Below are 72089 nucleotides of genomic sequence, written 5' to 3'. Positions count from 1 at the left end.
TGTTTCTTTCCTCATTTAGAGGAGTTTGTAGAACTAGAGGCTCTCCCGTATTGATCTGAGTGGGAGCATTATGTATTTGAGCGTGTTATTTGGAAGTTTCAGGTTATTTAGACATTGTAGACTGTTTTATGGTTTGAAAGATGGTCTCTAATTCCTTGCCCTTTAATGTTCTTGCGGTTGGTGTGCTTGTCTCCTGTGAAGGTTGCTGAGAGGTTCCAGCACTGGAGGCACAAATTCCTAATCTTTGAGATAACTCAAATGGTACCTGCCCAAAAGAATGCAGGTCAAGCATTTTCTCAAGATCTCTGATAAAATTCTCAATATTGACCTGTTCACTATCATGTTCTACTAGGGTCCCTTCCCTCCATTCATCCATATTTGAAAATTGTTCAATCTCTGGAATCCTATGGTAAATGTATGGTGACAACCTGTTTTTCATTCTCCTTTCACAGATGAAACTATTAGGGTCATATGCCCTCCAACTAAAACTTTTGTGCAGCTTGAGATGATCTTCTAAAATAATCTCTGCTTCTCTCCATGCTTCCCTATCATTGCAAACAAAAGGGCCTAACTAATTTTTTATTCTGAATTGATCTTTCTTTTTGGCTTTACAAAAATGAACCATGTCTGTATGTATCATTTGTCTGAAATACTCCAATGCAAACAGTCTCATTAGAACGTATTTGCGTAACTTGAAAGGGCAGAGCTCACATCCATATATCCGGATCTCTATATGGTTCTTGTATAAGTACAAATCACTTACTCTGTATTGCTTGGAGAGCTGTAGGATTTTCTTGATGTCACCACTGATCCTAGGAGGGGAAACCCCTGTCAATAGAGTGGTTGCAGGATGAACAAATTGGTAAATGAACTCATTGTATGAGTAAGGGAATTCATAGGATGCATGGAAGATGGGACTCCAAAAGACAACAGACCTTGGATTGCCTTTATTGTCAAGTTTCCTCACAGGGAAAGGGAATTTCTCTGACTGATAATACAACATAAGATGATAAACGAAACTGGTGTATTTAAAGACTCCTTCATTGTCCAGTCTCAGGAATTAGTCATGAATTTTATTGGCAATATAGGAGGCATAATCATACTTAACAGCAGGGGGATGTCCAGGAGTAAAAATTGACAACAACACCAGGGTTACATCATCAACATACTCACCGGAGTTGAAACCCATGATTAAGGATATCATATCAACAATTCGTTTTCCTATGTCTGTGAAGAAAGTTTGTAGATAGGGAGGTGGGCCTTTAGGCTGATGTTTAGGCTCCATGAAAGTCTGACAAATGTGAGTTAGTTTTGACTGAGACAATTGGGTAGATTTCTCAAGTAAGTATCCCATAAAAAGGGGAGTGAGAGCTCGTTCAGGGGAAAATTGCAACATTTCATTAATGGATGCCATTGTTATGGGGAAAGGACTATTTGAGTTGGGGACATAACAACCCTGAGGTTAGGGTCATAGTTTTCCTGGCATTGATGAATCAGATCAGGGAAAATATGGATTGAGGGGAGAAAATACCTGGGAAGGTTTGATTCCCATAGCCCCAAGATGTCTGAGCCATTTAGGTATTGGTCCCTAGCTTGGCAAAAAACTTTCGAGTGGTTTATGTCAATGGCTACATCCCTTATCTGAAAGTCTTTATTTGCAAGAGGCAGATACTCTAAGTCTCTATGAGGGGCATTCATGGGTGCCACGGACAGAGCCACAGGGGTTTCCATTTCTGGTTCTTGTGGATTCAGAAAAGGAATTTGGGTTTTTGGTGAAAAATTGGCAAATTAACATGGTCTGGGAATTTATATTGGCAAAATAAAAACTGAATTTGCAATGAATTTGGCCTTTCTCTGTGGATTTTATACTGTAAAACCAAACTTGCAGGGTTTCGGCAGAAATTGGATAAATACCTGTATTTAGGGAATGAACAGAGTAATAGTAGGTGTTGATGGTGACTAACAGGTTCTAGCTGCATCAGCTGCAATTTTCTCTGCAAGGTGGCAGTTGGAAAACTTGGATGGTTGACTTGAACATTGTTTGCATGGGAGCACAGTTGCAGTACAGAAAAATAGAGAAAACGACACTTTGTTGGTTTTATTAACAAATTCAAAGGTAGCGGGAGTTTTTTATTCGAGTGGATGATGTAAGTGGGAAAGGATGTTTTGTCGCATGCGGAGGGCACTAAGTGGTATGTGATCGCACCGCTTTTAGAGATGGGTGGGTTTCGGCTAGGAGCCAACGATTCCACAGGTTGTGCGACGCGTGGCAAGGTATTGTGCAAAAACCACTTTGTGATCGCATGCTAACGTGTGGTCACAAAGTCGTGCGCGATATTGTTAAGGATTGTTGGATGATGGAGGTGTGATCGGACGGCTGATGGGAGGGGCGATATGGCGGGGTTTAACGTGGGCGGGCCCGACTCAATTAAACATAATTTAATCATATCGGGAGCAATATGATTGGTTGAGAGGGTTCTTAATTAACTGAGAGGGTTAATTAATCCCATTTTGTGTAGCGGGGGAGTTAGGCTGTTAATGAATTACGGATTAATTCATTAATCCTAGTTTAAACTCTGATTATGGTTATAATTAACCAGGGGCGGGGTATATAATAATTTGGGGATTTTAATATATAATTAAATAATACGGGAATGGGTAGACTTTTATAGGGGATTTATATAATATAGGTTAGTAGTTAATATGACATAATGAAATGAAAAGCGCTAAGTCTAAAACATTTCATCTATATATTTGAAACTTAGGCGAAGTGAAAAATGAGGGTTTTTATGGAAAATACTTTAATTTCCCTAGGAAAAACTTTATCAAGGGAATGAATGATGTTATGAAGGGGTGAATATTGATTTTAAGTACTTAGGAATTATAAATTATTGGGCTGAGGGTCCGGTCCCTCCAAAATTCAGAGAAATGCTTTGAGCCCCTCTAACTTCAAAGACTTTACTACTTACGGGGGAATTAGTGAAATCTTTAGGGAAAAATGAGAAGGGGAGTTAATTATTTGACCTTGTCTTGCTTGAAATGTATCAAGTGTAATGTCTACCTTGCACTTGTGATGAAAGTGAAAATTAACACATTTAGAGACATTATCCATCACATGTAATTCTGCAACATCATCTACCTACCCTACCTACTTTAACCTAACATTTTTTCTTCTTTATTAGGGTGCACTTGGACTGGCAAACCCTTATCACACTTTCTTTTCTTTTACATGCAGATATCTATCTAAGTCTAACCTTATTACATCCAAGGGATCAAATTACACTGTTGAGCTCCTTTTATTCACTCTACCTATCTACTTTATCTGCCAAGATTAAACAGTTTGGACAGATATTTATTCTCTATCTCTAAAACATAAAATGGAAAATATGAACTAGTCAAGCTTAAGCTGTTTGATTGTTCATCAATTGTGGCATAAGTTACAAGTTCCACACAATTTGTTTATTACATAAGAGTAAAAAGTAGTGGCATTTAGACTTGCACACTTTCCTTGGTCTTTCTTTTGGTGGGGTTCATTTTCTTTCACTTTTTTGACCATTTTATTCTTTTCACCCTTTGATTTTTCTTTTAGGGTATACCCTCTTTACATTTTTTATTTTTATTTTTATTTTTTGACAATATGGAAAACCTTTGCAACAAGTAAAGGCATGAACATATTACATAGCCCATCAAGTCAATCATGAAATATGACACCTATTGGTATAGGAGCATAACAATACCTAGGAGAGAATGAACCGTCATATCAATTCATGTCTAGAACATATCATAACCATCAGATTGTAAGTTACAAAAGTACATAGTGAAGAAACATACTTTACCTAACTCTACACTAGACCAAGTTATACTTAACTATTTCCTATGTGTCGGAATATCCTAACAATAAATATCTGTTATGGGATTGTTATGACAAAATATTGTGCCTTATTGCAAAGTGTTTCACAAGGGGCTAACAAAATGTAACATAGGAATACTACCACTATCACGTAAGTAATTACTTCCTCCTTTTAGTTGAATATAAATCTAACAAGGGAGGCTTCCCTAGGAGCCTTAAGGAATTGTTAGGCTAGACAAAATCTTGTCTAGGGCCTTGTATACTAACAAATTATTACTGCCACTAAACTATAACATTCAAGGTAACAAATCAAATGGTCTATAAGAAGATTTTGCATATTTTATCATATGAACCCTCTAAGACAATTTTGGGATGTTTTTGAAATTAGCATAAGTGAAAGAGTAAAAAAAAAAAAAGTATAAATGAAGAAAAATATATATTTGTTGAAAAAGTTGCAATTAAGATAGTATATTTCAGAACACAATTTATTACAACAACAAATAAATTGGCCCTTGAACTTGGATTCCAACTAAAACTAGGGCGAAAAAGAAAAATTAGACTAGATTTTAATTAACACACGAATTCTGAAAGCAAAAGGGCATATAAAAGCCCTAAAATGAAAAATGTCCAGCCCTACAAAGGTTATAAAATAAATAAACAGTACATGATATAATGAACAAGTCCATTCTTAACCATAGAAATTCTCATAAACCCTAGACATCTAGCTATTCTATGACTGAAAATAAAATTTTAGTTGTTATAAACCCTAATTTAATCCTAAAATAGAAAATAAAGAGTAAAACTATAAATTTTATGAAAATTTTGGATTTTATGATTGAATATTGGGAGAAAGACTAGTACCTCTGTATTTTCAGGGCATATCGGGTTAACAGAGGACTCCTTTGGGAGAGTAAGATGATCTAGAAATATATCTAGGGTTGTTCACTACTAACCCTAGAATATCTACATAGTAACTTACAAAATCTAAGAAATTTAAGGGAGAGTTTCTTCACTAGAAAGCTTCCTAAGGTTTTAAAGAATGGATTTTCTCAAAATAAAACAAGTGAATGCACCTTTTGCATTGGACAAATACAATTTATAAATAGTAAAATTTTGAATTTTATGATTCACTAACATGAGAAAAGTTGAAAATAATTAATATTATTTTGTGTTAATGGAGAAATGGTTACACAAGTTGTAACATATCTCCTTAATTTAGGATTTTTTCCTAGAGTTTAGGAGTTTGGTTGCAACTTCCTGATCTCTAGTAATGTACTTAATGATGTAATTGCTCATTTGATGCATGTAGAGTGTACGGAGAGAGTTCTCTTTGTTTGAGTGCAGTATCTAGGTGCAGTACTCACCTGTGAGCTACAACTCCTTCTTTTTCAATTCAAGTCTGATTTTTATCTTGGTATCAGAGCACAGAGTAGGGACAGCCTTAATTTTTTTTTTAAGATGCATCATTGATTATAGAACTGTAGTGCCGGTAGAGTATACATAAGCATTCGTAGAATCAGGTGGACTGCAGTAACACCTGAAGTACAGGTCTCAGATGACTGATCATCTCTGAGCGGAAGAAAGGGTTGGCGCGGTTTCGTCGCGAATAGTCGCACCATTTTTTAGCAAAAGGAGGGGTTGCAGTTTATTAAGGAACAGTTGCACCATTTGGCACAGTTTTGAGAGAGATAGTCGCGACAACGCGCCAGAAAGTGCTATTGGCGCCGGTATTTTGCCGTCGAGAAGTGACAACCTCTTTCTCTTTGGAAAAACTGCAATTTTTTGTAGATTGGCCTTGCCCGGTGGTGGCACTTTGAAATTTCAGATTTGTTCGGTGGCAGCAGATCAGAGTTGCCTGGTTGTGGCACATTGGATTTCCTGATCTACTCGGTGGCAGCAGATTGGATTTGCCCGGTGGTGGTGCATTGGAGTTCCTGATCTACTCGGTGGCAGCAAATCGGATTTGCCCGGTGGTGTCACATTGGAGTTCCTAATCTACTCGGTGGCAGCAGATTGGATTTTCCCGGTGGTGGCGCATTGGAGTTCCGGATCTGTTTGGTGGCAGCAGATCGGACTTTCCCAGTGGTGGCTCATTCAAGATACAATTTTTTTTTTCTCAACAAAACAGAGGTTCAGATCTGGTATGTGGAGATTTTTTTTTTATGTGTGTCCTGGAAGTGTTCAGTTGGATAGACTTATTCATTAGAGGATCAGAAATTTTATCAATCTAATATGAATAACAGTATAGAATCATATCTCCACGAGTCCGGAAAACTCGATGGATCGAATTTCTCCAACTGGAAATTCAAGATGTAGACTTTACTTGAAAGTGCAAATGCGTGGTCGATCGTTATAGGAAATGAGCTAAGACCAGGATCAGTCGCACAAGAACCAGATTGGGATAAAAGAGAGACAAAAGAAAATGTCATATTGAAGATGTCCGTCAAGGACAATGTGATCCCACATATTAGAGACTGTAAATCGGCCATTGACATTTGGACGACGATCAAAAACCTATACCAGACGTAGAATACAAACCGTGTCTTGTCACTCAAAGGAAAGCTATTTGCATTGAAGATGGAGGAGAATGAGTTCGCTGCTAGATTCATTTCTAGAGTCAAAGACTTGAAGGACAGATTGGGAGATATCGAAGAGAAAGTTTCCGATTCAGATCTGGTCACGATCACGTTGAACGGAATGACTGATGAATACCAGATGTTTATCACAGGGTTTTCAGCAAGGGAGAAAGCCCTTTCGTTTGAAGAGCTGACAGGGATTCTGATATAGGAAGAAGAGAGACGAAAAAATTTGAAATCACAGAGCAATGACATTGCTCTGATGGCAAAAAGGAGACAGTGTAGAGGGTAGCAGCATCAGCAATTGCAGCACTAGTAGCAGAAAGGAGCCAACACATTTCAGAAGAGACTGTTTAAAGGTATGTGTACTAATAATTTTCCCAGCAAAAAATGTTTTTACTATGGAAGACCTGGACATCAGATTAAAGATTGTTATAAGAGGTAGGTAGACGAAGGAAGAAACAAACAAAGAAAACATAAGTGTTACTTTGTTAAGGAAGAAGAGGATCATAGCCACGAACTTCGACTATTTATAGTTGATTGTGCCATTTCAACTTCAAAGGGAGATGAGGATGACATATGGTATGTTGACTCAGGCGCATCCTCACATATGACTGGTAAGAACGATTGGTTTGAATTTCTTGAAGAAACTTCATGTGGGTCAAAAATCTATTTAGGAGATGATAGTGTACATGAGATCAAAGGATATGGTGACATTCCTGTAAAATTACCTAGCGGTGACATTAGACACCTCAAAAATGTATTGTATGTTCTAGGAATTAAGAAAAATTTGGTCTCTGTCTCAATGATTATAGATCAGGACATGCAAGTTCAATTCTTTAAGACTAACTGTGTCATTAAGGATAGCTAGATGGAAACAGTTGCAACAGGAGTGCGCATGGGGAGCCTGTACAGACTGGATGTGAAGAGTATGCCACAGCAAGCAATGGTTGCAGCTGGATCGACAGTCGAAAATCTCTAGCATCAGAGATTCGACCATCTTAATCTGCAAGACCTCATCCTACTTCAGAGAAAAGGTATGGTTGATGGACTCACTGTTTTCCGTAATGTTAAGCTAGATTGTGATGGATGTGCATTAGGGAAAATGCATAGAGAAGAGTTCCTTCTGCATGTTAATAGAAAGGAAAAAGACATTTTAGAAATGGTGCATACAGACATCTGTGGACCTATGCAAACCAGGTCATTAGTAGGAGCATATTAATTTCTCTTATTTACAGATGATTGCACTAGATTTTCATGGATATACTTTCTGAGTAAAAAGAGTCAAGCCTTTCAGTATTTTAAAGAGTTTAAATCCATGGTAGAAAACCAGACAGGAAAAAGGATAAAAATCTCTGCTCAGATCAAGGGGGAGAATAAAGGTTGGGAGAGTTCATGGATTTCTGTAAGCATCATGGGATTGTGCAACAGTTTACAATGCCCCACACTCCATAGCAGAATGGAGTGGCAGAACGAAAGAATAGAACTCTTGTGGAGTGCGCAAGGAGCATGCTTCAAGGTAAGGGTCTATCAAATGGTCTTTGGGCAGAAGCTATTAACACTGCTGTGTATTTAAAGAATAGGATTCCTACTAGATGTCTAGGCTTCAAAAACCCTTTTGAAGCATTGTTTGGATTCAAACCAACAGTGAGTCACTTAAGAATATTTGGGTCAAAATCTCTACCTCATATACCTAAGGCAGATAGGAAGAAGTTAGATCCTAAAGCCCTGAAATGTATATTTGTTGGATATGGCACTGAGTTCAAGGCATATAAGTTATTTAATCCTGTGACTCACAAGGTTTTTGCAAGCAGAGATGTCATATTTCATGAACAGGTTAAAGAAGGAAAGAATGTCTCTAACAGTGATTGGCACATTCCATTGCTATTGGAAGAAAATAGTGAGGAAGATGAAGAGCAGGAGGAGAAACAAGAAGAAGAAGTAATAGACAATGTAATCAATGATGATGCAAGCCCAGAAAAGGCTGAAATATACAGAATTGAGGTAAGTCCCCTACCAAGGAGATCATGTAGGAAGACTCGATTACCTTCTAAATTGAAAGACTGCATTAATGTCAAGGATTTTAAACATTGTAGAACTTGCAAATTATGAGGAAGCAAGTAAATCTGATGCATGGAGGGCTGCAATGTATGAGGAAATAGAATCAATAAATAGAATCCATACTTGGGATTTGGTTGAATTGCCTGAAGGTAAAAATCCCATAGGATGCAAATGGCTGTATAAACCAAAAATAAATGCAGATGGGAGTATAGAGAAACTTAAAGCTAGACTGGTAGCAAAGGGTTACTCACAAAAAGAGGGAATAGATTTCGATGACACCTTTGCTCCTGTAGCCAAATTAAACACCATTAGAATGCTAATTTCATTAGCACAAAAACACAAATGGCAGCTACACCAGCTAGATGTTAAGTCTGCATTTCTGAATGGTGACTTGAAAGAAGAAATTTATTTAGTACAGCCTAAAGGTTTTGTGAAAAAGGGGCAGGAACATCTTGTGTGTAAATTGAAAAAGGCACTTTATGGTTTAAAACAGGCACCCAGGTCGTGGTATGAGAAAATTGACTCATTCTTTGTACAACATGGCTTTCATAGGAGCTTGAATGATCCAAATCTGTATACCAAGTTTAATAAACAGAGGCAAATTATTTTGATTTCTTTGTATGTAGATGATATGATCATAACAGGGAATGCTAACAATTTCATCAAAGAAATCAAACAACAGATGTCACAAGTGTTTGATATGAAAGATCTCGGAAACCTTCTTTGTTGCTTGGGATTCGAGGTATGGAAAGACTCTGGACAAACTTTTCTTACTCAAGGGAAGTATGCCAAAAGCTTGCTGGAAAGGTTTAGAATGGAGCAGTGCAGATCAGCAGCAACACCATTACAGCAGAACTTAAAGTTGAGCAGTGACGACGGTACTAAAGAGGTGGATGCTACCATGTACAGGCAGCTAGTTGGCAGTTTGATATATCTGAATACAACTAGACGAGTATTGGCTTATTTTGTTAGTGTGTTGAGCCAGTTCATGTCAAAACCACTCGAAAATCATTGGGTCGCAGCAAAAAGTGTGTTGAGGTATCTTAGTGGTACTAGTAGTTATGGCATTTTGTACATTGACACTTCTGATGTTATTCTAGTTGGTTTTTCAGATTCCGATTGGGTAGGTAACTTGGATGATCGAAGATCTATCAGAGGTTACGCATTTAGCATTGGATCTGGGGTCATAGCATGGAGCAGCAAAAAGCAGCACACTGTAGCTCTATCTTCATGTGAAGCTGAGTACCAAGCATTGTGTGCAGCCACATGTGAAGCTATCTGGTTGAGAAGACTTCTCAACGATGCAGGAGAAGAACAGAAAGAATCAACTATTATCAAAACTGACAACCAGAGTACCATCAAGCTTGCATACAATCTAGTCTTTCATAAAAATACCAAGCATATCGATACTCAGGTTCATTTTGTTTGAGAGAAACAACAGTCAAAAGAGATATGTGTTGAATATTGTAAAACTTGTGATAACATGGCTGATATTTTTACTAAGCCTCTTGGGAGTGTAAAGTTTGAATTGTTTAGAGGGGTTCTAGGAGTTTAGGATAATCCTTTCTCCATTAAGGGGAGGAGTTGAAAATAATTAATATTATTTTGTATTAATGGAGAAATGGTTACACAAGTTGTAACGTATCTCCTTAATTTAGGATTTGTTCCTGGAGTTTAGGAGTTTGGTTGCAACTTCCTGATCTCTAGTAATGTACTTATTGATGTAATTACTCATTTGATGCATGTAGAGTGTACGGAGAGAGTTCTCTTTGTTTGAGTGCAGTCTCCAGGTGCAGTACTCACCTGTGAGCTACAACTCCTTCTTTTTCAATTCAACTCTCTAAATATTAGCACCTATTTTTTGGAACATAAGGGTTAACAAAGGACTTCCATGGGAGAGTAAGATTACCTAGAAAGATATCTAAGATTGTCCACTTTTGACATTTATGACATAGTGTCCATCCTACGTTTGGTTGTTCACATTGCCCCTCTATTTTCTCATCACAATTCCTAATTGCACTCGTAATCATGTTTTCTCTTTCCTTATTGACACCGTTGGAAAATGTCCTCTCCCACTATTTCATTGTTGCAAACTACCACTCTTTGTCTCTCTGAAGATTTGTTTTCTAACAAAAGATTCTTTGTGATGTCATCACTAAAATTTAAAAGTTTATATTTTGGATCACAATTCATTTACACACTTGAGGAGCTTTGCACCATATACATAGGTGAGGAAAAATCAACAAAATTTATTATTTCTGTTGTTTTTTGTTCTAAAAGAGTTAGCATCATTGTTACTTGACCACCTACATAAAACTTCACCAAGTTTATTATTATTCTATAAAGAATTCTCTAAACATTTTTGCACACACTCACTTTTAAGATATGATAATGTTTTATCACCAATATTGTTCGTTTTCAAACAATTTTCATCTTCCTCTCATGTATACTTCTCAATGCTCACCAATGTAGTTCATTGGTTTCCTCCACTAATATTTTTGACATTTTTCCTTTCTTGGATTTTACCATATAGAAACATACTTGCCAATCCCTCTATTTCAAATGATACATGTTTAACAATATTCTCTTCAACAAATATTGTAAAATATTCCAAACTGGAAAACTACAAGTTTGTCTCCAAATTTTAGAGTTTTAATTTGAGTATTTTAGTAACATATTCCTTTAATCATTTGGTTTAAAATTCACTGTAGGTGCCCTATATTTTTTTAGCCATATAAACAATGCCATCAACATTACATGTACCAACCAACTTCCAAGAAATAACAAAATATACATTCACTGTATGCACTCAGAAATTCATAAATATGTTGATATATAATAAGGCAACCGATAGAACAATTTTTCTCATTGAAATAAAGGCATGTAAGGAAGGAATAAGTAGCATGGAACTTAACATTAGAAGCCAACCATTAAAAGAGAAACATACAACAGTCAGAACTCATCTAAAATGATTGCTTGAGGCTTTGTTTGAGAGGATCACTACCAAGAAATGGAAGCATAGGTCCACATGAGATGGCAGCCTTTATTTCCACTTATTTCTTAAAATTTGGACTAAGATAATAATCATGTCCTTATAGTAGCTATCCCAAGTAACTGAATGACCCACAATAACTTCAACATGGCTCCAAGAACTCGTGGGAAAGATAAAAAGTTAAATACAACCCCCTTGAGAATAATATTCCACATACAGTAGCTCATATAGTTTAGCCTCTCAATGAGATGCAACCTAGGTTGGACAAAGAACTACAACCACAGTGAGACTAGCTTGGGACACTTGTTAGGTGATTGAACTATCTACTGGATGAACGGAAAGGACTACTGGTTCCTTTAGGAAGCCACCATGAAGGGATTAGTCCCTACAAATGCATAGTCAACCTCCAATAACAGTGGAACCTTTGTTTCATGCTTAGAACACAACTGTATCATTGCTTCATTAAAGTTCGAACTTCCAGAATAGTAAAAAATGAAATTTGTGGTAAAGTAACTCGTTCCTTTTGATATGTTTTTTTTTCTTCTCTGCAAAGATTAAAATCTATTAACTGAAAAGAGGAATAATTTTACAAGGAGTTGAGGCCTCAGAGAACAGAACCCGAGAGCACTCAACACAGCAGAACTGCCCCCGTACAAAAAGAACCTGGGGAGACCAGTTACAAAGAGCTAGAAGACAGATATAGAACCCAGAGATAGACTCGTAGAACATAGATAGAGACATTGACAACAAAAAAGCCTAAGTACTTGGCAAACCAGCCGGTAAATAAACAACCACTTCCCGAAGGGAAGCCAAAACAACAGGTTGAAGATGCTGAACCTTGACTGTGAGCAGAGTTGCCTGGAAGTGGTCATCTGAGTGATATCAAAACCAAAAAAGGGAGAAAAAACAGACCCAAGTGGCATTAAACTTCCACATCCTCACCAGGAGTCTTCTCCGCTACCAGACACGCGCTGCCAATCCTCAAATTTTCATTGCCACCCATCTCTCCTGCTGGGTTCGCCAAGGAATGACTTGTAGCTCCAACAGTCTCTTCCCTAGCCACTGGACTTATGTCTTCAAGAGGCGGAATGCTTCTGGGAATTTCATCCTGACCAAACTTATCATTCGTCTGATTCTCCGGGCTTCCCTCATCCATTGCTCACTGCTTTGAGAAGGATCAGGAGCCATGCATGACAGAGGGGAGATTTGATTTTCCTCTTCCGAAAGGATTATAGTGATGTGAGCAATAATCAAAGGCCTATTTAGATTGCTTTGGAATTTGAAATGCGTGGTTTGGAAAGCACTATTTGGAATTGGCTTGCGCACAGGGCTCGGAGGAGGCGCATCCACATGAGAGGAGGGAAGATTGATAGGCGATTGTTCAGGGTCCACAAAATGACTAGCGGTTGGACGTTTGCCGCTTCCACGTTGCCCTTTGGATTGATTCCTCCCACCCTGGCAAACCATTATGAAGAGCGAAGGGGAAGGCACAGAGAAACCAGAGACAACAACAGGGGGATAAAATGATTGACACAGAGACCAAATCAAACGCACAGAGAATGCCCGAGACGGAGATGCAACACGTCCAGTTCTAAATTCAAGAGCTTTAGAAAGCTTACCCCTTAAAGCTGTGCTAATCATGTCATGGGGAAACTTAGCATAATAGCACCTCTTCCAGAAAAACAGAGAGCCAGCCTGGAGCTTGCCTCTGCTAGCAAGGTTCTGCTTGTCACCAAAAACCACATCAAACCAGGGCCCAGAACAATAAGACTGAGCGCGAGGTGTGAAGAGAACATACAGGATCGCCATGATTATAACAACCACAGTTTTTCTTTGAACATCGCACTCCATTAATGCAAAAATCCTACAGTATCCATCCTTAATAATGCTATCCCTCTTGCGCGAGGTGAGAACCTGGGAAGCCACGCTGCCCTGTAGTTGGCGGTACCTAGTCTTACAATCTGTCATGACTATCATTTCCTTTTGATATGTTTCTAACAAATAACTGACCATTTTCATCTACATCTAAAAGGCTTAATTAGCTTTGTAAATTTTATTTCCTTCGTTGCATATAGGTACTTTTTTCAGTTTTCTTCCATTTACTTCATTTTTTTTCTTAGCAATTTCATCCTAAAGCGTATTTTCACTTCCTATTCTAACTTTTGAAACATCTAGAGAATATGGAAATTTTTATTTCTCTTTGAATTTGCCTTTTCTCCTCTCTTTCCTTTTCCCTAATTCTTGTTCTCCAAATATTCCAGTAGGATTGACATGTGAGGTTGCTAAAATCATATGATGGAATTCATTGTCCCTATGTTTAGTTCTGTTGATATGTAAACTCTAAATTCTCTAAAGTATGTCATATCCTTGAGCTTCCTTGTCTTGGGATAGGTGTCATACGTCAAGCAAGTATGCCAGAATGTAAGCATGCTTTGGGAGGTATTCACTCGCTCACTTTCCGAGTAGAATTGAGAGGAGGGTTTCTGTACTCTGACCAATCATCCAACGTTTGTTTGAAATCAATAATCTTAGCCTTCAGTCCTTTGCAGTAGTTGGAATGCATTGTGCAAACATCGTCTAAGTATTGTATTCTTTGGTAGAATCCACCAAAGTACTAAGTGCTAAGGAACATGAACTTCATACCTCTCTGAACAAACCCTCTTGTAAACTTTACAATGTTTAAAACTTCCTGCTTGTTTTGCCTAGGAAATCATCTTCTCGATAAATACCAATATCTGTAAAAGCTGATGGTGCACTCGTTGGAATGAACATACTTGTAGCCTCCATTGGGCATATTATGGACATCAAATGGCCTGCCATTATATTTGTCGGAAGAAATATGAATATATGCATCTGGGGAGAACCTTGTGAAGGGGTTCCATAACCACATTATATCAGCATCCTACACATACACATATCTTACTACGATTAGAAGAAATTATTATTTCTATGATTAGAATGTCGTTTGATATACATAGATGGATCCATCTTAACCTAGAATAATCAAGATTTAATACTACAATAAACAGAGAGATAAAGAAAACTCGAAGGGCCAACCTCAATGTTTTTGGTACTCCCACAAACATTAAAGACTATATCCCCATGTGAAAAAATATTATATTTGGATGCTAACTATAGCATTGCATTTAAATATCCTTAAAGTTTAGAGTCGAGCAAGGCATCTTCCTAGGTTGAGTCTTCCCAGCTTAAAATGGCATAGTAGATATAATCTAATATGTGTCCATTTTGTAGGGATTTGATAATTAGAGTAAAATATCTAAAAAAATTAAATTAATGTTAAAGTGCAAATAAGTTCCTAAAGAACCTTGGGAAATACTTTTATTTACAACAGAAATCTGAATATTTACACTCTGCATTACAACCTTAACAGTAAATCCTAGTAAACAATAGTAAGACAATGCTATGTTAAATGGACTCGTAATAAAAGCATATCTTAATTAACACTCCTATTTAAATGAACCTTTAAGGAATTTCTTGTTATTACATTATTGCAAACCTATCTAAGCCCAAGTCTAAGATGAACCTCAAAGTCACAAAGAAAAAGGCTGTATATCTTGAGTTACAATCTCCTATATTTACAACTTGGAGGTGGATATCAAGACCAAAATTTTAATGAGTATACCAAAACACAAACACAAGTGCACACATGAATTGGTGGGCACTTAACTATCATGTATTTTGTTCGCACATAAGAATTAATGGTAAAGATGTTTTTGAACTCCAAAGGCCTTAAGGTTTTTGTTCTTTGTGAATTAAAAACAACTTGAAAGACCAATTGAGATTGTCATGACATAAATAATAGACACATATATGAATAGCATTTGGATAAAAGCACAGATGATGTGAAATCAAAGAAATTTCACATCCACAATAAGAGAAGCTTGATGAGTCAGAATTTTGTAGGCATTTCTTCAAATAAAGTTTGAAGGAAAAACAAGATGCCAAGTGACAAAAAATTATGTTCTATTTTATGTGACAATATATCCATGGTTAATGCTTCACAAAATGGAGGTGAATGCATCTTGGATAATAGATCCCTACCTTGATGTGAGGATTTCTTCAGAACCATGGCATATAGAATGTTACATAGGCTTGCCAAACATTTTCAAGCATAAAATGATGGGATACTTACCCAAATATATAAAAATATGTCATTGCACTGTTCAAAGTCTGGACTAGTAGCACAAGGAAGAATACACAATGTTAATTTACAAAGAAGATGGCAAGGGTAATCACCAATAATCAATAATTTTGTACAAACCAGGTTCTTAAACACTTTAAGTCACAAAAATTATTTTGTAAAATTCAAAATATACCACAAGTATTGGTAATAAACAAAATTTGAATGCTTTGGAGAACATTCAGTGTTGGTGTGCAAATTAACCTACAAAATCCATCCAATATGATCACCCCATTAAAATGCAAAAACCTTTTGATTCAAGATATTGACAAGCAAGAATGGTTTGGAACCCCAGATTTTTACAAGGGCAAGGGCATAGAACGTACTACCAATTTTTGTATCTATATACATGATAAAAGAATGTGGCTCTGTTGATGCCCCGAAAATCATTGTATCAACAGTGGGGGATAACCAGCCGGTCCGGACCTTAATACAGCTCCTTTTTGGTTTGGAATGGTGTCTCTGACTGGGGATAATGGGACCAGTTTCCCAGTAATGAAAGAAAGGGGTGGATGAATGATTGATTATCTAATCTAATGATAGGCGAATAACTTAATCTATTAGCAAAATAAAAGAACTACTACTAATCCCGGGAACTATTGTACTTTGAAATGTAGCGCTTCATGTTCTATGTCTATTGACAGGCATATAGATGACTCTATCTAATAAACATAGACATTTATTCATTCAATGATTACTTTGTTTAAATAGTTAAACAAAGTGATTAACACAATATTGCTACACTTATCATTTATATCATCGATACATATATGATCAAAAGAAAAGCATAATATCAACATCCAATAGTGGAAAGAATAAAGAATGTTGTTAAAACACATACATATATTCGATAATAGCAAAAGCGATCAAATGACAATTCATATAAAAAGAATGAATTCAGACATAGATAATAGTACCATATGAGCTGCTTAGCACTCCCAATATCAATTGCTATTTGAAATTCTTCTTCCAATGCAGAAATACTTTCAAACAAAGACAGTTTTGCACATTCGCATAAAATCTTCTTTGTCAAAATTAGAATAATTGGTCCAGTTTTATAAAAGAATATGCCTGAAGTACAGTAGTGCAACTTCAGGCTTTAAGTCATGTACAAAACTTACGACCCTTTCCAAATACAATGAAAGGGTCTATAAATACTTAATTAAGCTAACTATCTATGAAACTGAAATCCTACTTAATTGGTATCAATTGATCTTGAATATCTCCTTCACAGCAATCTGGCAAGTCGGCGGCATGAATCATCATTTAGGCTGTTTGCCTTTAAACCTGAGCTGACATATCGCAAGCGTTGGCTCCACTTCGGGCGGTCTGTTGAGGCGAGAGTTGAGTTGGGCGGCATAGGTGGCATCCTGAATATCGGGAAAGATATACCCGATTGCATTTGTAAGGCATTTGAGGGCGTCTCTCTGGCTGTGTGGTTTGACTAAGAAGAACCAATAGGCATCCCATGTCAAACTATTAATTCCTGCGATTAATCTCCCATTTTTCTCTAGTTCCAGATAACATGACTTCTCCAATGTTTTCGCCGCTGTCAATTTACCTGGAGTACATTGGGAAATCATGTTAGACAAGTAGAGAGTATTATTAACCAATTCAACCAAATTACTTGTGGTTGATTTGCATCTTGAAATTGCTCTCTCTGCTTTCATTAACTGGGACTGCCATTCTGTAAATAATATTTCCTTATGTGATTCTAAAATCTTTGGTAAATTAGCCGCCTATCCCTGATCGGTACCTTGCCACTCAAGAAAATTAGTTAATGTTTCATTGGCTTGATCCAAGTCTGTTCTAGCTTTTTCTGATTTTTCACTGATTGATGTCGTCAAATCGCATAATGGTTCCGCCTGGGCGATTTGTTGACGTAAAAGCTTTATCTGTGTTATCAATGCCTTGTTTATCTGTAATGCCTCTACTTTGAATTCGGCTATCTGTGGAAGAGTCTTTGTTTTTTCTAGCTGGGCTGATATTTGAGAAATCTACTCATCTTTTGACTTCAGCATTTGTTCATTTGCCGCTTTTAGTTGTGCCAATGCGTCAGACAGCTCTTTCTGTTTTTTGAACTGCGCTGTGATCAATCCTCTATTTCTCTTCCTGCAATTTTTTAGTTAATTGATTATTTATTTGCTGTTGTGTTAACAATTGCCATTCTGCTTGCTACTCCTTCTGTTGTGCCTCTGATAGTTGCGCTTGCAGTGAAAAGATCTCCTGGTCTTTTGTTTTTAATAAAATACTAACCTCTGATGCCTTATCTATTGTTGTTGTCGAATAGGCTCCAGCATATTGTGATAGTTTTGTTAGGTCGTCAGAGGGGTCAAATTCCTCCTTCCAAACCACGTTGCCCATCACTGTTTGTTTTAGGAATAGGGAAGGTTGATCAGTCCTTCTCCTCTTCCTCTGTTGTTTTACCACAACTTTGTGTCTTGGGCTATAGAAGACATCTAAGGGAGGAATTTCTTCTATTTGCAAAATAATCTGATCGGAGGGATCCTTTGGGATTATTTCTACTTCTTTCGAACTGGGTAGGCCGCTGGTTCCACTTGGAACCTGTTTTGAAGTGGTCTCCTGTGTATCTGCCGCTTTTGATGTCTCGGCATCTTTATAGCATTCAAGATTACTGATAATTGAATCGAATTGCTACCATTCCTGGAGCAATTTCGGGTCAATTTGAATACCTACATTCACCTCTATGCTGCTTTGTTCCTGCTCTTTCATCTGGGTTTCCTCTTGTCTTTTCGTATGCACTTCCTACTGTTCTTTTGATGTAATAGGAGGTTCCTTAGTATGTCGTTGTTCAGGCTCGCTTGATTCTGTTCCTGGGGTTGTTGCTAACAGATCTAGAGGCAGAGTTTGCAACCTCTGTTCTCTAAGCCTGTTGAATTCAACTAACTCTTCATCTTTGTATTCCATTATGGCAGGCGATTTAACTTGGGACATCGACTCAGCTGAGGAGAACAGGTCATCAAACTTATCTTCTTTATGGTCAAACTTTGTCAATTTGGCCTGTTCAAGTGCATTATAGGCGACTTTGTTGGGATCAAATCGCCTATTAGGGAGAGTTGCTAGGGTTAATGACTTCATCTTTGTAGATTCTTTCTCTACATGTGTTAAATCATGCAAAGTGTAGACACCACATCTCAGAGGAAAAGAGGGCCAGACCTGCTTCTTATTTTTCTTTAGAGTTTGTGTAACTCCTTCGGAGATAATCTGATAGGCTATCTCCCTCGCCAGTAGTTTATCAGGTATGTACAAAGGAAGGACATGAGGTTCGGCTTGGCTGCTGAAAATTCTTATATAAGTAAATTTTTCCTCTCCGAACCATCTTCCTATTGATGTCAAATCAATCCCTGCTTGGTAGGAAATCTTGGGAGCAGGTTTATCAAAAATAGAGTAATGAATGGGTAACATAAAGCCATTGCAGACTTGGTATAAATGGTGCTTATAGGAAGTTTTCCACAATTTCTGATGGTATATGTGAATAGGCATGGGGTCTTGTGAAGTCCACCTCCAGCCGAGCACGGGAAATTCAGAATTAAAACACAGGGTGTCTAGTATATAAGCACTGTAGTAGAATGGGGGAATAAGCCTTTCAGTGACATGGGTTTTGGTTCTAAAATCAAGAACTGTTGTTGCTAGCTTATCTGACAGTATAGTTTCCCAATCCATTATTTCACTATTACACGCCGCTTCCATCAAGGGAACCATTTCTATAGTGAAATTAGCGGAATCGTGCAACCCCCACAATCTACACATCATTATCCCAGCATAACAATAAGGAGAACATAGGGAATCAACAGAGTACTTACCAGAAGATTCATGCTTGTGTTTTTCCGGATTTTGCCTCCAATCCCGAATGGGTTCAGATTCAGTTTCGTTCTCATTTCGGAATTTCTCCAGAAATGCCTTGTTGTACTTCTTCTCTGGCACAGGCAAATGATACATTTGCCTCAAATCATTAGCCTGAAATGAACCGAAGATTCTCCCATCTCTGGTGCAGAAGGTTTTGTCTGTGATTGGGATTTCCTCAATTGCCCACCTCACTACATCCGTATATGGGAGAATTTGTTCCCGAGCTGCTATCCGATGAAGGAAAGAGTCAGCTAAGTCCTTTAAAGTAGCATCAGATTTTCGATTGGTATCTGCTGTGGCTTGTACTGCTGTCACCTCTGGTTCTTCGGCCTCAATCAAATTATAGGTACTTTGCCAAGTAGTTTTGCCGAGTCCTAGACATGTATTATCGGATATCAATCCCTTTTTTTAGTTACTGCATCGACGACGAGTTGTCCTGTGGCTGGTGAAGCGGAAGCGATTGCAGTTTTCTTAGACTTCTTCCCCATTCTGCTTGAATCTATTACTTCGGAAGAGTTCTGCACATGAGTGAAAATGAACGTAATACAGAGAATTGGTAGCGAAAACCAAATACGAGCAAGATATATTGATTAATGCACGATGAAGGATAAACTTAAAGTGGCCGCGGATACAATCTGTGAAAAGATTTTTAAGCTTACTATTTCATTAAATGGCCGTTAAAACCTGTCAATCCTTTAAATGCCCATCATATCGTTTTATTGGCCGAATGATTTGTTTAAGCGTGCCTTGGATGTTTTGGCGGTTGAGCGCAGGTGAATCACTGTTTGGAAGATAAGGCCTTTAATACGAATTAATCATAATATCCCCGCTTTAACAATTTTTTGAAGTTCATGCTTTTGGCTTTATCGCAATCGGGCGTAGGGGGAAAACTTAAATCGTTATATTGGGTCCTTTTGGAATCCCCGATTGCCGATAGCGATATCACATCGCATCGGGAGTATTAACTGAGCACTTTGAAAAGCATGCATGGTACATCCCCGATCACCGATAGCGATATCGCATCGCATCGGAGCGAAAGGGACTTTATCGCATCGAATCAGAGTGAAAGGCACTTTTGTTATGGTAACTTATTATTGTCGATATCCGATAGCCTATTGCATGTTGTCGCGTCGAAGAAAACCAATGGGTCTTTAAATTACGCCTCCTTTGTCATTGCAACATGCGATCTTGCGATCGCTTTATCGCAATGATAAAAGATTAATCATTTATATTATAAGACCAAATAATTGGTTTATCAAAAGGTTTTATAATGTTTTCATTTTGTTTTCGAACCTTTTTGAGTAATACAAAATTGATACCAAAAATAAAAAGGGACCTATTTCATATGATAGTTTTGTGAATAAAAATGACATGAAATGGGGGGGTTGTTGTAGAGCACAACAATTGGCGATTCGCTGGAAGAAACAGTTATCTCTGAAAAGTACAGAAATACTTAAACTTTTTGAAAATAGAAATCTCATCAAAGGAGAAAATTCTAATATAACTAGGTATATATGTATTCCAAATAAAATGAAACTATCTTTGCTAATTTCCTCTCTTGTTTTAAAATTAAATACATTCTAAGTTTTAAATTGGCCTCTATTGGTTGATAATGATAAAACAGAAAACCTTTCCAAATCAGCTTTTAGAATGGACTCCTTTGTCATAGGTAGAGCCTCTGCTGCCAGCAAATGTTCATAGTTTCGACAGGGATACCTTTTAACCATGTTATTGTCCATTGTCCCATTCATTTCATATTATGATTAACAGAATGAATTCAAAACATGCTTTTCACAATTTGCATTTCTTTTCTACATTTCTGTTATTTTGTAAGATAAAAAGACATTTCCCTAGTTTGGTGACCAGCTGAGTGACAATGCCATTCACTGGTAGTAATTTAACCGAACAAGCTGGCTCGTGATGAGACCCCTTGTCTTGTAATTCTAAGCCATTACCCTGTTTTGGTATGCAGTATTGGTAATGTCGGTTAAACTATTTCCCTATGATCATGGTAAGCAGGCTTGTAATAAGACCTCTTATCCTTTATATCAAATATTTTAGAATTACACTATGAGTAATAATAAGCTTTGGTGAGTGGGATGGACAATTTTCTCCTTAAGAGTAAATGGATGACAAGGTAAGAGTTATAGATGCTGATGTTGGATTAGTTCCTATTTTGATATTGATAACCTTTTTGTGACCAATTTGAAAACATAAAATGATTTACAATATTTCTAAACTTTGAGAAGTGTTCACAAAATTTGAAGTGTGGTTTCAGAATGCAATTGCACCTAGTTTCCTAGAAATTATCCCTTTTGTTTAAGACTTCTATTATTTTAAAAGTAAATATCAACACTACTTGTTTTGAGCAACTTTTAAGTATAGCAAAGGTCAATGGAAGATACTTCACAACTTTATTTTCTAATGGTCTTAGAAACTACAAAATTCTATTAAGAAAGGAGAAGGGGTTACCTCCTCAATTGAAGAATTTTTTTAAGATAAGGCCATTAACAGGGAGAGAATCTCTCAAACCTGATAAATCTTGTAATATGAAGGTCGAATGGCCTATCTTCTCACAGATCTGAAATGGCCCAAGCCACATCTTCTGGAACTTGGTGTGTTTTCCCTTGTCCTCATGGGCTTTGTCCCATTTCAGAACTAAATCACCGACTTGAAATTGTTTTCAACCAGATGAGACTGAATCAAAGGATGACTTGATGATTTGCTGATGTTTTGCATGAATAACCTTGGCTTTTTCTCTTTCCTCTTCTAATTTTAAAATTTGGTCATGTCTAAGTTGAACAGAAGAAGAAGGGCTTTCCTCAATAAACTGAACTAGGGCTAGAGAAGGAAGGACAAGATTTGTTGGTAGTACTGCTTCTTTTCCATACACAATATTAAATGGGGAAGAACCTATAGAAGCCTTCTGCGTTATCCTATTAGCCCATAGTGCGAATATTAAGGATTTGTGCCATTTTTTATGATTCTGTTCGACAGTTCGCTTAATAATTTTAATCAGATTTTTATTTGTAGACTCTACTAAACCATTACCCTGGGGATAGTAATTAGCAGAATATTTCAATTTAAATCCTCTTTTAATAGCGAAATCAAACATAGCATTGCCTGAGAAGTAAGATGCATTATTCAAAAAAAGAGCATTTGGGACACCAAACCTGGTAATGATGAATTGATCTGTGAATTCAATAATTGCCTCAGAATTTGTTATCTTTAAAGGAACTGCTTCAACCCACTTAGTAAAATAATCAGTAGCAATAAGGATATACTTATGCTATTTGGAAGAATGTGGAGTAATTTCTCCAATGATGTCCAATCCCCATTGCTCAAATGGTTGTTCAATGTTGACTGGTTGCAAAGGGAAAGCTGGTTTTCTTTGTCTTCCACTAGAAGTTTGACAATTTCGGCATTTCCTTACATATTCATGAGCATCTCTAAACAGAGTGAGCCAATAATATCCAACATGAATGATTTTGTGGGCTATTGTATCAGCTTCAAAATGTCCTCCTGTTGGTCCATCATGTAATTCCTGCAAAACCTTTTGTGCCTCAGGTTTTTCTAGGCATCTTAATAAGATTGAATCATAATTTTGCCTAAAAAGCACATCATCAATAATTGTGAAATTTTTTGCTTTTAATCTAATGGCCCTTTTGTTTTTATAAGATAGGCTAGGAGGTGCATATCCATTTTTCAAATAAAATATTAAGTCAGCATATTGTGATTCAGAATCAGTAATACTTATCTGGTTGATTTCTTCGGTTTGATCTGTATCACCTTATTCTGGAATGTTGGATGCTCCTGCCAATAACCTGCAAAAACCTTGGCCTCTAACAATCTTTGCTGGTTTAATTTCTAAGTCATATTCTTGAAGTGCTGTAACCCAATTTACCCTTTTTTCACCTAGTTCCCTTTGGATTAATAGTTGCCTTACTGCAGGGAAAGGAACTATAACTTTTGTATGGGCTTTTAAAAGGAAGGGTCTGTAATGTTTGACAGTTTTATATACAGCAAAGGCTTGTTTTTCTACTTCGGAGTAATTCAATTCAGCACCCTGAAGATTTGAACTATAGAATGAAATGGGTGCTTCCAAATTGTGATTGTTAATATGTGTGAGTACTGCTGCATAAGACAAATCGGATGCGATAGTATACAATGTGAAATGATTAGAAAAATTAGGAGTATTTAAGGCGGGGGCATTAATTATTGATTGTTTGATTAAATCAAACGCTTCCTTTTCTGTTGATCCCCATCTAAAGACTGAATTTTTCTTAATCATAGTTTGAAGTGGCAAAATGATTTGAGAAAAGTTTGGAACAAATCTTTTGACAAAATTGATTTGGCCTAAAAATGACTACATGGATTTTTTATTATGAGGGAAAGGGATTTCAGAGATTTCTTTGATCTTGTCGGGTTCAATATAAATGCCATCTTTAGAAACAATAAAGCCTAAGAGCTTTCCTTGGTCAAGAGTGAAGAAGGATTTTTTAGGGTTAAGTGAAATACTATACCTTTTGCAGCGTTGAAAGATTTGATTTAAATCATGCAAATGATTGGATTTCTCTTTAGAAAATACAGTAATATCGTCTAAGTAGATGACTACCATTTTGTTAATCAACCCTTTAAAGGCTATATCCATCGCTCTTTGGAATGTGGCTCCTGCATTAATAAGTCCGAAAAGCATTTTCTGATACGCATATGTTCCCCATTTTGTTCTGAATGTGGTTTTGAGTCGGTCATCAGGATGGACAAAACCTTGGTTATATCCTGAAAAACTGTCTAAAAAGGACATTAACTCAGAGCCTGCGACTGATTGGAGTATCTGCTCCATAGTAGGTAATGGGAAATTATCTTTTAGGCTTGCCTTATTCAAATTTTTGAAATCTATACAAATCCTGATGTCGCCATTTTTCTTTCTGACTGGCACAATATTGGAGACCCAGTTTGAGTGCCGAACGGGAAAAATAATCTTAGCTTTCAAGAGTTTATTGAGTTCAGATTTTATTTGACTCTCTAAGTTTGGATGTATTTTCCTCAACTTCTGCTGAATTGGTTTCTATTCGGGAAGCATTGGAATGGTATGCTGGATGATGGATGTATCATATATCTTTAAATCGTCATATTTCCAAGCAAAAACATGTTTATTTTTCTGTAACAGTCTAATGAATGCTTCCTTCTCTTCCAAAGAAATTCCTAATCCTAAATTAATGTTTTGAGGAGTTTGCTCAGTGCCAAGGTTTATCAATTCAAACCTTAAGGTAGAACTTTGGAGCTTTGTATTGGTCACAGGTTTAAACATGTCTTTAATATCATAAATATCCTCAAGCTTTACCACAGGCTTTGGGATTGAATTTTCCTCGTGTTTACCTCTCATTTGAAGGTCATGCTCGTTTTCCTCAATGATTTGATCATCATAGGACTTTTCAGAAGTTAAATACTATAAAATGTCTTCATCGCGGCTGAATACTCTTCAATTAGTGATATTGTCAGGAATTGATGGCCTAAAAAGTAATTCTACTGAAAATCTATCTGGGCTATAATCTTCAGAAGGTAGGAGCTTGGAAGCAACATTGGCTAGCAGGTCGTCTGCTAAATTTTGAGACCTGGGAATGGAAGAAATATTGAATGCCGAAAAGTGGGAGGTGAGTTCCTGTACCAGCGACTGATAATGTTTGAGATGGCTAGAAAGACAATGAATTGTATTCCTTACCTGTTTAATAATAATTTCAGAATCTCCAAACACTTTCAAATATTGGACCTTGAGGCCAATCGCTTTATATAGTCCTTGGACTAAGGCTTCGTACTTAGCTGTATTATTCATGCATTCAAACTCTAACCTATAGGACAGCATTGTTTTTTCTCCCTGTGGGCTAATCAAAATACATCCTGCGCCTGAGCCCTCGCTAGACTTGGACCCATCGAAATATACTGACCAAAATAAAGAATTATTAACAATTTTATTTACAGTTTCCTCAGTATCATTAAAACATCTTGACCTATCTGTTTGTGAATAATTTTCGATCTGAGATGTAGAATGGTTTACTGAGAAAGGAGATGGTTGGGTAGCGAAGTTGCCAAAGAAATACTCTGATGAATAATTCCCCAAATGTTGTTATTAAATGCTATTGGTTGGTTTTCTTGTTCAAATTCTGTAACTGTATGGGTCATGTGTTTTTCCCGATTGATTTGGCTTTCCCTTATAGGGAAGCCACATATGGGACCAATCGGTAGAAATATACCCATGTAGTTTTTCAGACCAATCCCTACTTAATATCAAACCATAAAATTCAGGTATATCGGCGATCAAGATATAAATTCTTTGTACTACTCTAGGATCAGCTGATAGCCTGATAGTTACTGAGTTGATTTCTCCTAAAACCTGTACTTTAGTCCTGTCCAACTGCACAATGTGAATAGCGGACTTTTGGGGTTCAATGTTCAGTTTGGAACAAACTGAAGCTGGCATTATATTAGAGGATGCCCTTGAGTCAATCAAACAGTTGTGCAGGTTTCTATTGTAGATCTCATAGGTTAGAAGGAAAGGTGGAGTATGAGAATTTGATCTATCTCCTATCAGAACTGAATCAGTAGCTTCGACCATACTAGAAGGTGGTTGACCTGTATCATTTGCAGCTTTAGCACTGGGAAGGGGTGAAGTAGGAACAACATTTAATCCTTTGAGAAGTAATTTTTGCTGATGTTTCAATTTACTAAGTTCAAACATAGTAATGTTTTCCTTAGTCCTCTTCATGTCATCAACAATATTGTAATCCATTGAATCAGACACTGCCAATGTCTTAGATGTTGATGGGATAGTTGAGGTTGAAGGTTGGTTTTGTGAAACTGTTACAGGTGGCTTCTTCGGGGTACCTTTTCCTTTGTTGTAGCAGCACCTGCACTCCTTTTCTTCGAAGTTGTCTGAACAGGTTTGGAGGTACCTTTACTCCTGGTAGTGACAGGAAACGCTTCTTCTTCATTTTCTGTATCGGAGTTAGGCAATATAAAATCCCACATTCCATGACATTCAACAACTTGCTCTTCTTCATCAACTGGTGAAGCTGTTTCTTCTTCTCCTTCTTCAAGATCTGAATCTGCATTAGATATAACATTCGGTGGTTTTGATTTAGTTTTCTTGTAATTCCTAAAGGGTCTTTTGGTTGAGGTTTCAGCTACCTGTTTTTTGATTTCAACCATTTCATTTGACATAGTTTTGAGGACCTTTTGTAGACCCTCCATGTCATATGGATCTTTAGGGGTTTTCTTCTTTGAATCATCTTTAAAAGAAAATTTTTTGGTTTTTTAATCTTCAAGAGCATCTTTCTTCTCTAGAGCATTAATACGTTTCTCCACAGCAAGTGCTTCTTTCATGTTTTCAGCTAAAGTTGGTTTTCCAGCCCTGTCTACAAAAATAGCTATATTGGCAGGTAGGGCAGTTATATACCACTCGCTTCGGATTTGCTCACTTGGTTTGGAGGTCGTTGGGATTTTATTCAAGAGTTTATTGAATCGTGCATTAAATTCTTTAATTGGTTCCCTATGCTCTATCCTAAGATTGGAGAGATCATTTATTAGTGTAGCCAAAGACCTATCATCACCATACTTAGTAAGAAACTGTTCTTGGCAAGTCGTCCAACTGGTAATGGAACCAGAAGGTAAGGAAAAATACCAGGATCCTGCTGATCCTTGCAAAGTATAAGGGAAAAGCCTAACGACAACATCTTGCTCCGTTACTCCCTTCAAATTAACTGCCAACATGAAGTTATTAATATGTTCCTCAGCTTGTGTTCCATCATCTGGATTAAACTTAGGTAACCATTTCTCAGGTGCATCAGGTAATGCATGCAATGGAGCAGGCATATTGACTACACCAGGCCTGGTCCATGGATCTCCCATTGTAACCGCAGTAGTGGATGATATTACTGTTGAACTTCCAGAAGTCTGGGATGGAGTTGATATTAAGGATTGCGCAGGTTGGAATGTTGAAGTTGCTAATCCCTGATGAACAACAATGTGTGATGAGGGAGTGGATGGTTGACTTCGCACTAGGGAAGGTGAGATGGAGGATGTGGATGAAAGTTCTTCACTGTCAGATCCTTCAGTGTTTTTCTTCACCTTTTTCCTTTTGGGTAAAGGGAACTCAGTAGGTTCAATACCGAGCTTTCCACTCTGAAGTCTAGTGAGAGGGTGAGGTAAATTGAACTGCAAAGTCGCACTGCTTTGAGATACCTCAGATTTCTGTGGTGATATTGAGAAACTCTGAAGTTTGTGGATAAGAGACTGGACTTCAGCAGATTCAAGACTTAGTTGTTCTGAAGTATGATGGGTTTGAGCAGTGGTAGTTGATTCCTCTTCTTCTTGTTTGGATACTGGAGAACCAACATGCAATTGGGAAGTACGAGGTGATGCAGAGGGAGAATTACTCTTAGAATGGTTTGTAGATTTGGGTTGGCTTTCCATTCACAGTTGATGCCCTCCTTCTAGCGCCAAAAATGTTGATGCCCTGAAAATCATTGTATCAACATTGGGGGATAACCACCCAGTCCAGACCTTAATACAACTCCTTTTCCGTTTGGAATGGTGGCTCCGATTGGGGATAATGGGACCAGTTTCCCAGTAATGAAAGAAAGGGGTGGATGAATGATTGATTATCTAAACTAATGATAGGCGAATAACTTAATCTATTAGCAAAATAAAAGAACTACTATTAATCCCAAGAACTATTATACTTTGAAATGTAGCGCTTGATGATCTATGTCTATTGACAGGCATATAGATGACTCTATCTAATAAACATAGACATTTATTCATTCAATGATTACTTTGTTTAAATAGTTAAACAAAGTGATTAACACAATATTGCTACACTTATCATTTATATCATCGATACATATATGATCAAAAGAAAAGCATAATATAAACATCCAATAGTGGAAAGAATAAAGAATGCTGTTAAAACACATACATATATTCGATAATATCAAAAGCAATCAAATGACAATTCATATAAAAAGAATGAATTCAGACATAGATAATAGTACCATATGAGCTGCTTAGCACTCCCAATATCAATCGCTATTTGAAATTCTTCTTCCAACGTAGAAATACTTTCAAACAAAGACAATAGTGCACATTCGCATAAAAGCTTCTTTGTCAAAATTAGAATAATTGGTCTAGTTTTATAAAAGAATATGCCTGAAGTACAGTAGTGCAACTTCAGGCTTTAAGTCATGTACAAAACTTACGACCCTTTCCAAATAAAATGAAAGGGTCTATAAATACTTAATTAAGCTAACTATCTATGAAACTGAAATCCTACTTAATTGGTATCAATTGATCTTGAATATCTCCTTCACAGCAGTCTGGAAAGTCGGTGACATGAATCATCATTTAGGTTGCTTGCCTTTAAACCTGAGTTGGCATATCGCAAGCATTGGCTCCACTTCGGGCGGTCTATTGAGGCGAGAGTTGAGTTGGGCGGCATAGGTGGCATCCTGAATATCGGGAATGATATACCCGATTGCATCTGTAAGGAATTTGAGGGCATCCCTCTGGCTGTATGGTTTGACTAAGAAGAACCAATAGGCGTCCCATGTCAAACTATTAATTCATGCGATTAATCTCCCATTTTTCTCTAGTTCCGGATAACATCACTGCTCCAATGTTTTCGCCGCTGTCAATTTACCTGGAGTACATTGGGAAATCATGTTAGAAAAGTAGAGAGTATTATTAACCAATTCAACCAAATTACTTGTGGTTGATTTGCATCTTGAAATTGCTCTCTCTGCTTTCATTAACTGGGACTGCCATTCTGTAAATAATATTTCCTTATGTGATTCTAAAATCTTTGGTAAATTAGCCGCCTGTCCCTGATCGGTACCTTGCCACTCAAGAAAATTAGTTAATGTTTCATCGGCTTGATCCAAGTCTGTTCTAGCTTTTTCTGATTTTTCACTGATTGATGTCGTCAAATCGCATAATGGTTCCGCCTGGGCGATTTGTTGACATAAAAGCTTTATCTGTGTTATCAATGCCTTGTTTATCTGTAATGCCTCTACTTTGAATTCGGCTATCTGTGGAAGAGTCTTTGTTTTTTCTAGCTGGGCTGATATTTGAGAAATCTGCTCATCTTTTGACTTCAGCATTTGTTCATTTTCCGCTTTTAGTTGTGCCAATGCGTCAGACAACTCTTTCTGTTTTTTGAACTGCGCTATGATCAATCCTCTATTTCTCTTCCTGCAATTTTTTAGTTAATTGATTATTTATTTGCTGTTGTGTTAACAATTGCCGTTCTGCTTGCTACTCCTTCTGCTGTGCCTCTGATAGTTGCACTTGCAGTGAAAAGATCTCCTGGTCTTTTGTTTTTAATAAAATACTAACCTCTGATGCCTTATCTATTGTTGCTGTCGAATAGGCTCCAGCATATTGTGATAGTTTTGTTAGGTCGTCAGAGGGGTCAAATTCCTCCTTCCAAACCACGTTGCCCGTCACTGTTTGTTCTGGGAATAGGGAAGGTTGATCAGTCCTTCTCCTCTTCCTCTGTCGTTTTACCACAGCTTTGTGTCTTGGGCTATAGAAGACATCTAAGGGAGGAATTTCTTCTATTTGCAAAATAATCTGATCGGAGGGATCCTTTGGGATTATTTCTACTTCTTTCGAACTGGGTAGGCCGCTGGTTCCACTTGGAACCTGTTTTGAAGTGGTCTCCTGTGTATCTACCGCTTTTGATGTCTCGGCATCTTTATAGCATTCAAGATTACTGATAATTGAATCGAATTGCTACCATTCCTGGAGCAATTTCGGGTCAATTTGAATACCTACATTCACCTCTATGCTGCTTTGTTCCTGCTCTTTCATCTGGGTTTCCTCTTGTCTTTTCGTATGCACTTCCTCCTGTTCTTTTGATGTAACAGGAGGTTCCTTAGTATGTCGCTATTCAGGCTCGCTTGATTCTGTTGCTGGGGTTGATCTAGAGGCAGAGTTTGCAACCTCTGTTCTCTAAGTTTGTTGAATTCAACTAACCCTTCATCTTTGTATTCCATTATGGCCAGCGATTTAACTTGGGACATCGACTTAGCTGAGGAGAACAGGTCATCAAACTTATCTTCTTTATGATCAAACTTTGTCAATTTGGCCTGTTCAAGTGCATTATAGGTGACTTTGTTGGGATCAAATCGCCTATTAGGGAGAGTTGCTAGGGTTAATGACTTCATCTTTGTAGATTCTTTCTCTGCATGTTTGAAATCATGCAAAGTGTAGACACCACATCTCAGAGGAAAAGAGGGCCAGACCTGCTTCTTATTTTTCTTTAGAGTTTGTGTAACTCCTTCGGAGATAATCTGATAGGCTATCTCCCTCACCAGTAGTTTATCAGGTATGTGCAAAGGAAGGACATGAGGTTCAGCTTGGCTACCGAAAATTATTATATAAGTAAATTTTTCCTCTCTGAACCATCTTCCTATTGATGTCAAATCAATCCCTTCTTGGTAGGAAATCTTGGGAGCAGGTTTATCAAAAATAGAGTAATGAATGGGTAACATAAAGCCATTGAAGACTTGGTATAAATGGTGCTTATAGGAAGTTTTCCACAATTTCTGATGGTATATGTGAATAGGCATGGGGTCTTGTGAAGTCCACCTCCAGCCGAGCACAGGAAATTCAGAATTAAAACACAAGGTGTCTAGTATATAAGCACTGTAGTAGAATGGGGGAATAAGCCTTTCAGTGACGCGGGTTTTGGTTCTAAAATCAAGAACTGTTGTTGCTAGCTTATCTGACAGTATAGTTGCCCAATCCATTATTTCACTATTACATGCCGCTTCCATCAAGGGAACCATTTCTATAGTGAAATTAGTGGAATCGTGCAACCCCCACAATCTACACATCATTATCCCAGCATAACAATAAGGAGAACATAGGGAATCAACAGAGTACTTACCGAAAGATTCATGCTTGTGTTTTGCTGGATTTTGCCTCCAATCTCGAATGGGTTCGGATTCAGTTTCGTTCTCATTACGGAATTTCTCCAGAAATGCCTTGTTGTACTTCTTCTCTGGCACAGGCAAATGATACATTTGCCTCAAATCATTAGCCTGAAATGAACCGAAGATTCTCCCATCTCTGGTGCAGAAGGTTCTGTTTGTGATTGGGATTTCCTCAATTGCCCACCTCACTACATCCGTATATGGGAGAATTTGTTCGGCTAAATCCTTTAAAGTAGCATCAGATTTTCGATTGGTATCCATTGTGGCTTGTAGTGCTGTCACCTCTAGTTCTTCGTCCTCAATCAAATTATAGGTACTTTGCCAAGTAGTTTTGCCGAGTCCTAGACATGTGGTATCGGATATCAATCCCTTTTTTTTAGTTACTGGATCGGCGACGAGTTGTCCTGTGGCTGGTGAAGCGGAAGCGATTGTAATTTTCTTAGACTTCTTCCCCATTCTGCTTGAATCTATTACTTCGGAAGAGTTCTGCATAGGAGTGAAAATGAACGTAATACAGAGAATTGGTAGCGAAAACCAAACACGAGCGAGATATATTGATTAATGCATGATGAAGGATTAACTTAAAGTGGTCGTGGATACAATCTGTGAAAAGATTTTTAAGCTTACTATTTCATGAAATGGTCGTTAAAACCTACCAAGCCTTTAAATGCCCATCATATCGTTTTATTGGCCGAATGATTTATTTAAGCGTGCCTTGGATGTTTTGGCAGTTGAGCGTAGGTGAATCATTGTTTGGAAGATAAGGCCTTTAATACGAATTAATCGTAATATCCCCGCTTTAACAATTTTTTGAAGTTTGTGCTTTTGGCTTTATCGCAATCGAGCATCGGGGGAAAACTTAAATCGTTATATTGGTTCCTTTTGGAATCCCCAATTGCCGATAGCGATATCGCATCGCATCGGGAGTATTAACTGAGCACTTTGAAAAGCATGCATGGTACATCCCCGATCGCTGATAGCGATATCGCATCGCATCGGAGCGAAAGGGACTTTATCCCATCGCATTGGAGCGAAAGGCACTTTTGTTATGGTAACTTATTATTGCCGATATCCGATAGCCTATTGCATGTTGTTGTGTCGGAGAAAACCAATGGGTCTTTAAATTACGCCTCCTTTGTCATTGCGACATGTGATCTTGCGATCGCTTTATCGCAATGATAAAAGGTTAATCATTTATATTATAAGACCAAATAATTGGTTTATCAAAAGGTTTTATAATGTTTTCATTTTATTTTCGGACCTTTTTGAGTAATACAAAATTGATACCAAAAATAAAAAGGGACCCATTTCATATGATAGTTTTGTGAATAAAAATGACATGAAATGGGGGGGTTGTTGTAGAGCACAACAGGCTCTTGGTCAATGTTTCTTCCTTGATTATAAGCTCAATAAAAGACATAGAAACTGCAGAGAAAATATTTCTTATAATAGGCACTTAATATTTGTGTAAACAGTACGAATAACTGCAAAGCAATGACATGGCAGATGTCCACAATGAAATATATGCAGGGACATTGGAATATTTGTGAGTATTACTCTGGCCAATAAAAGTATTTGTACTCTCATTAGACCACTCATTCTATCATTTCCTTTCAATGGTTACTTTGGAAAGGAAAATAAAAAGATAACATCACTAATGACTTTGTCCTGCAATGAAATGTATTTAAGTAAGCCATTGTATTTGTAATATAATTAAAATACAATTACCTCATAGAGGGTTACTATCAGTAATCATGACTCTCTATGTATTGAGGTATGATATCTACTATAGAGATTTCACAAAAAACCATTGCAGGTACCTTAAGCAACGTTGAGGAAGAATTATGTGTATTTTTACAAAATTATTAACAAGAATCTAGACAGATTTCGATCTAAAGCAACAAATACCCATTATTCTATTCATTCCAATTCAATATATGCTTGAATTGACCCTAATTCTACTAAATTCCTTTGTTTTTTTTTCCATTGTACCTAAAGTAGTCAATAAAGTGTGAACAAATTTGAAAAGTATCTTAGTTGTTATCTTGCGTAAATGGATTAAATTTTGCATCCAAAGAAGGGCTTCTGTTGGTATAGAAATCCTCAATCTAGGAATAAAAAGGTTTTCATGAAAGGGCATGTAACTAAGTGGTATGATATGCTAACTAGCCTTGGGTTTGATACCTAGGCTATTCAAGCTTTAACATGGTATTATATTTCGTTAATATGGCTAGGATATCCAAAGCTTGTTAATGTGGCCTGAAGGGAGTGCTCTACTAGTAATCCATTATTTGGAACAACAAACTAGTATCAAAAGGGAATGTAGCCCAGCAGTAGATGTTGGTGTCCAGGTATGAACAATTTATTCACCCTATTCTGATAGTAATTTATCAATCCGGGTGCGTATCCTTTCAAGGCAATGTGCAAGGTATATGCAGGGACAAAAGCACAATCCGTTATGACCAAGGGTTCATGGCTAAGATTCAAAACATTGCTTTAAACTACATACAAAACTCCAGAAAACAATTACGAGAATTAAAGAAATGTAACAACAAGCATAACTAATAAATAACATACAAATACAGACGTAGCACCTGATCAGAAGAGAGGGCCCAGCTCTCTGATCAGGGCTGTGTTAGTCACAATGAATATTAGAATAGCAAAACAAATGATACTTTATTAATCTAAAATAGGAAATTACAATATCGATGGGGGAATCCCCATTTACAGGAACAATCTGTCTTTTATACACAGTGTGGGAGAACAACATCTTTCCCCAAAACATGGTAACCATATATTCAAAAATATACATTAGTTGGAATGGCACCAATGCCAGATAAACAAGATCAGCAAGAGGTCTAAGAATGGTTCAAGGATCTGTGACTCCAGCTGTGCGGCCTCCTTATGGTTGGTCATTGCTGGATCTGTTGCGAGATGCTGAAGCAATGGTTTCTGTTCTCCAAAAGTTGTGGTGAAACATACATTTTAGCACTACGAATAGTTAAGACTCCGTGACTTTACTTCATTAATAAAATATTCTTATAGGCAAGTCACGGGTGTTTACCTCGTAAATTTAGCATAGAAAACATGGGTAAATAAGTGCAAAAAGGTCAAAAAGGGTGATGGAAATGCAACAGAATGATAGCCTGATTTGGTGCCCAACATCTCCCCCCCAACTAGCCTTTTGCATGCCCTCATGCAGTTCGCCGCCTCCGTAGGTCTGGATTTAGTAAACTATAGGTTTCATGAAGCTGAGCGAGATCATATTCTACAGCTATCTCTGTCCCTGGAACATTAAAACCATCTGAAAGGAGGACTTCCTTCCACCAGTCTACCGAAACATTATACATAGGAGTGTAATTTTCTACAGGAAACCAAATAGTAGGAAACTGAAACAGGATCCCCATCCACCGAACCCTGCATGTCCCGACATATGCCACATATCTGGGCACTCTAGGGAGCACTCATGAAAACTTTTGTGCCCCAAAAGGTTCCCTGCTTCGGACAGCTGTTGGTGAAAGCATCCACCTTTTCTGACAGCAATCCAGGGCCTCATCTTGAAATGTGATTAATTGCCTAACACAAAGATCAAGGCACCAATTTTGTGTCCTCGGCATTTTGTCTCTGTTCCCCTCAATCCCCCAAAAGGTGTTGTGTTTAGTGAACATTGTGATTGACATCTCATGTTCTCCTCTTACTATAAATGGCTTTGCAACCTGATTGGATTCAAAAGTGTTAAAATCCTTCTACCAGTTGATCTAATTGAAAGTGTAAGAGGTGAGGGCCCATAAATGAATGTCCCCCACATATGGGATCAGGTTGAATTCTCTGTCCAAGTGCAGTAGATACCCATGCAGGTAAAACTCACACATAAAATGCTGAGTTGGCACGTCACGACTCCTCATTATTTGGAGAAATTGTACACATCTTCTATTTCATAACTAATCTCGTTTTTTATTCTCTCCATGTAGAATAAAAGAAAATGTTCATGCAAGAATAAAGAATAACAAGAAGTAGGGGGGTGACATGCCATCACCTCTTGCACCAAATTGAACATCTGCTCCTTATCAGCTTTCAGCTCTGCCACTTGCTTCTCCAGCTGCTCCATCTTGAGTTGCTGCTTTGCATGCCTTAATCTCATGATATCTATGTGCTCCACATATTCAAAAATGGTTGTGGAGGCTTGTTCCTGAGTTCTTCTGACCTCATTTTGATACTGGGCCACAGTAGATTTCCAAGTCTGCACTTCAGTCGTCAAGGCATACTCATGGTCTTCAAACAATCACTCGACTGGGTCTGTTTGAGTGGTAGCAGAGGTTGTGGCTACCTGGTTCATCTGAGTCTCTGCTTCCACTCTGATGGCCTTGGACTTTTTAGCTTGCCACTTGTATTTCTTCATCCTCTTTTGAATTTTGTGTACCTACCTCCTTAGTTTCCTGACCTCCATCTTAAGCCGCATTGTCTCTTTAAATTGTAGCTAATATTTTTGTTTGACTGGGAGTCTTCACTGTTCACACAACTCTACCCATTCCTGCTTAACCAACACTTCCTCAGTTTCAGCAGCTGGAGGTAAATCCCCTTGGACGGCTTCTGTTGTGCCGACTATCGGGTTTTCCTCCACTACCTGTTCTTCTTCGATTATCTCTTGTTTCACGACCTTCTCGCCTAGCTTTTCCATTGGCTCGTTCGTCAAGACCGCTTTGCTTGGTCCCTCCTCTTCGCCAATGGCTACTTCCTCTTGTTGCGTGCTCACCGCAACCGGTGATGCCCTTGCGAGATGCTCTCCTGCTAATGTGTCTATTGGAATCCTTCTCGGTTCCCCAGCCTCAGGGACCTCTACCTCTTTTCTCCTTTCAGGCTCTGAAGTGCCTGTCACCTGAGTAGCATCCACCCCACACAGTTGTGGCCTTTGTGACAAATTCAAAGCTAGAGGAATGGCGAGATCTTCTTCTTTTCACCGAGGGGAACGAGTTACCCTTGCTCCTCTTGGGATAGAGGAGAAAAAGGAGAACTGGCACGAGTCTTCAATGTTCGGTCCCAAGGTCGACACTAGTTCTTGTGGGTCAGTGCCAACCTCATGCCCTAGTTCTCCTAGAGCTTCTTCCACGGGTCCCATGGCTTCCCCAGCTCCGAGCCCTTCTTGTCCTTGTTCCTCCTCTTCCATGGGTTCCATGGTCGGGGTGGTCACGACCTCTTCTTCATTCGGGTTATCCTCCTCCATCGGCTCCATGGTGGTAGGAGGTCCTTGTGGGGTACCCTCGGTCACCATATTAACCAATTCACCCACTCTTGTCTGCTGTGGTCCTGCCTCTATGGTTATCATGGTACCAAATTGCCCTGCTAGTTCCATAGGCAAGGCTAGTTCTTGTGGGACAGCCTCAACCATGGCACTATGTTATAGTAAAATTTGGGCACATCAACCCCAACTTCTAGATCTATGTTATTAGGGTCCATCAACCCCTAATTCAGTTGTTTTCATTCCCTAATGAAGTTAACCTACATCATGCTTGCTTCCCAAGAGTTTCATGACACCATTCATCCAAAAAATGTCCCTAAGGAGATCATTGCAGGTGGCCTTCTATCTGGCTGCAATGAATGGCATGCACTACACTATCTAGGTGCTATGCATAGCACCTGGCCTTTTTTGCACTTGCAATGAGCGAGATCTATCGAAATTTTTAAATGAACTCATTGGATTCCTCATCCAATGGATGCTTTTGGAGGTTTCTAGAAGGATTGGGCTCGCTTTTGCATGAGGAAGGAGATGAATGAACCTTAATCGATTATCCCTTCCTCCATAGAGCCACTTCCCAAATATGGAAAAGAATTCATGAGAGCCATTAATGGCCTAACCTCCTCTTTTCAGCTAGAAAAGGACCAAGCTCTCATTGGCTGGTCTAGGTTGAGACTTCTTAAGCTAAGGAAATGTTGCTTGGATGAGATTAGTAGAGAGAGTAATGTTATCATGTCAAATTGTTTTTTACATGAGGAGAGAAGGGTTTGAAGCTGGGAGGATGGCATTGAATCAACCATGCATCTACATGGGTTATAATCTTCCTTTCTATGAATAACGAATTCTATGCTTTTTCCCAATCATGTGTTATGTGATGTATATTGTACTTTCGATTCTATAGTATGTTTAGTTAACAGATTGATATGTATGCTTTGATGGTTTTCTGTCTCGGCTTGTGTGCAGGTACCTTTCAAGCGAGTTAAGTATAGAAGGGAGTGGCGAAAGTGGTCAAAGGGAAGAGGGATTGAGCGAGAGATACAGGTTATTACTTTTTCTCCTCTTTCTTTTATCTGTTAGCTATAGGAAAAGCAATGTAATTACTTTACCTATTGTTCTAGACTTGCTACTAGGTCTAGGGGTTAGTCATTCGAAAAGACACTAAATTTTCCCATAACAAAATGGCGACTCCGCTGGGGATTTTCATTGAAATTAAATGGAAAGAGTGCTTCTAATTATAGTTGCATTTTTAGGAATTTCGGAAAACATCTCGTGGTGAACCCTCAAAGGAAAATTTTAAGCAGGATCAACCTAAAATTTACATCAATTAATCTAATAATGCATTGGAACCTAATGAAAACATCTAAAGGTCTAGGCTAGAGACGTGTTCCGACGTCTTAAAACCTAGTGTGTCGTTTTCATTGAGGTTGGGTGATTCCTCCTCTCTGAACCGATAAGTACTAGTATGGACTTGTGCTCCCTGTACCGTCATGTATATAGTGGTAGACACCAATAGGTTGAAATCCTTTATGCCTAGGAAACTGAGTTTTCCACCTTACCGATCACAATGCACCAAACACAACATTTGGGAAGACTAACTGCCGTACGGTAAATCCTTGGTAATTTCTCCTTCATTTATCACCAAGGTGTATATTGCAATTTTGTGATTAGTTTGGTAAACCCTCTTGCTTTGTATCTCGAAATTAGTCACTTTTGTTCCTTTTTGACTCCTTAAAAGAAAAGGTTCATCTGAGTGCTTGTCCTTTCAAGCTCATTAAACAATGAAAGCGACTGGAGTCATCTTTTGCTTTTTCTCGACTCTTAAAAAATGAAAAAGCAAGGTTAAGTTCTAGTGTTGTAAAAATTAATTGACCATGGATAACATCCTCCACACTTGTTTTTTAGTTGATCTTATGTTGAAACATATGGTGACAAATCTGGAGTCCAACAATCAAGGAATTCCTTTTGATGGGAATCCTAGTCCTTTTCCTCTGTTTGGAAATATTGGTGCTCCATATATGGCTACATTGTCCCTTCCGGGATTTACCATTGGTTTGCCAGTATGGTTGTTTTCAACCTCCTTGGTTCAAAATGTCATGATTCCTCTACAATCAAGTACACCTCCAACTGGACAAAATTAAGCTCCAGTTGATCCTAAAGTTGACACTTTGCCCTCTTCCTCGGTTGTTTCTTCTTCCCCTTCTTCCTCTTTGCTTGGTGAAAGTATTGGTACTAGTAACCAGGTGGCTAAGAAGAAGAAGAAGCAAATTCAGTAGAGGGAAAACCAAGCAACCATTGCTTTGAATGCAACATCTGATGATAAACCATCCATCAAGCCTCACAAAGTTCGATATTCATGCAAACTTTGTGCGGGAGACCATCTTCTTCAAAATTGTCCTGATATTCCTCAGATCTTAGAAGAATGGTCTTCTCATTCACATCATTCTGTGTCATCAACCTCTAGAGATCATGTTGGTGACACACCATCAACTAGTGCTAGTAAAGTTCATGAAACGAAGGGTGAATTTAAGTTTCCATGTAGGTTATGTGAAGGGAATCATCCCATTCACCATTGTCCCTATCTAGACAAAGCCAAAAAACTGTTGGATAATCGTCATACTTTACTGCAGCAACTTCCATTTGGTTACATGAAACTCTCCCTAAATCCTTCACTAGTTGATAAAATGACTGACCAAAATCAATCATCGGTCAAGCCCACTCTCTCTGAAAGTAAATCTCATGGGTCTATACCCGACCCAAATCAACAAGTCGAGGTAGCAGTTGACCCGATTTCACCTTCAATAAATCGTACCCTTCTTTAAGAGAGTGAAAATGGTACCACTCAAGTTCTTTTTGTTTCTTCAGATTCTAAGGAGCTTGGGGGCAGTCCTCCTGTTCCATCAAGACAAGAGGAAAATACTCCAGTTCTTGTAACTCAAGGGGTTAATTCTCCCATTTCTACGGTACCCCCTCCAAGTACTCTGGTCACTTCCTTTGATTGGAATCGACTGGCAGGATTCCGCCTTCCTTCTTATGTGCCTTTCTAGATCATAGTACAAGTTTGTAATATGATTGTATCTTGAACTATTATAGATGAAGGTGCATCAGTGAGTATCCTTTCCTCAATTTCTTGGCAAGCACTTGATTCCCCGCCACTTGTGCCAGTTACACAAAATTTTTTGGCTTTTAACAGAGGAACCAGTAAACCACTAGGGATCCTTCCTCAGTTACCTATTACTTTGGGAGGAAAAACAGTTTATCTGAACGTGATGGTAGTCCCAAGCCCTTTAGATTTAAACTTACTTCTTAGGTATGACTATGTTTATGACATGGGAGCTATTGTTTCAACACTCTTTCAAGTGATTTGTTTCCCACATGAAGGCAGGATTGTCACTGTTGACCAACTTTCATTTCTCTATCCAAATATGGCTCCTGGTCAACCATCTTCCCTAAATGGTCCCTTTGTACCAATGGTATCATCCCCTCCATGGGCTAATTATGTGGCAACCTGTTCCATACCTACATCAATTGATGGTCAATTCAGTGATGTTGTACATCATGTACTGGGGGCATTGGAACCAGATCTCTCCTTCATGACCTTTTATGAGTTGTGAAACAAAGGGTTACCGAGGATAGTTCATTGTCTTGTTTCAACCTCGTTAAAAAATGAACCCAAGGGTCCAAGGATAGTTCGTTGTCTTATGTCAACCTCATTAAAAAATGGAACAAGGAAGCCGAGGATAGCTCCTTTTCTTGTGTCAACCTCATTAAAAAATGAACCCAAGGGTTCGAGGATAGTTCCTTGTCTTGTGTCAACCTCGTTAAAAAATGAACCCAAGGGTTCGAGGATGGTTCATTATCTTGTGTCAAGCTCATTAAAAAATGAAACAAGGGTCACCGAGGATAGTTCTTTTACTGTGTCAACCTCATTAAAAAATGAAACGGGCCCTTCGAGGATAGTTCGTTGTCTTGTGTCAACCTCGTTAAAAAATGAAACAATGGTCTCTGAGGATATTTTGTTGTCTCGTGTCAACCTCATTAAAAAATGAAACCAAGGAATATGAGGATAGTTCTGGGTCTTGTGTCAACCTTGTTAAAAAATGAAACAAGGAGTATGAGGACAATTCTTGGTCTTGTGTCAACCTCATTAAAAAATGAAACTAATGGAATGAGCATAGTTCCTTGTCTTGTGTCAAGATCGTTAAAAATGAAACAAGGAATCAGAGTAGAGTTCCTTGTATTATGTCAAGCTCTTTTTAAAATGAAACAAGGTCCCCTGGAGCAAAGTTCCAAGTCGAGTCTTTGAGCAGATCTCATAAAATCCCAGTCGAGTCTTTCACTTGATCTTGTAAGCGAACCTTCATTCCATCCACTTGATAGCCATGAGTAGTCTACTTAGGTTAATGTAATGAAGCTTGTGGGGCACACACCTAGTGGTAAAGATAAGTTTCCCTATAGGTTATGTGAAGGGAATCATCCAATTCACCTTTGTCTATCTAGATGAAGCAAAAAAGGTGTTGGATAACCGTCCTGCTTCACTGCAGTGACTTCCATCTGGTTATTGGAGACTCTCCTTTTCATCATGCTAGGGGCATGTAAAGCAATCTCAAGCATAGTTTTTTGCTGTAAGCTTGGGTAAAAATGAAACTGAATCCAAGCATAGTTTTTTGTTTCAAGCTTGTGTAAACATGAAATTGAATCCAAGCATAGTTCCCTATGGTTCAAGCTTGTCTAAAAATGAACCCATTTTTATTTTTAACCCTTGTGATTGCCATTTTATCAGCCTTTTTTCGTCAGATGAGCCTTGGTTGTTTCATTCCATCGCCACCATCCCTTTTGTTGATCACACGCTTTCACTTGGTTTTTCTACCCTTTTTAAGGGATAGTTGCAATGAGTGGTCTTATTAGCCAACCTATTCACATAAATCAACATGTTTTGAGAAGTTCCAACATCACCAGAACCAGTTGCTACCCTAGACACCACTCATTCCTCAAAATGGAGTCCTCTTTAAGCTCTTTTCAGGCTCTCTAAACATGAAAAGATTGTCAAGCACTTGTCGTTTCTAGCTCGTCAATGGACTAGAATTGTTATCTACTCAGTATAGTTTTACCCCTTTTTCGGGCTGATATATATTAACTACGAAAAAGGTACTCGTTGGTCAAACATGATCAATAGGTGCTCTCTTGTATTGTTTTATGCTTTTTCAGGCTTAAGAGACAAATGTACGAAAAAGAAATTTTGGAGTTTCCTTTTAGTCCCTTTTTAGACTCTCTAAATGTGAAAAGGATCGAGTTATCTTTTTCGTTAAACTCGTTAAAAACATTAAATAGCGACAAACTTGTCCATCTAGACAAGACCGAGTTTCACCTTCGCTAGACTCGTTAAAACATCAAATATTGATGGATTCACTCGAAGGGTGGAATTATACAAAAAGCATATGTTATCCTCCTCAAGCTTGATTAAAAATAAATAGGTATTGGTCAGAAATGACTGGGGAAAATGGGAAAAAGCTGGGAACACTTTATGGTAGCAGGTCACTCTTGAACATGACACTTTCACCTCATCACCGTGACTATGTGGGTTGGGTCATTCAGCTTGATGATTATCACACCGTTGGTCTATCATACCGTCCATCACTTTGTTTTGGGTCAATGCTACCAATTCACTTCAGTGTCGCCGATATGTTCAAGAGAAGTCACTCAGTTCAAAATTTCATCCTTTAAAATACAGTAAACCTTCATTTTCATGCCCGCCATTCTTGAACCTTGTGTTGTCAGTCGATGTTTCATCTCAAAAATCATTTACCTCGTTTTGTGTCGTTGATGTGGGATATACCAAGGCCCTCCTGCGACAGGTTGCTTCTTGTCGACATTAGCACATCATCTAAGAAGTTGACTTAGAAACAACTCTTCAATACCTTGAGGCTTGCATACATCAATGGTAGGTTTCTCGCTTCCAGCGATATGTTGACATCACTGGCCTTCGACCGAAAGACTTTGTATGGTGTTTGACATCAAATAATTTATTCACACCATGTAGAATGTACTGCAGTACCTTGAGGGTAATTATCATTATCGGTGATTCATCTCGCATCTGTTAATGGCTTACATCATTGGCTGGTAATCAGATGATGTCTCTCCATGTTCAACTTCAGATCATTTATTCACATGGTTAGACTTGTACTTGAGTGAAAGATTAGATGAGATTAAAGACCCCGGATCTAGTTTCATCCATGTGAGTTGTGATATATTGGTCAGGAGTACTATATAAAATGTACAATGGCCTTACATTCATGGTCATCCATTCATGGGTCTATATGTATAGATGACTATCTTTGTACATGTAATGAAAGTTTATAAGCTGAGCATGGGTATGCCTTCCCTCAACTAATTATGAGAAAAAATCAAAGTATCATGATATTTGTGTTGTAAATGATGTAGGTCACCTTCCGTTTCGAAACCTTCTCTCCAAGTGGTAAAACATCTCACTCGACATGTTTATTTTTGACTTCATGCTTTACGGAGCAACTATTATAGGAAAATTTGGGCACATCAACACCAACTTCCAGATCCATATTATTAGGGTCCATCAACCCCTATTTCAGTTATTTTCATTCGCTAATGAGGTTAACCTACATCATGCTTGCTTCCCAAGAGTTTCATGACACCATTCATCCAAAAAATGTCCCTAAGGAGATCATCACAGGTGGCCTTCTATCTGGCTGCAATGAATGGCAGGCACTACACTGTCTGGGTGCTATGCATAGCACCTGGCCTTTGTTGCACCTGCGATGAGTGAGATCCATCGAATTTTTTAAATGAACTCATTGGATTCCTCATCCAATGGATGCTTCTGGAGGTTTCTAGAAGGATTGGGCTCGCTTTTGGATGAGGAAGGAGATGAATGAACCTTAATCCATTATCCCTTCCTCCATGGAACCAATTCCCAAATATGGCAAAGCATTCATGAGAGCCATTAATGGCCTAACCTCCTCTTTTCAGCTATAAAAGGACCAAGCTCTCATTGGCTGGTCTAGGTTGAGACTTCTTAAGCTAAGGAAATGTTGCTTGGATGAGATTAGTAGAGAGAGTAATGTTATCATGTCAAATTGTTGTTTCCATGAGGAGAGAAGGGTTTGAAGCTGGGAGGATGATGCTGAATTCAACATGCATCTACATGCGTTGTAGTCTTCCTTTCTATGAATAAAGAGTTCTATGCTTTTTTCCCATTCATGTGTTATGTGATGTATATTGTACTTTTGATTCTATAGTATGTTTAGTTAACAGATCAATATGTATGCTTTGATGGTTTTCTGTCTCGGATTGTGTGCAAGTACCTTTCAAGTGAGTTAAGTATGGAAGGAAGTGGCAAAAGTAGTCAAAGGGAAGAGGGATCGAGCGAGAGATACAGGTTAGCACTTTTTCTCCTCTTTCTTTTATCTGTTAGCTATTGGATAAGCAATGGATTTACTTTACCTGTTGTTCTAGACTTGCTACTAGGTCTAGGGGTTATTCATTCAAAAAGACAAAAAATCTGCCCATAACACACTAGTGGGCCCTTCTGTGTCAACTCTCGCATCTTCCATTGGCTTAGTTTCAGCTTGCTCTTGGGAAGCAACCTCTGCTTCAAATTCTTCTACTTCCATCCCCATCTCTTCCAGTTCTTCCTAGTCAACATAATCATCTTCTCCTACGTTTTCTTCCTCCATGGCTTCTGGTTCGTCTTCCCTGGAAGCCACAACAGTTGCTACTTCTTCCTCTGTAGAATCCCAAAACAATTCCCATGGGATTGGAATTCATCTGATGGCATTCATTACTAACAGTTGAACCAGCCCATGGTGGGTGATGACCGTCAATACCTGTCGCGACCCCTGAGCTGAATGTGCCATTAAGTGAAGGCTTCTCAATAGGAAATAGGTCACATTAATTGAAAAATCTTCTGCTTGGGGAAATCACAGGTGAGATAGTATGTGAAGATGGTATTTTAATATGGTGGAGTATCTCCCTTCGCAAGTCGTATATTTTATGACGAACTCTGCTACTCCTCCCCATGGATGCGGTAGCAAGTTTCGATCGTATCCCTGACCCTTCTGTGCGATACTTTCTCCCACTTGTAAAAAGGCTTTGGGAAACTCCGAAAGGGCAGTCCTTCTTGAGAACCATCGCTATCCATTTTGAGGGAGCCCACTGATTTCTACGATGGCTTCCTCTGTCACAGGGATTTCAATTCCGCGGACGTGAGAGCTTTCTTCTCCTAAGTTGAGTGCGAATTCTGCTGTAATTCCTTCGTTCAACCCTCTCAACCTATCGAAGTAAACATTCCAACCTGTGTTCTCAAAAACTTGCCATACCTCCTAGTTGTTATGAACTCTTGTTGTATCCTCAGGCTCATGTCGCACAGAATGTCCACCCATCGCTGTAGAGGCTGGATCAGCATGAAGACTGCAGTTGGCTGGCAGGGGAGAATGACAGGGCTCCAAACCGTTGGCAACTGAAATAATGTCATGGTTGCTTTTGGGGAAAACGGATGAAACACTATTGGTACATTTGAAAATGATGACAGGTTATGGTGGTATTGTTAGATATTTTAGAAATTTAATGCAGCGCGTTGGGGAGGTGATTGATTATGACTCTGCTCGTACGAGTACGCATTCCAAGACATCAAAGCTATGATTATGGAGTACCGAAATCATTAGATTATGTTAGGTGAGGATCTGTGTCATGAATTCTTTTTCGAGGTACATCGTTGCTTATTATGACGGTCCCCCCCCCCTTCCCCCCCAACTTAATTACGGCCATCCACGACACACTTTAATGTCCTTTTGGAATATTTTAATTAAATCCATAAAATCAGTGGAGATGTACTTGAGGACCTACCTTATGGTGGAGTAACAACAAAATTTCTGAGGGAATAACAGCAACAGGGAGTAACAAAAACAGGGAGTAACAGTAATGACAAAGTAATGGCAATGGCGGAGTAACGACACCAGCGGAGTAACAACAATTGCGGAGTAACAGCACCGGCAGAGTAATGGCAGTTGCGGAGTAACAACACTGGTGGAGTAACAACAGTTGTAGAGTAACAGCACTGACGGAGTAACAACAGTTATGGAGTATCAGCAGTTACGGAGTAAAAACACTGGCGGAGTAATAGTAGTTGCGAGTAACAATAGTTATGGAGTAACAATAGTTACGGAGTAACAACACTGGCAGAGTAACAGCAGTTGCGGAGTAACAATAGTTATGGAGTAAGAACACTTAGTGGAGTAACAACAACATCTTAATAGTAGAACTGGTGGAGTAGCAACGCCTAGTGTTACATTTCTCTTGGCCATCTTCCTTCATTATTCCTGCAAAATACAAACAAGTATGTAATAGTAGTATTATATATATGTATATATATGTATATATATATATATATATATATATATATATATATATATATATATATATATATCTATATATATATATATATATATATATATATATATATATATATATATATATATATATATATATATATATATATATATATATATATAGATATATATATATATATCTATATATATATACATATATATACATATATATATATATATATGTATATATGTATATATATATCTATATATCTATATATCTATATATATATATATATATATATATATCTATATATACATATATATATATATATATATATACATATATATATATATATATATATATATATATATATATATATATATATATATAGATATAGATATAATTTTTTTTTTTAGAGTAGAGTGAGAGTGTTCTTTATTCCGACAACCATTAAGTCAGATGAATTAGAAAGGTGTTTGACAAAGGCATTTCTAGAGACTGGGTGGTGGTATAGTTTTACACGGTGTCCATTTACTAAGAACGAGGTATGGTTCTCATCTATTGTAATTAATCTAACCATTCCATTGTCGAACACTGCATCTGCTTGATATGGCCCCATCCAGTGAGTGCAAAGCTTGCCTTTGAAATCCTTAAATCAGGAGTCATAAAGTAATGTCCAATCCCCCACATGAAACACCTTAGTTTTGATAAATTTATCAAGCCATTTCATTCTTTTCTCTTGAACAACAGTGGTCTTCTGGACAACTACTGATCGAATCTCGTCCAACTCATTTAGATGTTCTAGTCGGTGTTTCAGTTCTTCTGATAGATCTAGGCCTACTTCTAGAGCTGTTTTGAGTGTATTGATATCAAATTGCACAGGAAACAAGGGGGATTTCCCATAGACTAATTCAATTGGGGAAAACCCAGTTGTGTTCTACAATGTTTTCCTGTATGCCCATAAAGCTTCTGGAAGTTTCTGTGCCCAGTCTTGGCGATGAACTGCTACTATCTTTGTCAAGATATTTTCCAATACCTTGTTTGTGCTTTCTAGTTGTCCATTCGCCTGGGGGTGATAGGGGGTAGTCACTCTATGTTTGACCCCATATTTTTGCATCAACTTTCCTATCATGTGAGATGTGAAATGTGATACTCCATCTGATACAATTTCCCTTGGAGTACCGTGTCGGGAAAAGATTTCTTCAAAAAGAAAGTTTGGCACTACTTTCATTGTTTGTCTTGTGACCACTCTGGCTTCCACCCATTTAGTTACATAATCAGCGCAGACTAGGATGTAAGATTTCTGATGATAAGGTGGGTTGAAGGGTCCAACAAAATAGATGGCCCATTTCTCAAATGATTCAAGGACTATCTAGGGCTAAAGAGGCATTTCATCTGCTTTCCCAGGTTGTCCCATCCGTTGGCAGCTATCACACCTTCGAACATAATCCCGAGCATCATGAAAGATGGAGGGCCAGTAATATCCCATTTGCAGCACTTTGTGACCTATTCTTTTATCTATAAAATTTACTCCAGAGGGTCAACCCCTGTATGAAAGAGATATCCTTCCATCCATGAATATCAGGTACTCTGGTCAATAATCTTCCTTTGCTCCTTATATGACAGATGACGAAGCACCTTCCTTGTTGCAAGATAATTAGCAATATCTGCATACCATGGAGCGTTAGTAGAAACTGTAAAAAGATGTTCATCTAGAAAGTTATCTTCGATTGGTGTATTCTTACCATCATGTTCTATCCTAGATAAGAAATTTGCAACCACATTGTCTTTCCCTGGTTTATTTACTATAGTAATATCAAATTCCTATAGTAGCAAAAGCCATCTTGTAATGCGACCAGGGGTAACAGGTTTATTCATTAAATACCTGATAGCTGTGTGATTAGTATGCACAAAATTAGGATACCTGGTAATGTAGTGCCAGAATTTGTTGATGGCATAAATGAAAGCAAGGAATTCTTTCTCACTCTATAGTTTAATTCAGTAGGAGCCAAATTCTTACTAACATAGTAAACTGCATATGGTACTCTGTCCTCTTGTTGTCCCAATACTGCACCAATCGTTGTTTGGGAAGCATTTGTATGAATATGGAAAGGTAATGCCTAGTCTGGTCCTCTAAGGATTAGAGCACTATAGACCAATTCTTTAATTTTCATAAAGGCTACATCACAGTCACCTGACCACACAAAATCTGAATCTTTTGTTAGTAATTGAAAAAGTGGGTGTGCTACTTTCGCAAAATTTTCCATAAAACTCTTGTAATAACCAGTGCAACCAATAAAGCTACGTACCTATGTGGGTGTTTTGGGTGTTGGGAAGTGCAGAATTACCTTTATTTTCATTGGGCCCATCTTACTTCCTTCAGCTGAGAGAAAATGTCCCAAAACGATTCCCTCCTCCATAATCATATGGAATTTTACTGTACTCAGAGAGACACGTGCTTGCATACACCTTTCAAGAACTTTTTCTAAATTTTTCAGCCCTTCTAGAAATAAATCCCCATATGGAGTAAAGTCATCCATGTAAATTTCAACACTGTCATCTACCAGGTCAGAGAAAATCCCCAAAATTTTCCTCTGGAATGTTGTAGGAGCATTACACAGGCCAAAAGGAAGGACTTGGTATGGGAATGTTGCCTAGGGGCATGTGAAAGTGGTTTTATCCTAATCCTCAGGAGCTATCTGGATCTAGTTATATCCACTAAACCCATCTAGAAAAGAGAAAAACCTTTTTCCAGCCACTGTGTCCAAAACTTGCTCAATAAATGGCAAACGAAAATGATCTTTCTGCATTGCCTTATTTAATTCTCGATAATCCATGCATATTTGCCATTTACCATTTTTCTTGGGGACCATTACTAATGGTGAGACCCATTGGCTATCTGATATGGGGTAGATAAAACCTACGTCCAGTAATTTCTGAAGCTCTTCTTTCACAACATTTTTCAACGCAGGGTTCATTCCTCTCTGAGGTTGTCTCACAGGATGACAATCTTCCTTAATGTATATGCGATGGGTACATAAATCAGCAAGAATCCCCTTCATGTATGAATAATCCTAGGCGAAGGCTTCTTTATGTTTCCAAAGGACATCTACAAGTTTCTTCTTCTGGTATTCTGACAGGTTCGGATTAATATTCAGGGTTTTCCCGATTCTAATTCCAGTGGAACACTTTCATGGGGTGCATCAACAGGTGGCTCCTCTAATCTTTCTATTGTTTCAATAGTTTCCTAAGTCTCACAGCTTAGGATAGATTCTAGGATTTGTTGATTTGGCTCTGAAACGGAGCAAGGATCATCCATAAAGGAAGTGATTACATCATCTTCTGATTCCATTTTCAACTGAAGGGCCTGTCCAATAGTGAGGACTGGTCTCAATTCCTCATTTTCCGTTTCGGGTTCTTCCCTAGATAAAGTTTTCTTGCCACCTGCTAGTTTTATGGATGGGTTTGGTTCTGCAGGCAGGTATAACACTAATTATTAGTGTTATGCCCATTTGAAAAACCATGTTCCCTAAACAGAACCCAATGTAAGCATCTGCAGTAGCCATCCATGGTCTACCCAAAATTAAAGGATGGCCACCCATCGAATATTGCATATGTAAAACCAGGAAATCTATGGGATAGTGCCATGAATCCACCGAAATTGTTACATATTCCAACTTCCCTACTGGTTTGACTGTAGATCGGTCTGCGAATTCCAATACTATAGGTGTATGTTTCAAATTGCAAAGGCCTAATGCATGCATGGTTTCAATGGTGATGATGTTGATGGCAGCACCCAGGTCTACCAACACATTTGGAATCTCTACCCCATTAATTTGTACTGTCAAAATCAGGTTCCCCGGACCTCCATACTTCACAGGAATTAGTTTTCCCATCATGAAATCTGATAATTTTCCCATAACATGAATAATGAGGGGGTCTTTGGATTTCTTTGTAGGTTTCTTTGAACAGTATTCCCTAAGAGTCTTTGTGTATATTGGCACATCCTTCATAGATTCTAACAAGGGAATTTTAACAAATAAGTTATGCAATTCTCCTAACAAATCAAATTGAGATTGAGGGCTTGGTTTACTCAAAATTAGTCTCTCTAGATAGCGTGGTTCATATTGATGTTGTTTTACATGAGGTGCCTCGTTTCTATGAGTTTGTTTTGGCTCTTTATTAACTGGTCCTGATTCCTTACCTTCACTATCAAGTTGTTCAATCATAACTGGAGGAGGTTGAACATTGACTGTCCGCTCTGATCGCAGATTCATTTCATACAAATCTGCACTGGAGATGCTATATGAAGGTAGGTTAAGAACGTCAGCTTGATGAGCCCCCTTGTTATTAGGATTAGGGTTAGGTTGTATTGGAAGCTAAGGACAGGCAGGTTGATTACCAGGAGGCAGATTAGAGGGTAGTTCGAGTTGTTGTTGTGGCATCATCTGAGGAAACTACCCAGGAGAGGATCCTTGCCAAGTTCGAGCCCATGGAGAGCTCGTACTGGCTTAAGGGTTCCACTATTGCCAAGGTGGAAACTGGTATTGCGGCCACATGGGAGGATAGGGGATGGTCTAAGGATTCATATTAAAATTACTGAAATACTGAGATGGATCTGAGTACATATCTTGATTTCCCATTGGTGGTCGAGGCTGCCATGGCTTCCTAGACCCCATGAGGTGCAATTGCTCCGTGTCTTCCCCCATCCCTTGAAATACTACTTTCAGGCCTGACAAGGAGGGGCATGAACTTGTTGCATGGTTTAGCTCACAGATTGCACATTCCTTTATGGAGTTTATTGGACATTCCCTTTCCATGTGCTTCTTTCTACACTTTGGGAAAAATATCACCATGGTCCTGTCCAATTCTAGCTGCTTTTTTTTTACATGCAGAATATCCATCTGTGTTGATAGAGTGCTAAGGATATCCATCCTCAAGTTGTCTAGTAGGTTTCTGATTTCCGCCTTTGTAACACCCCCGCCAGACCCCTTTGCTGAGTGAATCACTTGTTTGTTTCATGCAAGCCCCCTCGAGCACTGAATACATAGTTCAAATATAACTTTGGACCTTTCCTTAGAGATGTCTCCATTTCCCACGATGTTCAATAGTTCCATCGAGTCCTCACGAAAAGTCCGAAGGAGGATAATTTTTAAATTCTCCTTATCCAAGTCAGAGTGACCTGACCTCTGTAAGGTATACTTGAATCGTTCCACACAATCTTCCAGGCTCTCATCTTCTTTTTGTGTGAACTTGAAAAGTTCCTCCTTGATGTTCCGAGATTTACAGTAATCCTGGTATTTTTCCAGAAAAGCTGTCTGCATATCATTCCATGTGGAAATAGACTTTCCTCCAAGGCCCATGAACCATCGCAGAGCCGTTCCCTTTAATGTAGAAGGAAAAAATTTTAACTGTTGGACATCCGTTGGGTAGTCATACCCCTGACACACTATGTCAAACTTGAATAGAAATGTTTTGGGGTCCTCTGAAACAAGCCCATGAAAGTTTGGTAAGGCTACTAATGGAATAGGCTTTGTGGGTGCACCGGCTCCCAGATCCCCGATCGGAAAATTAATGGTGGAGGTTTTGGGAGCCACAAATATCTTCCAATAACTACTGGGAATTTCAACAGGCTCTGTGGAAGATGGCTAAGGATTACTTACCACTCAGAGTCGAGTTGCTTTAGCAACACTTCCCCAGTCCCTTGGTGATGGAAGTACTCCTTCGTTCCCTTCTCTTGCATCCTGATGACTTGATCCCTCGGGTACAACCTCCTTTCCTTTGCTGGAGTAGTCTGACCCTGTTGATGTTTTTCTTGTGACCTCTTCTCCTTCTATTACGTACGTAAAGTTCTCCTCGTCAAGTATATTGTTGGATGATTCCTCAACTACTGGAGGGACCTGTTGTGTCGAACCACCAAATAATGTTGTAGACAACACTGGTTGATCTACTTATTGTCCCTCGGACTTCACTCTCCATGCCCCTGGTCTCATGGCTGTGCGAGAGGATACTTCTAATTCGGCTTTTGCTATAATTTGTTGGATATAGGCCTTTCTTCCTAGATCTGGTGCTCCCCACTTTAGGGCTCTCCCTTTGCCCCTCTTATTTGGTTCTTTGTTCATACAAAAGTTGGTATGATGGAAGATCTTGGTATGAACCTACAATGTTTCAATCTTGAAGTAAGGTGTCAAAGGACCATTCTGTCCCCATGACGAAAGAACTTACAAAAAGAAAGGCAACTAAAAAATAAATAAAAAAATCTAGCGTTCAAGGCCAGGAGCAGGGCGTCAAAGGACTGCCCCCTCCCAAAGAAAAGAATCACAAACAAGCACACACCTAGAGAAGACCTAATACTTCCAGGTTTGAAGCAGGGCATCACAAGACTCCTCACTCCCAGGGTAAAAGCTAGGGTTTTCATGAAAAACATGGAAGGGTTTTCAAAAGAAATAAATCTAACTCAGGGCCTGGAGCAGGGCGTCAAAAGACACCTCCCTCGCCAAGACAAGAGAGTGGCCCAAAATAAAAAAAAACAAAAATAAACAAGGGGAAAGAACACCTATGCTCAGGACCTGAAGCAGAGTGAGAAAACTTGTTCTCTCCCCAGGATGAGAGATTGACCCTCTGGTTGGTCCGGATGGTTGTCTTGCACCATGTTAGCCTCCCCGGCAACGGCACCAAAATTTTGGTGTCCAAGTATGAACAATTTATTCACCCTATTCCGACATTAATTTATCAATCTAGGTGTGTATCCTTTCAAGGCAATGTGCAAGGTATATGTAGGGGAAAAAGCACAATCCGTTCCGACCAAGGGTTCGTGGCTAAGATTCAAAACATTGCTGTAAGATTAAACTACATACAGAATTCCAGAAAACAATTACAAGAATTAAAGAACTGTAACAGCAAGCATAACTAATAAATAACATACACAGAAAGACGCAGCACCTGATCAGAAGAGTGGGCCCAGCTCTCTGATCAGGGTTGCGTTAGTCACAACGAAGATTAGAATAGTAAAACAAATGATACTTTATTAATCTGAAACAGGCAATTACAATATCGATGGGGAATCCCCATTTACAGGAAAAATTTGTCTTTTATACACAGCACGGGAGAACAACATCTTTCCCCAAAACATGGTAACCATATATTCAAAAATATACATTAGTTGGAACGGCACCAACGCCAGATAAACAAGATCAGCAAGAGGTCCAAGAATGGTTCAGGGATCTGTGACTCCAGCTGTGCGGCCTCCTTATGGTTGGTCGTTGCTGGATCTGCTGCGAGATGTTGAAGCAATGGTTCCTGTTCTCCAGAAGCTACGGTCAAACATACATTTTAGTGCTGCAAATAGGTAAGACTCCGTGACTTTACTTCATTAATAAAATATTCCAATAGGAAAGTCAGGGGTGTTTACCTTGTAAATTTAGCATAGCAAACATGGGTAAATAAGTGCAAAAAGGTCAAAAAGGGTGATGGAAATGCAACACAATGATAGCCCGATTTGGTGCCAAACAGTAGAGCACACCATCCACCAGCCAAGCCTGAGTTTTGTTACTAGCTTCTCTAAAGTTTTAACAACTTTCCTAGTATATGTTATAAATGAATGAAAAGAAAATAGACTTACCGAGGAAAAAAAACTGTAACTGCATTTCAAAATATCTCCCAAGAATCCAAACCTTCTCCACATCATTTTCAGGTAATTGTCTCTCATGTACACTTTCTTTGAAGAGAAATCAACACCCCTTGTCTTCAAAGCATAGCAGTGTGGATGAATTCTGACATGAATGAATTTTCCTTTTCTCTCTGCTTTCATTTTCACTAATTCTTGTTGTCCAAATATTCCAGTAGGATCAACATGTGAGGTTGTTGAAATCATATGATGTAATTCATTATCCTTGTATTTAGTTTTGCTGGTATATGAAGTCTCCATGCTCTAAAGTATGTGAGATCCTTAACCTTCCTTCTCTAGGGATTGGTGTTAGAGCTCAAGCAAGTATATTCACAGGGTGATGACCACTTTGTGTTTTAATAGATGGAAGATAAAGCATAAAAGATTAGGAAACACATCAATATCCATTCCTCCAACTTCATAATGACAAGCCAATTGATCTTACAAGACGATACTCAGTGCTTGGTACACATAGAGATGTTAGAAACAATAAAATTACAAAAAAATAAAACTGCTTAGCTACATAAATATCTGCTATGAGATTTCTATGACAAAATATAGTGTCTTATTGCAAAGTGTTTCACAAGGGGCTGACAAAATGTAACAGGGGAATACTACCACTATCACGTGAATAATCACTTCCTCCTTTTAGTGAAATATAAATCCAACAATGGAGGCTTCTAGAGGAGCCTCATGGAATCCTTAGACAAGACAAAATCAAGTCTAGGGCCTTCTATACTAAAAACGTATTACTACCACTTAAACATAAAATTCAAGGAAGGGAATCAAATGTTTTGTGAGGGGAATTTGCATATTTTAGCAAATGAACCTTCTAAGAAAATTTGGATATTTACGAAATTAGCATAAGTCAAAAAGAAAACCACAAACAATACAAATAAAGAAAAAGCTATGGTTGCAAAACTTGCAATTAAGATAGTATATTTCAGAACAAGTTATTATAACAACAAATAAATTGACCCTTGAACTTGAATGCCAATGGAAGCTAGGGCTCAAAAGAAAGATTAGACTAGATTTTAATTAACATACAAATTCTGAAAGTAAAAGGGCATATAAAATCCCTAAAATGTGAAATGTTGAACCCTACAAAGATTGTAAAAGAAATGAACAATAAAATATTTAATGAATGAGTCCATTTTGAACCATACAAATGCTCATAAAACCTAGACATCTAGCTATTCTATGACTGAAAATAAAATTGTAGTTGTTATAAACCCTAATTTAATCCTAAAATAGAAAATAAAGAGTAAAATTTTAAATTTTATGAAAATTTTGGATTTTATGATTGAATATTGGGAGAAAGACTAGTACCTATCTATTTTCAAGGCATATGGGGTTAATCAAGGACTCCTTTGGGAGAGTAAGATGATCAAGAAATATATCTAGTGTGGTTCACTACTAACCCTAGAATATCTACCTAGTAACTTACAAAATCCAAGAAATTTAATTAAAAGTTTCTCCACTAGAAAGCTTCTGAGGGTTTTAAAGAAGGGATTTTCTCAAAACAAACTAAGTGAATGCACCCTTTGCACTAGAAAAATACAATTAATAAAGAGTAAAATTTTAAATTTTATGATTGACTAACAGGAGAAAGATTCTTCCCTACTTTTTTTTGGAGCATAAGGGTTACCGAAGGACTCCCATAGGAGAGTAAGATGATCTAGAAAGATATCAAGGATTGTCCACTTTTGAAACTCATCACACAATGTCCATCCCACTTTTAGCTGTTCAAACTGCCCCTCTATGTTCGCATCAGAATTCCTAACTAGAGTCATAATAATGTCCTCTCCAACTACGTCATTGTTGCAACCTACCACTCTTTGTCTCTCTGAGTCTTTTTTTTCTAACAAAAGATTCTATGTGACGTCCTCACTAAAATTTGAAAGTTTATGTTTTGGCTCATAATTCATTTGCACACTTGAGGAGTTGTGCACCATCTACATTGGTGAGCCAACATCAATATAAGAATTATATTGACGTTTTATTCCATTGAAGTACCCTATGTCTTCTTTCTGTTGTTCTATTGTGCTAAAAGAGTTAGTATCATTATTACTTTACCAACTACATAAACCTTCACCTAGTTTATTACTATTCTTTAAAGAATTCTCCAAACATTTTTGCACACACTCACTTTTACCATATGATAATATTTTACCACCAATATTGTTATTTTCTCAAACAAGTTTCCTCTTCCTCTCAAATATACTGCTCAGTGCTCATCAATTCAGTTTATTGGTTTCCTCCACTGATATTTTTGACATTTTTACTTTCTTGGTTTTTACCATATAGAAACATACTTTCCAATCCCTCTGTTTCAAATGATACATGTTGAAAAATATTCTCTTCAAGGAATATTGTGAAATATTCCAAATTGGAAAACTATTGGTTTGTCTCCAAATTTCATAGTTTTGATTTCAGAATTTTAGTAATAAATTCCTCTAATAATTTGGTTTGCACTTCATTGTAGGTACTCTATATGGTTTTAGTCATATAAATAATGCCCTCAATAGTACATGTACCAACCAACTTCCAAGAAATAACAAAATATCCATTCATTGTATGCACTTAGAAGTTCATAAATACGTTGATATATGTTAAGGCAACCCATAGAATAATTTTTCTCATTGAAATCTGAGCATAGAAGGAAGAAATATGTATCATGGAACTTAGCATTAGAAGCTGGATATTAAATGAGAAACATACAACAATTATAACTCATCCAAAATGATCGCTCGAGGCTTTGTTTCAGAGGATCACTACCCAGAAATGGATGAAAAGTTCCACATGAGATGGCAGCCTTGCTTGCCACTTATTTCTTCAAATCTGGACTGAGATAATAAGCAGGTTCTTACAATACCTATCCCATGTAGCTAAATGACCCATAGTCACTTCAACTTGGCTCCAATAACTCGTGGGAAAGATAAAAATTAAATATGACCCCCCATGAGAATAATATCCCACCTACAGTAGCTCATACATTTCAGCCTTTGAGTGAGATGCAGCCCAGGTTGGACAGAGAACTGGACTCGCATTGGGACTAGCTTGGGACACTTATTGGGTGATTGAACTATCTACTAGAAGAAGGGAATGGACTACTGGTTCCTTTCGGAAGCCACCACGAAGGGAATAGTCCCTACAAATTCCATAATCAACCTCTAGTAATAGTGGAACCTCTGTTTCGTGCTTAGAAAACAATTGTATCATTACTTACTTAAAGTTGGAACTTCTAGAGAAGTAATAAATTCAATCAGTGGTAAAGGAACTCATTCCTTTTGAGATGTTTCTAACAAATAACTGACCATTTTCATATGCATCTAAAACCCTTCATTAGCTTTGTAAATTTGATTTCCTTCATTGCATATAAGTACTCTTTTCAGTTTTCTTCCGTTTACTTTTCTTCATTTGTTTAATAGCAATTTCATCCTGAAGCATATTTTCACATCCTACTCTAACTTTTGAAACATCTAGAGCATAATGAAACTTTGATTTCTCTTTGAATTTCACTTTTCTCCTTGCTTTCCTTTTCCCTAATTCTTGTTGTCCAAATATTCCAGTAGGATTGACATGTGAGGTTGCTGAAACCATGTGATGAAATTCATTTTCCCTGTATTTAGTTATGCTCATATCCAAAGTCTCCATTCTCTAAAGTATGTCAGATCCTTGACCTTCCTTCTCTAGGGATTGGTGTCAGACCTCAAGTAAGTATGCCAAAGTGTAGGCATGCATTGGGAGGTCTCCACTCGCTCACATTCTGAGTAGAATTGAGAGGAGGGTTTCTGTACTTTGACCGGTCATCCAACGTCTGTCTCAAATCAATAAGATTAGCCTTTAGTCCTTTGCAACAGTTGGCTTGCATTGTGAAAACATCGTCTAAGTATTGTCTTCTTTAGCAGAAGCCACCAAAGTACTGAGTGCTAAGGAACATGAACTTCATCCCTCTCCAACCAAACCCTCTTGTAAACTTCACAATGTTTAAAACTTCCTGCTCATTTTTCGTAGGAAATCATCTTCTCAATAAATACCAATATTTGTGAAAGCTGATGGTCCGCTCGTTGTAACAAACACACTTGTAGCCTCTACTGTTCATATTATGGACATCAAATGGCCTGCCATTATATTTGTCAGAAGAAATATAAATATCTGCATCTGGGGAGAACCTTGTGAAGGGGTTCTGTAACCACATTATATCAACATCCTACACATATACGTATCTTACTATTATTAGAAGAAATTATTATTTTTATTATTAGATTGTTGTTATTTATATACACAGATAGATCCATCTTGACCTAGAATAATCAAGATTTAATACTACTATAAACAAAGAGATAAAGAAAACTCGAAGGGCCAATCTCAATGTTTTTGGTACGCCCAAAGACCTTAAAGACTATTTCCCCATGTGAATAATATTATATTTTGGTGCTAAGTATAGCATCACATTTAAAGCTCCTTAAAGTTTAGGGCCGAGAAAGGCATCTTCCAAGGTTGAGTCTTCCCAGCTTAAAATGGCATAGTAGATATAATCTGATATGTGCTCATTTTGTAGGGATTTGATAATTAGAGTAAAATATATACATAAATTAAATTAATGTTAAAGTGCAAATAAGTTCCTAAAGCACCTTGGGAAATACTTTTATTCACAACAGAAATCTGTATATTTACACTCTCTATTATAATCGTAAGAGTAAATTCTAGTAATCAATAGTAAGACAATGTTATGTTAAATGGATTGGTTGTAATAAAATCCCATCTTAATTAACACTCCTATTTAAATGACCCTTTAAGTAATATCTTATTATTACATTATCGTAAACCTATCTCAACCCAAATCTAAGATGCACCTCAAAGTCACAAAGCACAAGGTAGTATATCTTGAGTTACAATATCTGATATTTACAACATGGAGGTGAATATAAAGACCATAATTTTAATGAGTGTACCAAAACACAAACACAAGCGCATGCATGAAATAGATCAGCCCAGACCGAGCTAGGATGTGAGTGTTTTTGGTCAATATAGCCTTTCCTAAGTATTTTTGAGTTTATTTGGAAATACAATCTCCCACATATGGTATTGGTGGCCACTGAACTATCACGTATTTTGTTTGCACATAAGAATTAATGGTAAAGATGTTTTTGAACTCCAAATACCTTAAGGTTTTTGTTCTTTGTCAATTCAAAACAACTTGAAAAACAAATTGAGATTCTCCTGGCATAAATAATAGACACATACATGAATAACATTTGGATAGAATCATAGATGATGTGAAATCAAAGAACTTGCACATCCACAATAACAGAATCTTGATGAGTCATAATTCTATAGGAATTTATTCAAATAAAGTTTGAAAGGAAAACAATATGCCAAATGACAGAAAATTATGTTCTATTTTATGTGACAATATATCCCTGGTTAATGTGTCACAAAACGGAGGTGAATGCAACTTGGATAATAGATCCCTACCTTGATGTGAGGAGTTCTTTAGAAACATGGCATAAAGAATGTTACATAGGCTTGCCAAACATTTTCAAGCATAAAATGATGGGATACTTACCCAAATATATAAAAAGATGTCATTTCATTGTTCAGAGTCTAGACTAGTAGCAGAAGGAAGAATACACAATGTTAATTTACAAGAAAGATGGAAAGGGAAATCACCAATAATCAATAAAGTTGGACAAACCATATTCTTAAACACTTTAAGTCACTAAAATTATTTTGTAAAATTCAAAATACACCACTAGTATTGGTAATAAACAAAATTTCAAAGTCTTGGAGAACATTCAGTGTTGGTGTGCAAAGTAACCTACAAAAGGCATCCAATATTATCAACATGTTAAAATGCAAAAACCTTTTGATTCAAGGTCTTGACAAGAAAGAATGGTTTGGAACCCCAAATTTTTAAAAGGGCAAGGGTGTAGAATGTACTACCAATTTTTGTATTTATATACACACTAAAAGAATGTGGCTCCTAGTCAGTCTTTTTTCCTTGATTATAAGCTCAATATTAGACTTAGAAACTGCAGAGGAAATATTTATTATAATGGGCACTTAATCTTTGTGTAAACAATAGGAGTAACTGCAAAGAAATGGCATGGCAGATGTCCACAATGAAATATATGTAGGGACATTGGAATATTTTTTAGTATTAGCCTGGCCAATGAAAGTCTTTGTACTCTCATCAAACCACACATTCTATCATTTCCTTTCAATGGTCACTTTGGAAAGGAAAATAAAAAGATAACATCACTAATGACTTTTACCTACTATATAATGTATTCTAGTAAGCCATTTTTGTTATCACCAAAAACTGATCATCTAGCCTAATTTACTAGATGGATTGAAGTAAACCATGTAAAGCCAATTTTACCATAGTAAAATTTCTTTCACTGTGAGAAATTACTTAATAAACCACCTTTGTTAGGTAATTTATAATTAAACCCATGAAGAATAATTAAATAAATCACTATTTATTTGATTTTATTCTAGGAATAATTAATTAAACCATTGTTCAATTATTATTCCTTGTCATATTTGACCCAATTACGAAAAATAAAGAGATAAATCATTAATTATCATATTTTTCTCTAAGAATAATTAATTAATCACTAATTAATTATTGTTCTTTGTGAAATTTGACTAAATCCCTTGGGAATATTTAAATAAATAATTGTTTGTTTGTTATTCCTTAATCGATTTCTTGAGATGATAAATAAATCATTTATTTACTTATTATTTATCCATAAAAGTTTAAATACTTTTTCCCTCCTAACCAAATATAATAAATTATTCCAAGTGGTTATTCCAATAATAGGGTTAATAATATTTTATTATTACTCATTATTCGAGGATAACTCAATATTATGTTATAAATAGAAGGGTTTTCCATTCATCATTCACTTTTGACTATTTTCATTGTTGCACTCACTACTGTAACTCTGATTATTTTCATTGTCCACCACCATTTTTCTTGCATTTGAGTTCCCATTGAGCTCAAACATTTCATTTTGTTGGGTTTTCACATTATAGAAGAGAGATACTCTACACAAGCTGATGATGTTTGAGGATAGCCAAGAACCCATGCCATAGAGGGGGACTGGTAACATTTATTTGTTCCCTTCACAGGTGTTATAATAAAATCTATTCTTTGTATATCTGGTTTCCATTGGATGATTGGAGTTATTATTGTTTCTTTTTGTTGTTTAACTATGGTTGTGGCATAGACAATGGCTTTGGCAGGGTTTGCTTCTATGAGTTACTTCATATCTACAATGTTTAGCAACCATTTATATTGTTGAGATTGTTTATCATCCACAATCTTAAGTGTTTTCTTTTCGTACATGTTTGAGAGGAAAACACTACAACAAAATTGGCAACTCCACTAGAAAAATTGGCAACTCCGTTTTCACAATGCTTGCTAAAGTGTTGCTTTCATATTTCTAGTTACCTCTTCGGTACAAGACTGGTACAGAGATATTGACCTCATTCCATTAGTCCCCTGCCACTCGCCTTTCCGATCATGTGCAAGACTGGCGTAGAAGGCGGAGCACATGCCGTGCCTCGCCATTCGAAGACCGTGTCATCCTAGATTGGTTTCTTAGGAGCCTTTTATCATCCATTGGGAAAGATGTTGTGTCCCATTTTCCTCAGACAAAGGAAGAAGCTCTCTAAACCGCTCTAATGTATGACCTGATTAATTCATAATCCAGTTATTTCTATACCATCATTCCAGACCTTCCTCGTCTTGGAAGTGCCAATACACTAAGGGCATATCACGCCGCCGATAGTATTGTTGGAACCCTTTCACACCCTTCGCCATATACTCAGCAAAGTTATGGCTATCCATAGGGGGCACCAGTTCCTCCAACACATATGCCCCTCCTTCTAGCAACATGTTTTCAGGGCCCCAACCTGTCTACCAAACCGTTGCTCCTCCTTATGCACATATGAATTCTGCATCCTCTCAAGCATTAGCACTATAGCCTCCCATGCATCCTCAACCCCAGTGGCCACCACCTCCTTAAGGTTAAGTGTTTGCGCAGTAGAGTGCGACCAATCCCCAAAATTCAAAGAAAAAGAATAAGGGGTAGGGTAACAAGGGTAACCAGGGTAACAAGGGTAACCAGGGTAATCAAGGTAATTAACCTAGTGAACCCCAGGGGAACCAGGCTAACACTAACAACCAGCAATAGGGCAGCCAACCCAGGTAGAACAAGGATATTCATACGAACAAGCCTTGTGCAGGTTGTGGTGTACACAACCATTATACACATGAGTGTACTCTCTTACCCCAGATGCGCCAAATGTGGTAAGCTCAAGAAGCTTCTAGAGGTCAATAATCACCTAAGAATCCTGCACCATCTAAACTGGAAATGCTTACAAATTCTTTCCCTCAGCAAGGATTTTTTGTTGCTCAACCTCAGCCAGGTCAAGCAGCCCATCCCCCCCAACCTTTTGGTCATGGTGACTACCAATTCCTCATGATGAATTATAATGAGGTTAATCCCTTCAATATTAACCTGCAAAATCGTTCACATCAATATGACAAGCCATCAACTTCATCCGCCACTAATTCCAAAACTAAAGCATCTGCTGAGCCTCTTATGACACGAAATGGTTCGTTACAAATCCCTCATCCTAAATTTGAGGCCATTCCCAAGATCCTAAAGGGACCATTACATCTTAATGCAACTTCTAACTGAGTTGCCCATACATAAAATATAGTAGACGACTTAGTGCAATCACATGATGCCATGTCGATGATGGAAGTCCTCCAGTAATGCCCATCCCAAAAGAAAGCTCTACTAACTACTTTGGGCATAGTAGATCCTTCTAACGATCATTTTATTGTCTTCCCTCTTGATACATAAGAACATCCCCCATTTCCTTCATCCGTTGCTTTCCAAATACCAGTCTGAGTCCGTAATGCCATCATCTCCCGATGCATTACTAATGAAGGTGCATCTACCTATGTGATGTTCGCTTTAATTTGGAAACAACTTAAGTCAGCTGAGTTCTCCCCCTCCACCATCACTTTGGCTTCTTGGGACAAACACTCCTCCCAGCCTCTTGGCATGTACTGCAATTGTCCAGTGCCCCTTGCGGGCAAGATTTTCCATGTCGACATTGAGGTTATTGATGTACCTTTGGATTACAACACTCTCTTAGGTTGTAGTTACACATATGTGATGTCAACTATTGTATCTGCAGTGTTCCGAAAGATGTTCTTCCCCTATGAAGGGAAGATTGTTATCATTAATCAGTTGAATTATTATGAGCTGACATTCCTGACCTCCCTTGAGTCTATTATCTTGTCAATATCGGATAAGAAGTCTTCAATTCCTCTCATCGGCATTTCACTCAAAGTCTACAAATATTCCTCATTGTTGGGTTCTTTCCATTGTCCCCCCCCTCTCATCTTAGAGCCTAACTCTATGAGTGTTTTCATGTTACAAGCGTCAGGGGATTCTCTCAAGTAGTCTGGTACATTTGATCAACAACCATCTCCTTAACACCCTATTGTTGCTATCCCAGCTAAGCCTTATGGATACAACCTCCTAGGACCTCCTCTGCTTGTGGGTTCCTCCCCTATGTTTCCACCAAGAATTGTTCCTCCATGTCTCAACCATCGAGGAGCTATTCTTCCAAGACATTACCCTACAGGCTAGATACCTTTCTTATTCCCCCCTCTAGGAGTATTTTTTGTCCATGTCATGGCTTCGCTAGTCCTTCATAACATGACTCTAGGGATCCTAGCATGGTACATTGATACCTCTGCAAGCATTCAACCTAGTCCGCTAAGACCTTATCATTCTTTAACCCTGGTTCAACTGGTCCCTGTGGCCCCCGTCGCTACTTTAGTTCCATCACAACCTCAACAGGAACCCACTTGTGTTGTGAAATCATCTCAAAAGGAGGGAATGCTAAAAGGAGAGAACCTAAGGACAAGGCGCCCCAAGCTTCTCTAGCCCCTAAGGACCCAAAGCCATCACCTTTGTGCGCTTTGTGTACAGTTGTTGGGAACGCCACCAATAATTGTCCCGAGCTTCCTCATCTTAAACCTTTGGTTCATGAAACGTTCCCTGAGTCGAATATCCCTAAAGTCCATGTTAACTTGTCGGGTCCACCCAAGAAACTCAGAACATTGTGAACAAATCATCCTTATGCCCTATGTGATCATCATGGTTATTATTCCCATTGCTTCCCTTGTCTCAACGAATTTTGCGATTTCCTTGAGGCGGTTCATGAATACGAGACCAACCGTAGTGGAACACCTACTCCTGTACCCGTGGATTCTGGTACCACTAGTAAACCAGAACAGGTGGCCACTGGTCCCACCATGGTGATCCCTCCCCCCGATGTTGAGATGATAGACACCACGGGCCATATCCTTTACCTGTCATCATCCTTGAGTTCCTCATAGGAAAACCTTTCTGAGGTTTCTGCACTTGCTTCTATCGAACCTCTTTCGACAGAATCCCAGGTCTCAACATCAGTAGATACTCCATCTACTAGCTCATTGTTTACCATTCCAGATGATCTATATGTGAACCTTCTTTCTCAGGATTATGTACCAAGTACCACCAGCACATCATGTAGTCAATCTTTCTCCCATCCCCCCATCTCTCATTCTGATGAGGACATAATGGAAGCCATGACTACCCCTAATTACTGTTGGGATGATATGCACCATTATGCGTAATTCCTCCCATATTTGGAGTCCACCACTCTAAATACATCTAGTACACCAATAGCGTAATGGGGGGCACATAGGCCCCTACATCTCATGATAATCCTTTGGAGGATATCGTGCCAAGTTGGTTCGAGATTCTTGAATCCCTTTTTCGAGCACTCAAAACACAATGACACTCAAAAAACTCCTCCTGCTAGGGGGCATCATTCCCACCTTTGCATACTAGATCGGTCCCCTCCATCACATATGTTTGCGAGTAGTATCCCATGCTTGGGGGCATGATGGTTTTCCCCTGGCCATCTTCTCAATTGATTAACATAAGTCTCGGCCTAGATCCCACTGGATCTAGGTATGGTTCATTATCCTCCCATTCTTAGGTAGTTTGTCCCACCAGCCTCTCCGACGAGCCATATGCACATTGCATATCGTAGAAATTTGATACCATATATTCAAATATTCTACTCTATGTCCACATAGTCCACATGCTTGACTTATTGGGTGAGAATGATTCTAGATCTCCTCCAGTAGTTCATTCTTGTTTTCCTCTTCCCCTAATTCTTCACCAGCTACCATCGTTCTAAGAAGCATTAAGGCCATCTTTAGACAAGTAAGCCCACTTTCTTGAAAGTTGCAGATCCCGATTCTGATGGTCAGTTTGTCCGCTATGATCTCCACAATATTTATGGCCTTCTCCTCCTCTTAAATTGGAGGGAAAGTTCCCTTTTATAGGAAAATCCATATTTTTTCTATCACACATTGTGACCAGACTGTAGCTCAATTTGATGAACCATTAACGCCTTTGGAAATCTCTCATCGATTACTATAATGGGCATTCCTCAGTTTTTGATGATTTAACACTTCACCAGGAAGTCATTCTTCGAAGAAGGGTCACTTCGTCACCTCTCAAAATTGAACTTCTTCATAAAGAGACACTTGTACTTTGAGGTCCACCTCCTCTTCATACTTTTTGTAATATGTGTTGATGTGAATCATGAGTAACGATCATTTACTCATGTTTTCATGGTCCCCACCGGGCCTATTCAGTGTGGTAATGTCATCAAGTCACCCTTGTTCAGAGCATCCGCAAGGAGTTACCCTTGAATCCATGGAGTCCATTTCACATCTCGTTACATCATGTCACATTACTCCATCCATATTTTCATACAAGCCATCCTGTGTTGCCCATTTTTGCCTCCACTCATATTATCCCCATCTCCTCTGGAGTTGAGTCAGTCGCTACCAGGTCAACCATGCACTTTATGCTCTAACAAGGGAAGTCATCTATTTCCCCCTCATTACTACTTTTACCATTGTCCCTCATGCTAGTCCATCAGTCATATTAGTATTTTCCCTCATGCCTTAGTTGAGGATGATCATTGCCTCATCTATCACGGTCCCTATTCTGTGGACATCAACTCATTTATTCCAGAAGAATGGCCTATGGGGTAGTGTATCTTGGTTCCAGATTCCATTCTTGTTCGATACCTCGTATCGAGCAAAGGGACTCATCAATGCCCCTTGACTTGGTTGTTTCCTATTCATGATCCATACACTTGATGGTTCAGTGATGTAGCAGATTGTTCCAGTGATTCCTGATTATGTGTGAGACCCACATGCTCGGATGCATTCCTATTGTGCTACAGCCTCAGATTTCGTTCCGCAGATTTGATGGGTTTGGTTCCTACCAAACACAGTGTTCATAGCATGCAAATCTCCTTCAGATGGTCCATTCAATTTTGGAGAGCCCTTCCCTGTTCAGCAAGGCTTCTCTAGTTGTTCTATCCTCCCTCCCACCCATTTTTTGAGGGAATTACCATTATATCTCGTGTACTTAGATATTATTGTATTCATTCCTGGCTCATGTTTTTCTAGGTTCATTACATATATGGGATTGTTATGAGGAATTTTGCATCTACGGATAAATACTAATTCCCTAGGTAGGTAGCTATACCTAGAACAACATATTTAAAGCGCTTATCCTTTTTCTATAGATGATAACTAAGACAAGGGAATCAAAGCACCTACTTATTCTTTCACCCTTTTGTCTCCTTTGTAGGGCTCCCATCGCTCCTCCTTGAACTTAACTCGTTCAAAAAGTAGTTGCAAGCATAAATAGAAGACGGAGAACTAGTCAAAGCAAGAGATCTATCGACTATAAGTAAATGGAATCAGATACATTCACACATATAAACATCATATATCAAGATAAGCATATGGAAAAGGTGTAAACAACTTTATTAAGTAGAAGGAAGAATTACAACCATGAAGTCTAATCCATTGTCACTCTTCCAACTTGTGTTCCAACCAACATCACATCAATAGCACAACACTTTGGTAGCATAACAATACTTTCTTACAGTCTCAATCCTCACACCAATAGTATCTCCTTACAAATTCTCAAAGTCGAGCCCCTGATCACTTAGATGAGTGCTCAATTTATAGGCAAATGGAGGAGGTTTGGTCATAAATGAGAGTATTGAATGGCCTTCCAAACATAGAGTTGGTTTCCATGGAGGAAGGGATGAGAGGATAGGAGGTTACTTAACTCATTCCCTATCCAATTTCGAGCTCATAGGAGATGATAAGTGTGGGAATCTTCTAGATGGCTCTAGAAGATAATAATATTCCCAAAACCCTATGTGAATTTCGATCAATCTCACCCAACATAGGTCAAAGTGGGCCTAGGTGCTCTGCAGAGCACCTTGACATGGACCTACCTACACTGAAGCACACTTATCCTTGTACAAGGCTACGCAGGTCCTTCAAGGAGGCATTTCTGGAGGGATTCGGGCCGAGAAACTCTCAGGGAAGGAGGCATTCAAAGTGGTGACTTGTCTAGGGCATGTAGCAACTGAATTAGGGTTTGATGAGCCCTAATGGTACTGATCTAAATGATGGGAGTGATGTGCCCAAATGGATCTATAACAGCTGTCCCCTAAAGCATGTAGTCGAAAATAATGATGTTGAGTGATATGTCTCATGATGTGACGAGGAGGTTCCGAAGTGGTTGGTGACCTACATTGATTACAATACATAATATCATGATATTTTGATTTTTTCTCATGAATCATTGAGGGAAGGCATACCCATGCTCATGATATAAATTTTCATTACAAGTACGTAGATAATCGTCCACAGATATAGACCCATGATAGGATGATCATTAATGTAAAGCCATTGTACAGATGATTTGGTACATTTCTTGAAATCGCAGCCTAGATGGATGAAACTAGATTCGAGATCTTCTATCCTGTTCAATCGTTCGCTCAAGTACGAGTCTAACCATGCGAATATGTGATCTAAAGTCGAACATGGGAAGACAAAATCTGTTTACCAGCCAATGATGTAAGCCGTTAACAGCTGCGAGAGAAATCACCGATAATGATAATGATCCTCAAGGTGCTACAATACATTTTGCATGGTGTGAATGGATGCTTTGATTTCGAACACCATACAAAGTCGTTTGGTCGAAGGCCAGTGACATCAACCTATCACCGAAAGCCAGAAACTTGCCATTGATGTATGCAAGCCTCAAGGTACTGGAAGGGTGTTTCTAAGTCAACTTGGATAATGTGCTGATGTCGACAAGATTTCACTTGTCATAGGAGGGCCTTGATGTATCCCACATAAATGACACGAAATGAGTGTAATGATTTTGGAGATAGAATTTGACTAACAACACAAGGTTCAGGAATGGCGGTCATGAAAATGAAGGTTTATGAGTATTGCAAATGATGAATTTTAACTGAGTGACTTCTCTTGAACATGTCGGCAACATTGAAATGATTGGTAGCATTGACCCAATAAAAAAGTAATGGATTATGATAGACCAAGGTATGATGTCCGTCAAGCAGATAACCCAACCCAAATAGTCACAGTGATGAAGTGAAAGTGTCATCTTCAAGAGCGACCTACTGCCATAAAGTGGTTTACCCTTTTTCCCATTTTCCCCAGTCATTACTGAGCAGTACCTCTTTATTTTTATTAAGCTTGAGGAGGCTAACATATGCTTGATGTATAATTCCACCCTTCGGTCACTATGTGATGTTTTAATGAGGCTAGTAAAGGTGAAACTCGGTCTTGTCATGATGAACAAGTTTGTCGCTATTTGATATTTTAACGAGTCTAATGACAATGATAACTTGGTCCTTTTCATGTTTAGAGAGTTTGAAAAGGGACAAAAAGAAAACTCCACAAGTTCATTTTGTAGATTTTTCTCTCAAGTCTGAAAAAGCATAAAACAATACAAGAGAGAACCTATTGACCATGTTCAGTCAATGTATTCCTTTTTCATAAATAATCTATATTAGCTTGAAAAAGTGTTAATCTTATAATGAGTAGATGTCATTTCCAATCCATTAACGAGCTGAAAAGGACAAGCGCTCGACAATATTTTCATATTTCAAGAGTCTGAAAAGAGCTTAAAGAGGACTCCAAGGGGGTTCCTTTTTCGATGTTTAATAGAGCTCGAAAAAGAGATAAAAGTATGCTCTGTGGTCAAAGTACAATTCACAATCGTGCATGTCAAATTCTGTAAGTCAGTTGTAAATCTGTTCAAAGCAACACCAAATAGATTAAACATACATGTTTCATTGATAAAAATAGGTAAATACTAATGTTTAATCATTTAATGATCATGAAATAAACATAAAAACAAGAATTTACCATGCTATTTTCTCCATTTGATATTTACCAGTCAGTTTGTGCTCTTACCCTATTTTTTACCTCGATCTTCATCAACTGATTGCGAGAGATTCTCTGAATCATTTCTCATGCCACCCGAACCAGGTAGGAGATCTACCCCTCCTCTTTCTCCTCATGCCATTCTTTCACTATTTCATGCAAGTTTTTAAGGCCCCTAGGGTTTGAATTTTTCTCCCTTGGATTACTGCAGGCTTACATGTTGAAAAATGTGCTGGGGAGCACCTAGATAGAAGTCATTCTGCACTGCAGTGCAGTGTCTCCTTGCTTGGGCTGCGTTGGGCGAGTTTCACAAACTTGTTTCACCAAATTGACCCAAAATTTCATCAGTTTTTTGCATGAAAAGCAACCTAACTAAGCTTATGGTTTGATTTTAGGCTTTCATCAGATCAAAATGTTTATTGCTTGGCGAGAAAGAGAGCATGAATAACAAGACATGGTTTCCCTAAATTATCCACTTACATATGAGGCCCTCAAAAATTGTGGATTGCTCAAATACTTTAGGTTGTTTGGAATGAGGCAGCAATTAGAACTATTGCAATTCCTAGTTCATGCATGGGATCCGACAGATCAGGCTTTTCACATAAGGGAAAAATTTGTCCCTATTGTGATCGACAATGTTTACTTTCTTATAGGGTTGTCGAGACGTGGTGCCCCCATATCTCTTTCAGGTTCTTCCCATGGAGGGAAGTTAGTGAGGGACTATGTACGACAATTCTATCAAACAGGTACACAGCCTAGCAAGGATGGAAATATAATCATCAAAGATATCCATGATTTTCCTTTGAGAACAATCCTTTTCACCATTGCAAAGTTGGCATGAAGTGTGACACTTCATTCGACGAACAAATCATATGTGCAATATGCTCTTGAGTGTCTTGAGCCAACTTTATTCAACTGGTGTGAGGCAGTACTTTCTTCACTGAAAGAGCAGCTGAAAAAGGTAAATAGTGGTTAGACAAATAACTTTAGTTATGGATTGCTCTTAATTGATTTTATCTTAGAAAGAATTCCATTGATGCAACCCGAGCATGTAACACTGGGTGTAGCTGGTCCTAAAGATCCACGGATGAAGCGGTGGGTCGAATTGATGGCTAGACATGTTGGTCAGTCTTCAATTACATTTTCCACTGCATTGCTCAGTTGGCTCAATCAACAACACATTGTCATCGAGGGGAATCCATATTTAGGGATGGATTTTTGTGGAGATCCAGAGTTGAGTTTACTAGTGGGCACTCAATGGGGTGCTATAGGTAAATCGTTTTTGACCAAAATATTTTTTGATTTTTAAGTTTCTACATGTTTTTGTTTTATGATGTTCCAAGACTAAACTAAAATCATTCTCATGGATGCAGATGTGGGTATTGTTCGACCTATGAGTCACCAACAGGAGGCAGGTGGGCCAGTGTGGAGAAATGTTGGGAGAACAGGTCCCCAGGATTTGGATTTGGCCGAGACACTTGCTGCGTTGTAGGATCATGTAGAGGGATTAACCCTTGGTATTCCAAATGTCTGGATCGAGGAGTTATCTATGAGGCTGCAGTGCCATACTATTGGTGTTCCAGGTCCTTGGATGCGGCTTTTGTGCATGATAGCTCAAGCTGTGACCTATTATCATGAGCATCACTAGGTCTACTTACGATGTTTTTCCATGCATTTTGAGTTTTTAGGCCAAATGACCAAACATGCCTTGGACACAAATTTTGTAAAAACTTTTAAAACATCTATCTATTTTTACTTTCATAGTTTATATATATATGGTTATGTGCAATCCTGTTCAACTAATGATGTGAATTGAAAATTTACTTTTACAGGTGTCACAAATGTCTATTTAACACATAGTTTGCTAATGAATCAATTAATGTGTTAAAGTTTATGGAAATATGTTGATATTGAATGTACTCAAAATGTCTTTCCAAAGTACGAACTCTAAGGAACATACAAATAATTGTTGGGTTTCAGATGGTGTAAACATTTGTTAGTTGTAGTACAACAAGTTATGAGTCTAGCCTAACAATGATTCAGCGAATGCCAAGTGAAATGGCATTAGGGAGAAGCTCAATCAACATTCTATACATAGCGATATTGTTCATCGATCGACTGATACAAATCTCTTGAAAACTCACTAACTTGCCACTTGGAGTGAAAATGGCTCATGCTGCAGAAGATAGGTTCTGCGTACTACGACTAGCACCATTGGGGTAACCAACAAATGGTTCCAAAGGTTCCGACATCTCCAACAAATTAAAAGCAGATTACTTAACCACGTAAAAACTCTAAAAGACACACTGACACACACACATGCAATTAAAGCATATATACAGTGCTTTTTACTATACTGAATTAAGCATAGTAATGTTTGAGATACAACCCATTTCAGGGCTGTGACAATGGAATTCCATCATAATCCACCAACTCATAGGCACCTTTTGCCAAAACGCGCTTGACAATATAAGGACCCATCCAAAGTGGTTCAAATTTTCCTGCTCCTAGTTTATCAGCTTCCTGATTGTAAAGTAAGACCAAGTCTCCTTCTGATAAAATGCGATGCTTGACATTTATGTCACATTGTGCCTTGATTCATTTCTTATGCGCTTTGTTAGCCAATGTGGCTTCATGATGGGTTTCATCCAAATTGATAAGTTCCAAGAAATGCACTTTTCTTTAGAAGTGTCAGGTAACAAGTCAATTGCGAGTTGGAGAGATGAAATTTCACATTGTATCGGTAAGATTGCCTCCAGACTTTCCTCCAAGGTCCATGAACCATCACAGAGCCATTCCCTTTAATGTAGAATGAAAATTTTTTAACTTTTGGGCATCCGTTGTGTAGTCATTCCCCTAACACACTATGTCAAACTCGAATATAAATGTTTCGGGTCTT

General features: G+C 38.2%; 1 pseudogene; it reads right to left on the bottom strand.

The window, feature by feature from the left end:
* Nucleotides 1-13880: 13880 nt before the first annotated feature.
* Nucleotides 13881-53940, bottom strand: LOC149172727 (uncharacterized protein At4g15970 pseudogene; annotated as a pseudogene).
* Between the last annotated feature and the right edge of the window lie 18149 nt (nt 53941-72089).

The sequence above is a fragment of the Pinus tabuliformis genome, chromosome 4_2, assembly GCF_031772625.1.
Source record: "Pinus tabuliformis cultivar Carrire ecotype Pingquan chromosome 4_2, CPIR1, whole genome shotgun sequence".
NCBI lineage: Eukaryota > Viridiplantae > Streptophyta > Pinopsida > Pinales > Pinaceae > Pinus > Pinus tabuliformis.
Note: the sequence above shows the minus strand (reverse complement) of the source record. Positions and strands in the feature narration are given on the sequence as shown.